We start from the raw sequence: 72,089 nt of genomic DNA, 5'->3' as shown, positions 1-72,089 counted from the left end.
TGGAGAGGCAGCTTCTACATTGTAGATGCAGTCTTCCAGAGGAGCAAGGCTGACCCACAAAAACAGCAACACTACACCACCATATAGTTCAAAGCACAAACTATGGTGGGAGGGATGTTGTGGCTTTGGGTAAGATGCAGAGGAGGTTGGCCAGACTTGCTGCCTGGACGGAAGGCTGCTGGCTGCAGGGAGAGTGGGCAGGCTTGGTTTGTTTTCTCTGGAGCACCAGGTACCAAGGAAAGACCTGATGGGAGTGTGTGGAATGGTGGAGGGCATAGATAGGGTGGACAGTCAGAACCTTCTCCCCAAGGTGGAAATGTTAAAGACTAGAGGGAACAGCTTTAATATGAGAGGAGCAACATTTAAAAGAGATGGCTGGGTGGTGCAAGGTTTTACCTACAGATGGTGCTGGGAGCTTGGAACATGTATGTTGCTGGGGTACCAGTGGAGCCTGATACCACAGCAGCATTTGAGGCTTTTGGATATCCAGGGGTTGGAAGGATATGGATTGCACGCAGGCAGAGGAGTTTATCTTGGTATCATGTTCGGCACAGACATTGTGGGCCGAAGGGCCTGTTCCTGTGCTGTACTGTTCTATATTCTAATCTACATTCTAGATTGATAAGCCACTCATGTGTTCAGATAAACCAAACTGACCAGCAGTGTCATGATCATGTTTAAATTTGAAGAATGATGCATCATGCTGCATTTTATAAATGTTTCATATGATACTGCAGGGAAGGTGTTCTGTATGTATCATGTACTTCCTAAATTGATCAAATATCTTCTTGTTTGACAACTGTCTGACTTCCCTTCATGTTCTTAATGTTCCAAGTTTCTACATGTGCCCCTTCAAAGATTGACATCTTATTTCCTAAACCACTCATAACCCATTCTGATTGGGATTAAAACTACTATTGTTTATAATTATTTGGCAAGCAAAACACCGGAGATATAATGGATGTTCAGAATAATGGGGGCAGATGACAAATCTTTGGGAAATAATGGATCATCTCATTGATGTGAAAATAAAATGCAAAGATTAAATTTAGCATTTCCGCTGAGAGAAAAGCAGGACTACTGACAGCTGGCCATCTGCCTGAAAATCTTTCTAATGAACCTTTACAAATTCAGTTAGGAAGTCTCATAGAGGTTTTAAACATCACCAGTTATGTTCATCGCAATGCACAAGAAGTCATTAAAATTACTTGAAGCACTGCACTGTAGAAAAAAAAGTATGAAATTTGAAGCGTCATATTACAAAAGGTCTGATATTTGCATTAGAAAAATTAAATAGGACACTTCCCATAAATAAGCAATTAAAAGTGTATATGAAAAAAGGAAAGCAGTCATTTCCTGCTCTTTTTTCTGACCTTGATAATACTGTTCCCTCCCAACAGAAACTAAAAGGAATTACAATCGGGATGTAAGTGTCTCTCATTAACAGCACCCATCCTTCCATTGAACAGCACACAATACATAACCAGGTTGAGTGCAAATTGGCCTCTATCACAGAGGGCCACTCCCACCCCCCATCAGCATGCTTCATGTGTGTTTCTCGTGTCTCCTTGAACACAGTCAGCAACTCAATGCCCTAGCAAGCTGGAATAGGTCATTGCCATTGGGTTTAAGAAGGAACTGCAGATGCTGGACAATCGAAGGTACACAAAAATGCTGGAGAAACTCAGCGGGTGCAGCAGCATCTATGGAGCGAAGGAAATAGGTAACGTTTCGGGCCGAAACCCTCGGGAACAATTTTCCTGCATCTAGCCTGTCCAACCCCTTAAGAATTTTGTAAGTTTCTATAAGATCCCCCCTCAATCTTCTAAATTCTAGCGAGTACAAGCCGAGTCTATCCAGTCTTTCTTCATATGAAAGTCCTGACATCCCAGAATCAGTCTGGTGAACCTTCTCTGTACTCCCTCTATGACAAGAATGTCTTTCCTCAGATTAGGAGACCAAAACTGTATGCAATTACTCCAGGTGTGGTCTTACCAAGACCCTGTATAACTGCAGTAGAACCTCCCTGCTCCTATACTCAAATCCTTTTGCTATGAATGCTAACATACCATTCGCCTTCTTCACTGCCTGCTGCACCTGCATGCTTACTTTCAATGACTGGTGTACCATGACACCCAGTTCTCGTTGCATCTCCCCTTTTCCTAAACGCCACCATTTAGATAATAGTGTACATTCCTGTTTTTGCCACCAAAGTGGATAACCTCACATTTATTCACATTATACTGCATCTGCCATGCATTTGCCCACTCACCCAGCCTATCCAAGTCACCTTGCAGCCTCCTAGCATCCTCCTCACAGCTAACACTACCCCCCAGCTTCGTATCATCCGCAAACTTGGAGATGTTGCATTAAATTCCCTCGTCCAAACCATTCATATATATTGTAAATAGCTGGGGTCCCAGCATTGAACCTTGCGGTACCCCACGTCACTGCCTGCCATTGTGAAAAGGACCTGTTAACTCCTACTCTTTGCTTCCTGTTTGCCAGCCAGTTCTCTATCCACTGAACCCCCAATACCGTAGATTCAACTTTATTGTCATTGCACATTTACAGTACAATGAAATGGTTTAGCCTGCAGTCATAACATAGAATAAAATAACAAAACACGCATTTAACACAGTTTAACATCCACCACAGTGAGTTCACCAGGCACCTCCTCACTGTGATGGAAGGCAAAAGTCCCAAAGTCCCAGTCCCTTCCCTCCTTGCTCTCCCTCTGCGCCGAGGCGATCCAGGCCTCTGATGTTGTGACCCCGCCGGGTGATGGCAAGCAAGTTCCGCGGCTGAATCTGAGCTCTGCGAACGGGCCGGTTCAAACTCCGCGGCCAGGGGCGGTCGAAGCCGCCGAAGCTGTGGCCCTCCAGTCCAGCGGACGAAGCTGTTGTTGCGGGAGCTCCGGAAACAGGTCACCAACCTGTGACCAGCGAGCTATTGTCCACCGGGCCCGCGGCCGAGCCTCCGAGGCTCCGAAGTCGGGTCGCCGCCGCCGGAACAGCCCCGAATCCGGGCCTCCGCCGCCGGAATGCCGCCACAGCCACAAAGTCGGCCAGCCTCACGATGGTTATTAAGTCCTGGCTCTGCCTCCGGAGCCTCGAGGTCGGTCCCCGATGGGGGCCGCCAGCTCCACCATTAGGCCTCAGCGCAGACGGAGACGGAGACGGAGACGGGGGAAGAGACCAAAAACAAGCTTCTCCCCCCCCGCCCCCACACATACACAACCCAACAAACCAAAATAAACTGAAACGGGACAAAAAGAAAACAAAAAAAAGAAAAGACAATACGGACTGCATGCGAGCAAAGGCAGCCGATCTTCATGTATGTATCAGATATACACAGTGGCATAGAAATCTGAACAAGCCTAATAGTCTCCACATTTAGTGATAGGACCCATCTCAATATCATAACCCAAAAGCACACATGACTTGCACGTCAGACTTCTTCATGGGGTGGGAGATTGCAACCTTCACGTGGTCCACCCTGTTTCGACGAATGTAATCAACCTGGTGTGCACAAACAGAAGATCAAACAGTAGATAAACTTAGGAGAGAGAGGAGAAGAAGAAGAGAAGAAGAAGAGAAGAGAGAAGAGAAGAAGAAGAAGGAGAAGGAGAAGAGAAGGAGAAGAGAAGGAGAAGGAGAAGGAGAAGGAGAAGGAGAAGGAGAAGGAGAAGGAGAAGGAGAAGGAGAAGGAGAAGGAGAAGGAGAAGGAGAAGGAGAAGGAGAAGGAGAAGGAGAAGAAGAAGAAGAAGAAGAAGAAGAAGAAGAAGAAGAAGCTTCTTCATCACTGATTTGCAAAGTGTTGGACATAGAATAAAATCCCCAATATGATGTCAGTGAAGAGGAATCTAAAAATGGGCCAGTGAGCATGAGCTATGTTGCTAAAGTATGTAAAGTTGCAATATTGAAGATTTTGCTAATCCCAGGTTTCCAAGGGTAATCATATTTTGCTGTAAGGAACATGATTTGTCTTTGAGTTCCATGTTAATATTGTGGTGGGAGATTGCGACCTACATGTGGTCCGCCCTGTTTTAACGAATGCAATCAATCAAATAAGATCAAATAGAACAAGTTGTCCCACAACTTTAGGCTGTGCGCGCCATATGCAAGAAGAAGAAGAAGAAGATGTTAATATTGCTCTGCCGACATCTATCGTTGTGTTTCTACTTGTCACGATTTGTAATCATGGTTTTACATAGTTTTCTTTCATTTGTTCATGAGAGATGTGCAATTATTTCCCACCCTAAATATAAAATCAGTACAAATAAACAGTTTAGTTTCGTTTGTCTTCATGAAACTGTTGTTTAATATCCTGCCACCAGATAGAAAATTCAAATAGTGAATCTAAGATCATAACAGCAATGCTATTCAAGAAGATCGGCAATTTTAATTTTAAAACACACACATTTTTCTATACATTTATCGTCCTTATTTTTCCTTATTCCTAGTGAGAATAGCTTTAAAAAACAGGTTATTTTTTTCTTTTAATAAACAATTTAGCACTGATCTGACTATCTCCCACACACTGGACAGGCTGTAAATTGGTAAGTGGAATGGTGAAATGGCTGCTCATCACTTTCAGGCACAACTCACAGGAAGATACCTGGAGGGTCATGGATTTGCTGTCACTCTGTAGATAGAACTAAAACTCTAGGCTGAAATAGCAGCATTGAACTGAGTAGGTGCTGTCAGAGATACTATCTTTTAGATCATACTTAAGCTGATCTGTATTCTATGAGAAGGTAAACAAAAATGCTGGAGAGGCAGGTGAGGCTGCATCTATGGAGCGAAGGAATAGGTGACGTTTCAGGTCGAGACCCTTCAGAAGTGACATTAACATTCCCATGATAGTGTTTGAAGAATGCACATAATAACCAACTTTTATCCTACAATTAATAGCTAAACACGTATGGTCACTTATTTCAATGTTCGTCTGGTCTTATCAAGAACTTGGCCTTGGTGCAACATGACTGCCTCAACAACTGTCAACAACACTGACAGCTGAGTTTGAGAACAGAACTCTCAACATCAAATAGAACTTACTGAAACTTATAGTCAGGAACCATCTCAACAGTTGATACCTACAGTAGACTATGTAAGTTGACAGTATCCCCAAATCATCAAAAACATCTTTAAAAAATGCCATTATTAAGTGGCAATTGCTCCTCTTTATCATTTTGAAAAGTCCACTCTAAATATACTTGCCAAGAGTACAAAGGTGGAACTCGCTGAATATTAGTGAAAAAAGCCAAAAAACCCAAAGTACATGAAAAGCCAATCACCCTACTGAAATTAGATGAACATAATTAGTGGGATTTATTATTAAGGATGTGGTAACAGGAGACTTGGAAAGTAAGAATAAGAATGAACAGAATCAACATGGATGTATCACTAATCTTTGGTATTTTGTGAGGTTGTAACTAGCGTAAAGATAATATAACAATTTCATGTATTTAAACTTAATTCCCCCATTCTAGATAAAAGTCTGTATTTATCCTATCTATTTATCTCATAATCTTATACATTTCACACAGAGGGTGGTGGGTTTATGGAACGAGCTGCCATGGGAGGTAGTTGAGACAGGTTCTATAACAACATTCAAAAGACATTTGGACAGGGATATGAATAGGAAAGTTTGAGAAGGTGGTCGGCCCAACACAAGACGGTGGGACAACTGTTGACAGGACAGCTTGGTCGGTCGGGGTAAATTAGGCCAAAGGTCTGTTTCCCAGCTGTAGGAGTATAATTTGGTTGGCTCAAATTCAGGATTTATGATTGTGTTAAGCTAGGTGGCAGTGTTGGCTGTTAAGCAAATGTTGACAGGCTAAACAGGCTCAGCCAACAGGCAAATGAAAAATGGTGTCATAAAATACAAGGTCATCCACAATGCTACAAAGAAATAGAAAGGCAGAGAATTTTTTAAATGAGAGATTGAAAGGTGCTGGTTTTCAGAAAGGCTTGGGAGCCCTTGCCTACAACTGAGTGGGGATTAAACAGAATAGGCCTCTTCTCTCAAAATTAGAATGAGAATGGCCTCAGGGAAATATACAAAACTCTTTGGGGCATGATACGAGAGATGTCGAACTGGGCGACGTCTAGAACTCTGGGTCACAGTCATGTAATAAGGGCTAGCTGTCCAGTACAGCGATGAGAAGAACTTTTGTAAAATTGAAGATAATAAATGTATGACATTAGGATAATAAAAGAAAAATAAATCCTGGGAAACATCTTAAGAAAATAAAAAAACAATAACAAAACTCATGCTGAATTTGACCCAGTCAGATGTAGCTGGATATCACAGAGGATGCTTTGTTCTATTCATGGCAAGTTAAAATGTTGATAGGACAGAATTGTGGGAGTTTTGCTTGAAACCTAATGGTGGAGAATAATAGATACATGAGGTTGATTCTGGGAATTGTGTAGGTATGAAGAGATTGAGCAGATCACCATATATTCACTGCAATTTAGTGGAAGGATACACATTCACATTAAAATAGATAATATCCTGAAAAACATCCTAATGGGCCTGTCCCACTTACGTGATTTTTTCGGCGACTGCCGGCACCCGTTATAGTCACAGCAGGTCGCCGAAAATGTTCAACATGTTGAAAATCCAGCGGCGACCAGAACAAGGTACGACTCTTTGGGCGACTACTCACGACCATACAGGCTTCGCCCCGCGACATATCGCGACGTGTCGCCTGTATGGTCGTGAGTCGTCTCCTCAGTCGCCCAAAGAGTCGTAGCGTCTTTCTGGTCGCCACGCTGGATTTTCAACATGTTGAACATTTTCGGCGACCTACAACGACCTATGACGGGTGCCGGCAGTCGCCGAAAAAAATCCCGTAAATGGGACAGGCCCTTAACAGGGTTTCGTTTTGAGAAGTTGTTTACTTTGGCTGGAGGGTGTAGAACAAGTCTCACAGTAAGTGGTCAAAAATGAGGGACTTTTTTTAAATTCATTGTTGAGATGTGGATGTTACTGACAAGATCAGCAACATATTCGAGTGAAAATAATATTCATTTGGCAAAATCAGAAATGAAATTATTGTTCCCTCATGTCCACATACTGATACATGTACAGATGGACATTAGGAGCTGATTAGGAGCCATTTGAGTTCTGCCCTGAAGGATTATTTAAGTTATGTTACTGGAGGTATTTAGGAAGAAGTAGATTATTTTTAATTGAAAGATCAGGGAATTGTAGATTAGAATGGGAGGAGAGCTGGAGCAGATGCACCTTGATGGTGTTGAATAGACGAGGGTTCCTTGACATTTGCTTTGCCCAATTATCCTTTGAACTAAATGATTTGGCCAGGTCGTTCTGCCTGGTCACTAAATTAGGTAATATTAATAATAATAATAATAATAAATACTTTATTGATCCCCTCAGGGAAATTCAGATGTCCAGAAGCCCCCAACCAACAAACCCACACATTCAGAACGAACGCAGACAGAAAATACATAAAATACCATGTGGACACTACCTGAGCAATAAATATTTAAAAAGACCAATGCATCCCCCTACAGCCTAGCTGTCCGAATGATAAAATCTAATGGCTGGAGGGGTGAAGGATCTCCTGAACTGCTCCGTACTACAGCGCAGGGAGAGGAGCCGGTTGTTGTTCCGTGTGCACTTTTGACTCTCCAGAATTATATGGAGGGGATGCCCGAGGTTTTCCAGGATGACCTGCACCTTGCGCCTCTCAAGCACATCCATCCCAGAGTCCACTCTCCCCTCCAGCACTGAACTAGCTCGTTAACCAGTTTGTCCAGCTTCTTATTGTTTTTATTAACAGATCTCTTTCCATTATGAACATTAGTGAATTAGCTGTATTTTCATAACTATCTATGATTTTATGATGACCATCACTAACTTCATCTTGTTGTTCCAAATGTATTTCATTACCTGAATTTAATTTCTCCACTTGAAACTTATGTTCCTCAATCAACATTCTGGAGCTCTGGATAGTATCACAGAATCATACAGAACAGGAATACACCGTTTGGCTCACCAGACCCTCTATATTGATTCAATTTTTCAGCCCTTGGCTTTCTATGTCTTTCTTAAGCGCCTTGAGTATTAGAAAGGTGCTATATAAATCCCATCCATTATTATTATTATTATTATTATTATGTCTAGGCTTTTCCAGGTACTAATTAAATACTGTCAACTTCCACACTCACAACTCTCAGGGTGAAAAATGTTCCTACAGATATCTTCTTTTCATTTTTTTCTGATTTTTTCTCACTCTCTTCTGTACTCTTATTATTAATGTTTGTGAATCTTTGGAATAAGGCATACAAGAGAGATATGGATAATATAATCAGTAGTACACAAGAAGCCAATAATACTGTTAAATATTTGCAGCACAATCAGCCTTACTGTGGCGCTACAAGAAACTAATCCATCAAATACTAAGGAAATTTGGTTCGTCTCCAATGGCTCGTACCAATTTCTCCAGATGACTCGTAGAAAGCATCCTATCAGGATGCATCACAATTTGGTTTGACAACTATTCTGCCCAACGCCTCAATACATTGCAGAAAGTTGTGGATGCAGCCCAGTCCATCATGGAAACCAGCCTCCCACCAATCACTTTGTGCTTACTCGGGAAAACAGCCCACACTATCAAGGACCACTCACACCCATGGTCATTCCCTTTTCTCTCCTCTCCTGTTGGCAGGAGATTCAAAAGCTGGAACGCACAAACACCAGATTCAGTAACACCTTCTTCCCTGATATTACCAGTCGATTGAACACACCTCTCATAACTTAGAACCTTCATTCATTTCCTGACTAATTAATTCCCTGGTGTACTTTAATATGCGTCATGTTACTGAATTATGATGGAACTGCCACTCAATCTTTTCTTGACAGACAAACATCGATGGCCTGCCTGATGCTTCCAATCATTATTGGATAAATTCAAGAATTCTAATAGTTCCTGCTCAACCCTACACCTTTTTGTCAAAGTTAAACGGAAACAGAACAGCCTGTGTAGTGGGACAGGATACTCCAATGGGAGGAGGTGCTTTTCTTTAATTATTATCTCAGTTTGGTTTGAGAATCTTGTGTTATTTCCCAGCCATCTTCCCCATGAGAATCATTATCAAGCTCTTGGAGTTCTGAATGTCAAGACATCTGGAGAACAGATTTGCTTTCTAGGTTGTCCAGGAACCAAGTGAGCTTTCCCAATCGGATATGAATTTCAGTAAATGTGCAGTGCTGGCTATTTTTTTAATTTATTCATCCTCTGGGATCTGGGCAATATGGCAAGGCCTGCGTTTATTACCTATCCCTGACAGTTGGTGTGATGGGCCAGTTTTTGGAGCCACTGCAAGTTTGCATGTAAAGATACTCCCACGGTGATGCTGGGAGGAAGTTTTAATATTCATACCCAGCAATGATAAAGGACTGCTTATATTTTTCCAAATCTTCCTTGTGTACAACTTGGAGGGAAAGCTGCAGATGGTAGTTTTCTCAGTGGAAAAAGTCACAGGTTTGAGAGGTGTTATCAGAGTAGTGTAGGTGCGTAACTACAATGTATTTTATATATCAGTGAACATTTAGGATAATGATGTCTTTGCCCTGGAAGGTGTCAAGCACTCATAAGGGAAGAGAGAGTATATAATTATACACTAATTTATACTTTGTAAATGCCATAAAGGCCTTGACGTGTCAGAACGCATATCACTCACCGTAATATCCCCAGGCCCAGACATGCTCGTAGCCACTGCTGCAGTTGAATTTCTGTTTAGCGGTGATTCTCAGGATGTTGGCAGTGGGGGACTCAGATGTCATGGAATAGTAAGGGTCTCTTGTTGCTGCACTTGCTGAGGATTGTGAATGGAATTATGCAGGCATCCTTGTTCTGATCTTAGGGATGATTGACGTCTGATAGGCATAACAATCTTCCTGTCAGCAAGGTACACCTTGATGGTATGTAGATAACCTTCCTTGCTACCTATAACTGTGTTACTTGTAATACCATCTGCAAAAAGAGAATAGGTCTAGCTGGATTACCCTTAAAGGTTGGTGAGTGAGCTGATCTACACTCAATGAGCCAATCTAATTTTCTGCTGTAGTTTCAACTTCCTTTGTGTTAAGTATACATGAAGATTTATATCAATCAATCAAAGCCTTTATTGTCATTCAAAAATACACCAACAAATGCAAGTGAACGAAATGTTGTTGCATCTGGCTCACGGTGCAACATAAAATAACAAAAGGATAAAATAGATATAAAAATAAAATAGATAATAGTGATGGCACATGATATGGAATTCAAGAGTCTGATGACTCGGGGGAAGAAGCTGTTGCAAAACCTGGCCGTTCTGCTCCTTATACTGCGATACCTTTTTCCCGAGGGCAGCAGAGTGAACAGTCCATGATGGAGATGTGTGGGGTCTTTTATAATGCTGTTGGCCTTAGACAAGCAACGTTTGCACGCAATGTCCCGGATTGAAGGAAGTGAAGTCCCGATGATTTTTTTAGGCGTCCTCACCACTCTCTGCACGGACTTCCAGTCGGAGGCTTCGCAGTCACCAAACCAGACAGAGATGCAGCTGGTCAAAATGCTCCCTATGGTGCCCCTGTAGAAAGTGGTGAGGACGGGATGGGGGAGGTGAGCTCTTCTCATCCGGCGCAGAAAGTGCAAACGCTGCTGCGCTCTCTGAACTAGTGATGCGATGTTTAGTGACCAGGTCAGACTGATTCAGGCTCCTCAGTGCTGCTTTAATTTTAAGAATAATGCAAGTGGTGCTGGAACATGGCGACTCTTTGCTTGCTGGTCCTAGAAGCGGATTGACTATTATCTGATAGAATCGCGCCACTCTTTTAAATCTTGATGTTGCACTTGTGTATAGCTTGACTTGTATTCATGTCTAGTCTGAAGAAATGTCCTGACCCTATCCATGCCCTCTAGAGATGTTGCCTGACCCACTGAACTACTGCGGTACTTTGCAACCTGATTGCTTTTTTCCATGTTTAGTATTATCTGATTTAACTGGGTAGCATGCAACGAAAAGCCTTTCACTGTGTCTCAGTACACATGACATTAATAAACCAACACCAGTACCAAACAGCTGGCACTCTCATTCCATGCGTGTAATTCAGCTCTTTTGTCCCTGTTTGGATCACAACTGCAATGGTCTGGAGCCAAGTCTCTTATTTATCTCACACCTTCACTCAACACAACATTCATCAAAACACAAACATTAGAGGAAGCTGCTGATGGTCACAAGAGAGGGATTGCAACAGCCATGTTCCCACAACGCTATCAATAAATGATCACAATCTATTTCACAATGACTGATGCATATTCTCTGGATTACACGTGGACACTGATTGTGATTGTTCTAAATCCCTCCATGCTGATGTTTTCGGACTTTTCAGCTCATAGTAATCAGATTTGTGTTTGCTGATGGTATCCTAGTTTGAAAGGACTTAAGTTATTAAACTGAGTAGTTTAAATCCCTTCTGTTCAGGCTCTGAGTCAGAGATTAGATATTTTTTATCACAAAGGCAGCCTGATCTCACTGGTTCGTATAACTGTCTTACTTCTCGGAACTTGGGGCGACCATGTTGCCAGACTGAGCACTCAAGTACAGGAAGATCAAATGGAGTTTTATTTGGAGATAGACCCTGTAACATTGAACCTAATTATACTTATTGCAAGTTATGTGATTCTGCTTTTGGTTTTTCTTATTTCTTGCATTTTGTATGACTGCAGAGGTAAAGATCCCAGTAAGGAATATGGTCCTGAAATGGACAAACCTATCCAGTCTCCAATTCAGTTGGTAGTGATGCAGAACACAGTGGATGCTCACCTCAGTAACAATAAACCTACCGTCACAGAAAATATAAAACAACTACCAGGGTCGAGAAGCACTTTGGTGTAGAACACTATAGAAGAGAACGTGATGCCCTCACCAAATTTCCACCTTACTTTGATGAAGATCAACAGCTATTTTAACATTGCTCCCGGTAAGTCACTGAAGAAATTAAACTTTTTAGCTTATAGCTGTATGTGCTATACGGTTTGTGCAATTCTATGAGAACTTGATGGATTATATTAATGTGCAAATTTAGCAATCAATTCTGTGTAGCTTGAGCTCATAAGCACCAATGAAATACCCTGCCTGTCAATAAAGGAGGGATTGGTTAGAAGTCCAGAGGAACGTTGTTCTGTGCTTTGAATCGTACAAAAGATTTTTCATTAATTGATTCTCTATTTAGTTTTCGCAATCTCAAAACCTCTGGTGTCAGCGACATTTTTTGTCTGCCCTGGAGAGCTCAATCTGCTGACCCAATGAAGTTGAGACGAAAAAGTTTTTTTTAGTACATTTAAAATCAATATAATTCTTTTAAATCTTTCAAACACCTGCGGCATAGAAGAGTTGCTTGACATTTCACTGAAATAAACAAAAAAATAGTGAAAATGTAATGAAGAAAAAGTTGGAAAGGGCAAGCAAAAGTTTAAGGAAAAAGAGAATGGTTGAAAGGTTTGAGACTGTTGCAGCCAAGTGTCAAAATATACTTGTCACACAAATGCCAAAGATAGAGCAAAGGAAGAAGGCCGGTATAAAGGAGCGGTCAGAAGTAATTGTTGGACAGGCGGAGATGGATAGGACTCGGACAACAAAATGCAAAACTGAAGGTGGGATTTCAATGACTAAGTGTCAGGACACAAGGACTTGCTCTTTCTGATGTGCTCAACGTGTGATATATTGAATCAGAGTCATACAGCATCAGGGCTGGATTTAGATGAAGAGAGGCCCTAAGCTATTTCACTTGTGAGCCCCCCCCCCCCTCCCAATCCCCCACCCCCACGACTAGAGGACCATGACTACCCGACAGTAGCAATGTGACACTTTTAGATCCTACTGTATGTTGTCATTAAACAGTTGGTTTTAAAATACATATTGGATTCACCGCGGAGCGGGCGATGCCTTACCTGGATCGCCGTTTGAAGCTCTGGAGTGTTGGGCCTGTGGCAGGGATGGGGGGGTGTGGGGCCGGAGGAAGGCAGGTGAGTGGACTGAGGTCAAGGCGATGTCTGGTGGAGGGGTGGTGGGTGATCAGGGGGTAGGGGGGTATGAGGACTGTAGTGTGGGTGGGGAAGAGCTGGGGTCACATGGTTTGAGGGGGATGGGGAAGACCCAGTTGTACAGCCACTGAGATTATCAGGGTTAGGGGGCCTAGCACTAGGACCCAGCACAGTCAAACCCAGGGGAGTGGGAATTTGCAGCGTGGATACTTCAGGCCCGCTGCTGAGTCCAGGCTGCAGTTAAGGCGATGGCTGCGGGCTGCTGGAGGGCGGTGGGGTGGCCAGGGTCAGCGGGCAAAGAGTAGGAGGTTCAATTGGGCGGATGGTCGGTGAGGCAGCGAGGTGAGTAGGCCCCCCTAGAACACGAGGCCCTAAGCTTAAGCTTGTCTAGCTTATACGTAAATCCGGCTCTGTACAGCATAGAAGCAGATATTTCAGCCCAACTCGTCCAAGCTAACCAAGATGCCTATCTATGCTAGTCCCATTTGCTTGCAAAACTGAAACAAAAGTGCTGAAGGAACTCAGCGGGTTGGGCAGCATTAGTGGAGAACACAGATAGGTGTCGGGCTCACTGACTCCCACCGACTCCCTACTGACTCCCACAACTATCTAGACTTCACTTCTTCCCATCCTGCTTCCTGCAAAGACACTGTCTCCTACTCTCAATTCCTCCGTCTATGCCACATCTGCGCCCATCCAAGATGTCCTCATTCTTTAGGGAACGGGGGTTCCCCATTTCCATCATAGATGAGGCCCGCACATGTATCTCCTAAGTACCCCGCATCTAGGCTCTTGCTTCACCTTTCCACCAATCTCAACAGGGACAGTACACCCCTAGTCCTCACCTTTCACCCCAACAGCCGTCGCATACAACACATAATCCTCTGACATTTTCGTAACCTCCACTAGCCACATCTTCCCATCTTCCACAGACACCGTTCCCTCCACAACTCCCTGGTTAACTCATCCCACCCAAACCACCCCCTCCCCAGCCAGGCACCTTCCCCTGCAACACTTGTCCCTATACCTCCTCTCTCGACTCTAACCAGGGACCCCGAAAGGTTAGGCAGAGGTTCACCTGCACCTCCTCCAACCTCATCTACTGTATCCACTGTTCAAGGTGTGGACTATTATACATCGGCGAGACCAAACGTAGACTGGGCGATTGTATCACTGAACACCTTCGCTCAGTCTGCCTGGACCTACCTGATCCCCTGGTAGCCAAACACTTTAATTCCCCTTCCCATTCTGACCTGGGCCTCCACCATTGTCAGAGTGAGGCCAAATGCAAATTGGAAAAACAGCACCTCATATTTCACTTGGGCAGCGTGGTATAAATTTTCAACTTCAAATAACCCTTGCAACCCCCTCTCTGTCCCCCAAGTCATTGTAATAGCTTCAGTCGTCTTGTTGAGTCTCATTGTATCTAACTCGTTTTCATATCAACCACAGCTAACAATGGCCTATCTCCTTTATCATTGTTACTTTTGTGCATATCTTTCATTAATTTCTATATCATCGTCTATATCTCTTGTTTCCCTTTCTCCTGACTCTCAGTCTGAAGAAGGGTCTGAGTCACCTATTTCCTTTTCTCCAGAGATGCTGCCTGACCCGTTGAGTTACTCCAGCTTTTTGTGTCTATCTTTGGTTTAAACCAGCATCTGCAGTTCCTTCCTACCCATATTTTTTTTTTAATCAAAAAATGTATTCAATTATTAAAAAATAATATTACACGACAATAAAACAAACCAGGACCCACCACCATAATACAATACAAACATATATCCTTAATAAACTACCATACATCTGTGTTACAATCCATATTGAGGATACATTCAACACCCTGCGGAGCCCAGCGGTTCCGGAACTCCCCCAGGGTGCCCATGGACAGGGCGTACTCCCTTTCTAACACCACCCGGGCACGGACGTATCCCCGGAAAAGGGGCAGGCAGCCGGCTCGGGTAGAGCTCTCCACCACCTGGCTCCTTGACTCATGGATGGCCAGCTTGGCCTGGCCCAGGAACAACCCAACCAGGACATCTTCAGCCCCCGACCCTCTCCCCTACGCACAGGGTGTCCAAAGATGAGGGTGGTGGGTGTGAAATGCAGCCAGAAGTCAAGGAGCAGCCCCTTTAGATAATCAAACAGGGGCTGCAACCTCACACACTCCATATACACGTGGCACACAGACTCTTCCAGCCCACAAAAGTGGCAGGCGGCTGGCGAGTCTGTGAATCGCGAGAGAAACAGGTTGCAGGGAACTCCTCAGTGCAATACCCTCCACCCCATATCCCCAATGTAGAGGGGGAGAATCCCTGTATAGAGGGACCCCCACCGGTGGACCCCCTCCTTCCTACACATAGCTGTCGGGACCCTTCTTCAGTCCGATTGTGGTTGGTGGGAGGGGGGGGGGGGGGGGGGGCCGGGATGAAGAAAGCTGGAAGAGAAGAGGGGCAGGACAAAGCCTGGCAAGTGATAGGTGGATGCAGGTCGGGGGATGGGGGAAGGGTGCGGTTTGTCATATCCCTGTAACCCTTTCCTATCCATGTACCCATCGAGATGTTTTTCAAATGCTGTTATGGCGCTACTGCCAATCAGATCCCCTGAAAAGAATCACAAAATAATAAAAAATAATTTGTTAACAGAGCTGGTCGACACCCTGAATTGTTTGCAAATCCTGAGCAGCATTGGTCACTGGTCACTGGTCACTGGTCACTGGTCACTGGCCCTTAACACAAAGTCAACCGATGGATAGTGTATCTTCTTCTTCTTCTGTCGTGTGTCTTTTAGACTTGCAGCTCAGTTGAGGCGAGCCCGGCCAACGTGTCATCGTTCAGGTCAATCAGACCTTGTTCACCATTCGGTGGCCAACCGGTGTTTGGAGACGGGGCCAACTCCACGAGTAGCGTACAGGCTCATAAACCCACAAAGCGAAACCAATGTCTTTACCGCATCTGCAGACCGCTTTAGCGCTATTGCAGCTCAATGTTGATAGTGTATGAAAGGATGTCAGAGGCTCAGGGAAAGACCATGGGAAGGGTCATCTAAGCAGACCCCCAAAATGCCACCATACCACCGTGAGATGGATATAATCTGGTGAGCAGCGAGCACAGGACGTGGTTTTACTACCACTGATGTGAAACTCGCTGGTCTACAGAATCATATCCTGGATTATCCTGGCTTTCATTTTATTTTAAAAAAGGAACAACAGATTTAGAAAAGGTGAAGCAGAATGGAAAATAAGATGGTATGGCACTGCTAATAAGAGATGAAGCCAACGCAATTGTGAAAAGGATCTTTGTTCAGAAAATTAAGGTCATTGGGTCAAAACAGGCCCATCAGCCCAACATCTATGCTGACCTAGATACCCCATCAAACTAGCCCCATCTGCCTGCGCCTTGCACCCTTCTAAACCATTCCTGTCCATATCCCAATCCAAGTGCCTTCTACTGTAAATGTTGTTATTGGACGGTGCTGGCTCGAAGGGCCGAATGGCCTACTCCTGCACCTATTGTCTATTGTCTATACCTGCTTCAACTATTTTCTCCAGCTGATGGTACTTATATACCCATCACATATTGTGTAAAAAATTAGCTCCTCGGGTTCTTATTAAATCTCTCCCCTCTCACCTTAAACCTTTCCCTCTCGGTCCTGATTCCCTACCCGAGGAAAAACAATGTACCTGTACACATAGCCCAATCCATCACTCAGACCAGACTTCCCACCATTGACTCCATCTACACATTACACTGCCTTGGAAAAGCAGCCAACGTAATCAAAGACTTGTCCCACCCTAATCATTCCTTCTTCTCCCTTCCAGCAGAATGTACAGTAACTTGAAATGCACACCACTTGACTCAGGAACACCTTCTTCCCCTCTGTTATCGGGATTCTGAACAGGCCTTGCATAAGCTAGGCTACTGTTCAATTCACCTCTACACCATGTATAACAGAATTTTGACAATGGAACCGATGCACAACAATGCTCTACAATGCTGAGAACTATATTTTGCACTCCCTTTGCTCTATTAGAAACATAGAAAATAGGTGCAGGAGTAGGCTATCCGGCCCTTCGAGCCAGCACCGCCATTCAATATGATCATGGCTGATCATCCAACTCAGTACCCCGTTCCTGCTTTCTCCCCATATCCCTTGATTCCGTTAGCCCTAAGAGCTAAATCTAACTCTCACTTGAAAACATCCAGTGAATTGGCCTCCACTGCCTTCTGTGGCAGAGAATTCCACAGATTCATAACTCTCTGGGTGAAAAAGTTTTTCCTGATCTCAGTCCTAAATGGCCTACTCCTTATTCATAAACCACGACCCCTGGGTCTGGACTCCCCCAACCTGGGGAACATTTATCCTGCATCTAGCCTGTCCAATCCCTTAAGAATTGTATATGTTTCTATAAGATCCTCTCTCATCCTTCTAAATTCCAATGAATACAAGCACAGTTGACCCATTCTTTCATCATATGTCAGTCCCGCCATCCCGGGAATTATCCTGCTGTGTTACACTTGAGTTTGAACTGATTGTGTCTACAGTATGTATGGAATATCTGACCTATTTGGATAGCATGCAAAACATAGAAACATAGAAAATAGGTGCAGGAGTAGAGGCCATTCGGCCCTTCGAGCCTGCACCGCCATTCAATATGATCATGGCTGATCATCCAACTCAGTATCCTGTACCTGCCTTCTCTCCATACCCCCTGATCCCTTTAGCCACAAGGGCCACATCTAACTCCCTCTTAAATATAGCCAATGAACTGGCCTCAACTACCTTCTGTGGCAGAGAATTCCACAGATTCACCACTCTCTGTGTAAAAAATGATTTTCTCATCTCGGTCCTAAAAGACTTCCCTCTTATCCTTAAACTGTGACCCCTAGTTCTGGACTTCCCCAACATCGGGAATAATCTTCCTGCATCTAGCCTGTCCAACCCCTTAAGAATTTTGTAAGTTTCTATAAGATCCCCCCTCAATCTTCTAAATTCTAGCGAGTACAAGTCGAGTCTATCCAGTCTTTCTTCATATGAAAGTCCTGCCATCCCAGGAATCAGTCTGGTGAACCTTCTCTGTACCCCCTCTACGGCAAGAATGTCTTTCCTCAGATTAGGAGACCAAAACTGTACGCAATACTCCAAAACAAAGGTCTTCACTGTATCTCACCATGTTTGTTCTAATCTATTTCCATAAAACAGTTACATTTGAAATGTTTGTAATCTGCATAACTTGCAGAGTGTGGAGGATTGAGTGTCCAATTTCTCATGTTTTCTTAAATTGGAAAATCTCAGAGATGTTGCCTGGGCTTGTGGGCTTGAGATATAGGGAGAGGTCACATAGGCTGGGCCTTCCTTCTCTATACCTTGGGAGGTTGAGGGAAGCCCTGATTGCGGTATACAGGATCATGAGAAACATGGTTGTTCAATGCTTAGTCTTTTTCCCAGGTTAGAGGAGCGTAGATTTAAGATGAGAGGGGTGAGATTTAAAAGGGACCTCAGAGGGTAGTCCATATCTGGAAGGATCTGCCAGTGGAACCTATAGAAACTGATACAATTACAACTTTAGAAATATATTTGGACATATATATGAATATGAAGAGTTTAGAGGACTAAACATTGCTATTGAAAACACCTTTTTATTTATTTACATCCCTGCAAGAAAAATAACGTTGTTACTGAAACTCTCTAACTCCCAACCCCCTTTCCCCCAAGTGATAATTATCTATAACATAAGGCTTCTTCGGAATGTAAATATCGTGTTACAGTAGAACTACCTTTACTATGAAGGGTGGGAATTGAAGAAAGCTAGCCCTGTAAATGAAATTGTTCTTCATGTTTTGCAGGTAGACAAAAATGCTGGAGAAACTCAGCGGGTGAGGCAGCATCTATGGAGCGAAGGAATAGGCAGGTGCCTTGGCAGATGTGCTCAACATTACGAGGAAAGAACGGAAGGTGCTGAGAATGAGACGATGGCTTCCTCTCGGCTCCTAGTTCCCTCAAACTCTTAGGTCACCTCTGACGATGGCTCAAAAGTTTCCAAAATGATTTCACCCAATTCTTTATATCAATATGAAGATTCGGTTGAGGGAATAGATCAAAAATGAGATCAGATCATATTTATAAAACTGAGTTAAATTACACACCATTTGAAGAAAATGTCTACTACACAAACTGCTACAATCGTTGTTATTGCTTTTGAAATTTAATGGACTGCAGGAAAACTTTGCACAAAATCTGTTTGTCTCAGATTTCACAGAAGAAACAAGGACTAAAAGCAACAGTAGGTCATCGGGCCTTTTGGACTTGCTCCAGCATTCATCAAGATTCATCCCCCCGCCCGCTCTGTTTTCCTGCATTATACGCATATTGTTTGATTCCCTTAATATCCAGACATCTATTGATTCATCTTGAATTATCTCAATAATTCAGCCTCCACAGCCCACTGGGCAAGATAATTCCAAAACATTCACCACCTTTTGAGTGAAGAAAAGTTTCTTTATCTCAGTCCTAAATGGCTTACCCTTAGACAATGACCCCTCGTTCTAAGCTCGCCAGTCAAGGAAACATCCTCACTACATATACCCTGATAATCCAGAACGATTTTTGTAAGTTTCATTCCTCTTACTTCAGAGGAATGCATATAGTCTACACAATATCTCTTCAGACAGCAAACCACTATATCCCTGGAACCAGTCTGGTGAATCTACATTACATTCCCTCTATGGCAAGAGTGTCCTTTGTAGGCAAGGAGACCAACACTGTACACAGTAGGATCATCATACTACTGTAATACCCAAAATAAATGCAGGGAGACTCCTTTACCCCTGTGCACAAATCCAATAAAGCCAACATTACATTTGTCTGTCAAACTGCTTGCTGCATGACAGCTTTTAGATGCTTGTCGACAAGGATAACCAAATCCATTTGAGCGTTAACATTTCTAATCTGTCACAAATGTAAGAATACTGTTTATCTGGTTCTATGCACCAAAATGAATGAGCTCACTTCTCAGTGTTCTCAACCACTCATTTAGCATGTCCACATTTTCCTGACATGTTTATCCCAGTTCACAACCTCATCTAATTTTGTACCATCAGTCTAATTGGAAATCTGATATTTGGTTTCTTTATCCAAATCATTGTGAATATCATAAACACCGATCATACCCAGCCAAAGAAAGAAAGTAAGTTATTTCCACTCTGTGCTTTCAATTTGTCAACTAATTCTCAATTCCACACCAGAATATTACCCCCAATTCCACGTGCTGTCACCCTGTAGTGTAAACTCCATTGTGGGATCTTAGTGATGGTCTTCTGAAAATCTAAATGCACCAATTCTACTGCTTGCCACTTATCAATTCGATAAAAATATCTTCAGTTATGGTTTCCAGTATTTTATAAAGCCAAAGAGTCACACGTTACCTTCAGCCCACCCTGGCCATGTTGACCATCAAGTACCTCTCTACATGAACCTCATTTACCAGGATTCACTTAGTAGCCCACTATGCCTGTGAGATTTATGCAGTCATGGAGATGGTTCTAAAATTTGTGAATGCATCTGCCACTGCCACCTCCTCAAGCAATGTGTTTCAGACTGCAACCATCATCAAGTAAAATGTTTTCCTTCGATCCCTGCTAAACATCTTATTCCTCAGAAACCAATGCCTTCGATTTTGGACATTTCTGCAATGGAGAATTGTTTCTTATTGGCTAATTTATCCGTCCTTCTCAGAATGTTGTGTATCTTGATCAGGTTCCCTTTACCTTAAAGGGGCATAAGCATGATAATGGGAAAGGATAGAAACATAGAAAATAGGTGCAGGAGGAGGCCATTCGGCCCTTCGAGCCAGCACGCCATTCATTGTGATCATGGCTGATCGTCCCCAATCAATAACCCGTGCCTGCCTTCTCCCCATATCCCTTGATCCATAGAGCTCTATCTAACCCTCTCTTAAATCCATCCAGTGATTTGGCCTCCACTGCCCTCTGTGGCAGGGAATTCCACAAATTCACAACTCTCTAGGTGAAACCGATATTTCTCACCTCAGTCTTAAATGACCTCCCCTTTATTCTAAGACTGTGACCCCTGGTTCTGGACTCACTCAACATTGGGAACATTTTTCCTACATCTAGCTTGTCCAGTCCTTTTATAATGTTATATGTATTGGGGACCAGTTTACCTGAAGTGGGACAATTCAATGTACTTTCCATAAGGTTATTCGTTTACTATTGCCATGTGTACAAATATATAGTGAAAAACATTCCATCGTGTAAAAGAGAAAGCTCAGATCACCCCTGTGGATTGAGCGCAGGTGCTCTGCAAAGCAATCACCAATTCTACATTTGGCTTCTCCATTGCAGAGCAGGTCATACTGTGAACATTGAATGACAATAACTAGATCTGAAGAAGTGCAAATGGATTGTTGCTTCACCAGAAATCATTGTTATGGTCGTCCTTCCTTCCATTAACAAGGACGTAGAATATAAATGCAAGGTCACGCTAAATCTATATAAGATGGTTAGTTTACAGCTGGAGTCATACATACACGAGTTCTGAGGGTTGGACAGGCTAGATGCAGGAAGATTGTTCCCGATGTTGGGGAAGTCCAGAATAAGGGGTCACAGTTTAAGGATAAGGGGGAAATCTTTTAGGACTGAGATGAGAAGAACATTTTTTACACAGAGAGTGGTGAATCTCTGTAACAGAATTATCTGCCACAGATGTAGTTGAGGCCTGTTCATTGGCTATATTTAAGAGGGAGTTAGATGTGGCCCTTGTGGCTAAAGGGATCAGGGGGTATGGAGAGAAGGCAGGTACGGGATACTGAGTTGGATGATCAGCCATGATCATATTGAATGGCGGTGCAGGCTCGAAGGGCCGAATGGCCTACTCCTGCACCTATTGTCTATGTTTCTATGATAACTTGAGATGATATCTACAATGTTGTCCGCACTCAGCCCTTTAGTTATGAGAAGATATTGATTAGGTTGTAATTGTTTCGTTTGGAACAATGGATCCTCAGAAAAGATTAAATCGGAAGGTATATAATTATGACAAATTTAGACAATGTGAACAGGAAGAGCCTATTTCATCAGAAAAGTTAAAAATTGAAGCATATCTACATCTAAAATAATTAACCAAAGGATTAAAGGAAAGGTAATAGAATCTGAAACTCACTCCCCAAAAAGATGCTTGAAGCAGAAACGTTTGTGTGCACCATTTATAGCATTTGAAATGTTGTGGCCTACAAGGTTCTGGCTAAAAGTGGGGATGTGGATAGGAAAGATTTATGGGCCTGTCCCACTTAGGCAACTTTTTCGGTGACTACCGGCACCCATCATAGGTCGTTACAGGTCGCCGAAAAATGTCAACAAATTTTCAACATGACCAGAACAAGGTACGACTCTTTGGGCGACTACTCACGACCATATAGGCTTCACCCCGCGACATGTTGCCAGGGTGTCTCCTCAGTCGCCCAAAGAGTCGTAGCGTCTTTCTGGTTGCCGTTGAATTTTCAACATGATGAAAATTTTCGCCGACCTGCAACGACCTATGACGGGTGCCAGAAGTCGCCGAAAAAGTAGCGTAAGTGGGACAGGCCCATTTGAGGAATATGGGCTAGGCAAAGGCAAATGGGATGAGCTTGAATGGGGCATCTTGGTTGGCATGGACAAGTGGGCGAAGGGCCTGTTTCCATGCTGTATGACTCAATTACTTTATGTGAAAATAATCTAAATAGCTTTACTTTGACACAATGGTCTGCATGGCGTTGATCTCTATTGCAAATTTATATGATTAAAACAAAAAACTGGCGTCAATAAAATATCTTTCATGACTTCAGGTTGTCCAAAAATGTTTCATACCCAATAAATTATTGTTAGTGCAATTCATTTATCAATGTAGAAAAATGTGTCAACCAATGTTTCATAAAAGGAGTAATGACCATATAGTCTGCATATGATGGTGTTAGATGTGGGCCAATGTATAGTCCAGCATTGGACTCATCTTCAAATAGTGGCACGGGATCATCTAACTCTCTGCTGTTACTATTTCAAATGTCACATCAAACGGAAACTCTGTATACTCATGACACTAATCAAAGGAAAGCTGAGAAGTTCTCAAGTATTGGCAATTTCTTCTCACTCAACCATTGTCAGGGCTGCCAACTCTCACGCATTGAGCGTGAGACTCACGCATTTCGCGCAATTCTCACGCTCTCACGCTGATCACAGAATTTATCACGCTCCGTCGTGAGAAATTCTGTGACCAACGAGAATTTCCAAACTAATAGCAACTGTTTGTGTGCGCGTCTGTTGACAAGAGACAGCATCATTCTTCTCACTTGACCGACAACCGACACACACCTCCCCAAGCATGTCCCCAATGCAAATTTACATTAAAAGACACGGACCGTACTGTATTAAGTTCTGTGACAGTACCAGGAAGAAGGCAGAGACAATTGATGAACACCCTGCAGTCCTAACTAAAAATTAAAATACTTGCCATCTAAAATCTTTTATTTTACTTCGGAGTCACGTGAGTGATTCCGTGAATAGAAGCCCGCCAGTGCGCATGCGCGTCATTACGTCTTGCGCATGGCGCACCGACTGACTGGCAGGTGCGCTGCTCCTGCCAGCGGTAAGTTTAAACCTGCAGCTAAGTTTTTTAAACTTATTTCCAGGTTCCGTTTCATTTTGCAGGAAGCTCTGTTACAGAGTTTGCCTGCTGGATTCTATTTCGGGGCGAAGTCCGGACGGACCGTGGGGAGATCCCGGTCCGGACCGCGGAAGCGCGGGTAGCCGTCGGCCGTCGGGTTGCGCTACCTAAGTCACTGACAATGGGGTCAGCGGCTCCCAGACCGCTATGATTCCCGTGGAGGGGGCAAATCCAGGAGTAAGTCGGTCTCGCCACCCGAGTCGCTGACAGTGCGGTCAGCGGCTCCCAGACCGCTATGGTGCCCCAGAAAGGGGGTAAAACCACGAGGAAGTTGGTCAGGCCTTTGGACTCGGACGAGTCGGGCTAGGAGGGTTCTCCTCCTTCAATGGGTAGCGTCTGCGGACATCTAGACCCACATGGAGCACCTGATGGAGAGGTTGCTCCACAATGATATACTCCAAAGGAGGGAGTTATCAGCGCGGGTCTCCACGGGGGCCCACGGCAGCGGCACCTGTTTCAGGGCTGCACAATGTCTCCCTCTCAGAGGAGGGGAGCATTCGGGGTCACTTCCTGTCTGACTCAGAGCAGAAACCCTGATATAGGTCCGTAGGAGGGGCCATGTTAGCGCAGGTATCCTCAGGGGCCTGCGGCAGCACCTGTTTTAAGGGCTGCCTACGAATCTCCCTCTCTGTGGAGGGGAGTGCGAGTGGTCAGTGTGTAACTGACTTCAAATTCGAAAGTATGTCTGTGGAACATGCTGGAGCACATGCATATGGCTCCAAGGAAATACTTGCAAACAATGGGGTTACTGCCGGAAGAGTTGGTCCCAGCCGTTGGCAGAAAACCCGGAAGGGGACAGAGTTCCTCTCACGCTACAAGTGCCGGCAGTGAACAGCGCTATCAGGGGTGACATTGGAGGCATGAAATCCAGGAATTGAAACCAGCCGCTGAATCTTCTCTTCAGGTAAGACTTATCCAACAGGTATACATGCACGAGGAAGCAAAAGCTGTCGGACTAATCAAGGTATCAACGACAAGCAAAGCTTCATCGTTTCGGCGACGACACACCCCACGTCTTATCGCCAGTAAGCAGTTCACTGAAGCTGGTTGCCGCTTGAAAGCTGGGCAGAGGTCTTTCAGGCCAAGGTCCAAGCCGGTCTCAGGAAATATGGAATCCACACACCCTAACAGTCCTACTCTCCAATCAAGGACGGGAATAGAACCACTACCAGAAGACCACCGGTAACCATGGAGGTAGGTGGGTCTGGTTCTTCCGAAACATGGGGTATGTGGACCATTTACAAGTTGGTAATATTTACACTTGTTCTTTGTACAAATGACAATGATAACATGAGATTCAGATCCGTTAATAAACTAAATGATAACATGTGATTGGTTTATTTTTGCACAGTATACAAGGGTTCCAAGCATGGCTTGGAATTGGGGCCAGAGTTGTCTTTCGAGACAGGCTCGGGAATCTGGTCAGAGTTGTCGTTCGAGGCAGGCACGGAATTATGACAGGCGTGGCCTGTTCATTGTGAACGATGGAGCATGTCGGGTCAACCTTGATTTAACTCGCTTGTGCAACATAGACTTTTCAGAATATGGAACTTCGTTACTGTTAAACAACTGATTTCCATCCTCAGGGATCACTGGAGACATTTGAAATTTATCTGGATGGGACAATGATAACAGTTAAAGGGTTGCAAAATGGGCTAACTTCAGCTCTCAGGTTATTTACCAAATTACTAAACCGGTGCTTGGACTGCCAAAAGCTCAAAAACACTTGTTCTAGCTTATCTGGATGATATTTTAAATGCTGTATTTTGCTAAAATCAACTGTTTCAGCCGCAAACTGTAGGTGAGAAACTGAGATTCCTCATCCATCCAGTTAAATTTAAGTTGATACCAACTAGTAGTATTGTTTATTGGGATTTACCTTTAATTATTAATTTGTCTGTGACTCCGCCCTGGGGCAAGAAATTGGAAACAATAGAAGTCAGTAACAACCTTGTTGTTATGAAACAGCCTTCTATTCACCCAGTGTAATTGGCAATATAGCAGCTGTGTTTCAGCTGTGCAAATTGGGTCTTTGCATTATCGTGCAATATTACAACGTGCAAAGTAGTAACCTCTCAGGTGCCATGTAGGTCATTGTTAACAGACCTATGCTATTACCAGCTGAAGCTACCAAAGTCACAATGGTGCACGAATAGTATTCAGCATTGCTCCAGTATGTTTTGGTCACTAAATCTTCAGTTATATTACAAACTGATGCTTGTGCTCAAAGATGGATAATTACGAATGCCATCTCTAGTCACGGAGGCAGATGGGATTTGCATGAGTTACCAATTCTCCAGTTACTGGTATCAACTACCTATAGACATTATGTGCATTCTATGGGTTAAAAGGTTATTGTGCGAATATGCATAATTTGCATGCATAATTTCCAAGTTGATACACTGTGGTGGTGGCATATGTTAGTCACGTAGGTGCAATCCAGTCAAAGTATCCTGTCATAATTCCATAACCTCATTTGGCGCTGGTGTATCATCACGTAAAGTCAATGACAACACAGAAAGGATGTTGGATCACAAAGTACTTTATGATATTATGGCTCGATGAAACATAGAATATCGATATGTTTGTACCTTGTCTCATTCACCGGTTGCAAAAATATGTGGTTCACAGTGGCGAGAGATATATTCTCGCTACACGGGGGAGGAAAGGTCTTTTATGTCTTTTCTCCATTTTGCCTCATTAGTCGGGTATTGCAATAAATTCAGCAAGATCCTGCTTCAGGGTTTTCGTACTGTCTGACTGGCCTATGCAGCCATGGTTCCCGTTTATGTTGGGAATATAATAGAACCTTATATGGTTATTCTAAACATAAAACTTTGCTGGTTCAGCCTGTGACTCGGGAAGCCAGCCTCTGCATGATAAAATTAACTCATTGACTTGCAGACTCTGAGAAGACTGCTCCTGCGGCTCGGATTGTCAGACCGAGCCATGTATGTGCTCACTGCAGAGTGCAGAGATAGCACCAAAAAATCAGTACATTTCCTCTTCAGGAGATGGGAAGCGTTTTGTTTAAATACTATGTTACATATAATACGGCACGGATTACTGACGTCTGGGAGTTCATTTCAAATGGTCCTTGACAATAAATTAAGTATGAAGCCATTAACTGAGCCCAACGTACCTTCTCATCATATTTGCTGCAGCGAGCGGGACCCACTTTGTCGGGTCTCACACTCTGATATCCAGTATATAAAGGATATCTTTAACACAAGTTCTCCCAGGCCCAAGCACACGGAAGTATAGGATATTGACATTGTGTTAACATTACTTGACCAGGGGGCTCCGGTTATATCCTTAACTTTGGTCCGGCTCTCATAAGGTAGTTATCCTCAGGGTGCTGGTCTCAGCGCAACAGGTCCAGTCACTACATAAATTGCGACTGGACAGGATGGTTACACCTGCAAATAATATAATATTTTATGTTTATGATTTAGTTAAGTAGAGTGGCCCAGGGGCGTCAGGTCTCAAACTAGTTCCCACGGCATACCCCATGGACCTTCAGTTATGTGTGGTCACACATTTACAACAATACGTCAAGGTCACCTAGAGCCTTAGAGGCTCTGATACTAGCAATGTTTGTTAGTTACGAAAAACCTCATAAGAAGGTATCAGTTCAGACCATCTCCAGGTGGTTGAAACGGGGTTTGGCTTATGAAGGAGTAGATACTATATTTTCTAATCTCACTTCACCAGGGCTGCTACAACATCAGCAGCAAGGGTTATGTACGGTTTGCTGAACCACATCCCAGCGACTGCAGGATGGTCTAACGAACAAGTTTTCCAAACATTTTATAATAACCCATAGCCAGACCGGGGGTATTTGCCAACTCTATTTTAGGTCTATTTTATAGTTCCTCCTGGTTACTATTATTATTATTTGTTCATTAAATAGCATCAGCATGTTTTAAATCCATGTCATGTCTGTATGCATTATCAATGTTTCCCTTATCTGTGGTCAATTGATGCAGTTGTGCTTGTGTGGACTTTTCAGCGGCATGAAATCACAGAGCTTTGAAAACTTCACGGATTCACTCATGTGACTCCGAAGTAAAATGGTAAGATTAAATGAGAACATACCAGTTTGAAGTTTGATCTTTATTTTATGAGGAGTTACGATGAGCGATTACATGCCCTCCGCTCCCAACCCTCGTATCATAAAGGTCATCTGGTAGTTCTAGTTTTCTCTAATCTTACTATGTCACTTCAACTACTGGTATCTGTGATTTCACACCGCTGCTTTGAAGTTTGACGCGTATGCGCACTGGCGGGCTTCTATTCACGTAATCGCTCATCGTAACTCCTCATAAAATAAAGATCTAACTTCAAACTGGTAAGTTCTCGTTTAATCTTACTATTAGATCAGTCATCTAGTGTTTACCTACTTCCTCATTTACTGTTGGTGACTATACAATAAACCTCCGGGGCACAAATCAAGACAACGGTGTCTGACTTTTTATTAGATTCTTATAAAAGTGTCGTCTGCAAACCTGACAATGGTGTTGGTGTCTGTGATGAGGGAGTAGAGCATGGGGCTCAGTACACAGCCCTGTGGTGTGCCGGTGCTCAGGGTGATAGTGGAGGACAGGTGCGGGTCCAGTCTCACTGCCTGCGGTCGCTCCGTCAGAAAATTCAGGATGCAGTCGCATATCAGCGAGCTGAGGCCTAACTGATGGAGTTTGGTGGTGAGCTTGGTGGGGATGACCGTATTGAAGGCAGAGCTATAGTCTATGAAAAGCATCCTCACGTACGTGCCCTGTCTTTCCAGGTGAGTCAGGACAGTGTGAAGAGCCAGAGAGATGGCATCCTCTGTTGATCTATTTGCCCTGTATGCAAATTGATGAGAGTCCAGTGAGGCAGGGATGCTGGATTTGATGTGTGAGAGGCCCAGCCTTTCAAAGCACTTCATGGGTATTTGTGTTAAGGCAACCGGACGGTAGTCGTTCAGGTTGGTGATTTTCGTCTTTTTTGGCACCGGCACTTTGGTAGCTGACTTCAGGCACTTGGGGACCATTGCCAGAGATAGAGACAGGTTAAAGATCCTGGTGAATACCTCAGCCAGCTGTTCAGCACAGTCCTTAAGTACCCTTCCTTGGACTCCGTCCGGGCCTGCAGCCTTGCGTGGATTGACCCTTCACAGAACACACTGTACATCCTGTGTGCTCAATGTTACGTCCTGTCCCTCCGCCATGGCCAGGGTTATTCCCAAGGACCTGTAGAATAGAGAAAGGTTGATAACAGTGAAGCTGGTAACTGATGATAATAACAGCTAAGCTGGGAAATTCATGTTTCATTTACAAAAGCATTATTCAAACCTCTTGGTAGAGATTTATTTTTACTGCAGCCCCACAGTGTCTTGTATAATGTCATAACAACCTGGTGTTTGGCCCATTTGTGAAATACTTTGTTAATTTTAAAAAAAGCATTTCAGACCTCGGCCAGAACTCGTTGATTTTTAATACAGTAGCTTCCCATTTGCCAATGTTTAAGTGACTAGTGTATATAATATAACCTATAATTTTAATTTGCATAAAACCATCCAACACTATCTCTGTACACGTGACAACAAGGAAACCAGTGAATAGAAATTGTAATTACCTAACTCCAATTATGTCTTTTCCAATCTACCTAGTGGTTTCTATGTTAACTCCATGTAGCTGAAATATGGTGCCTTCTGGCCTGTTGTGGCCACTGGCTCTCACATTCCCACCATCGATGCTGCCTGACCTGCTGAGGTCCTCCAGCACATTTGTGTTTTGCCACGATAAACTCAGCAGGCTTTCTTGAATTGTCAAATAAATTTGTGTAAAATATTTCTGTTCCACAGAACGACTTCTAATTAGATAAATGTGACTGCAGACCCATGATAATGTATATTTAATCATGTATATTTCTGATTAATGATGCACCCCAGAGTCCCACATTGAGCATTGATGGATGCACATCCGTACCATGCACGGCTGATGGAGGCAGCTGCTCCAGGTATCAATGAAATGGAGTTTGAAATCTGAAAACTAGAACACTGCCTTGAGGCAAAGATCCTTTAATCAATTATTTTACCAGCTGAGAAGAGTTTCAAAAACATTCCTTTTGTTCTAACATTCAACCTACATGAATTCCTCTTTATTCATTTCCTTTTGAGTGATTTTGAAATTTATCGCAGTGGAAACCAATGATGACTTTAGCATTTACCCTGGAACATAGAGCTGTTTTAACGGACCTCTATACAAGGGATATCGGTTACAGTATCCTGTTCCTACCCTCGCTAGAACTTAGCACTGGAAGTAATCCTGAGATCCCTATCCTGCAGGTCCTGTGTTTAAGATATTTACCCAACTCCCTTCCATTTCCGACCGATGTCATTTGCGCCAACATGCACGAAGACTTCTGGCTGCTCCCCCTCCCCATTGAGGCTGTCATGCACCCACTCCGAAACATCCTGGACCAAGTGTGGCTCCTCAGATTCAATCCTGCCACACACTGGACTGGAGAGGCTGAAATTGTTGATTCACAATATTTCTTTGCAAAACAAAGGTCATAGCTCTTTTCCGCAGTTCTTAAAATAACTTTTGTTGGACAGAGGCAGGGTGTGAGGTGCACTCAGTGGAAACGGTAGTGGGAGGGAGGGGATGAAGGGAGGGGGTTGAGGGCACAATGGGACTGAAGAGGATGAGCCGTAATTCTCACCAAATCACAGCTCGTTTTGTGAAGAAATGCAGAGAATCAAGAATTTCAATCATAGATCAACATTCCTCTACTGCAGTACCACTGTGCCACCACAAGGCATGGACTGCAGTACCACTGTGCCACCACAAGGCATGGACTGCAGTACCACTGTTCCACCACAAGGCATGGTATATTTTGTGCCCTTTACTGTTTATTTATTGTATGTTTATTTGCTGTTTTTTCCAAGAGTTCTGTACATATTCAGCCCCTTATTTGGCTGTAGCAAAACATTGGCCACCTCCCTCCCCCCTCTCAACCGCCCCAAACACCTCCCCTCCCCCACCCTGCCCGCCCGCCCGCCCAGTGTGGTTCACTATAGCTAGGGTTTACTGTAATTCATGCTCCATCTCCGCGCCCCCCCCAACCCCCCTTCCACACCCCCACCCCCCCCTCACCCCCGCCTGCCCAGTGTGTTTCACTATAGCAAGGGTTTACGGTAATTCATGTTCCATCCCAGAAATGATTGGGTTAAGATATGATGGCGCTTGGCGGCACTGGGCCTGTACTTGAGTATTAGAAAGGCGCTATATAAATCCCATCCATTATTATTATTATTATTACTTGCTGGAGTTTAGAAGGATAAGGGGAAAACCCACTGAGGATGTTTCCACCAGTCGGAGAGTCTTGGACCAGAAGTCATAGTCTCAGAATAAAAGGACGTACCTTTAGAAAGATGAGAAGGAATTTCTTTAGTCAGAGGGTGGTGAAGCTGTGGAATTCATTGCCGCAAACGGAGATGGAGGCCAAGTCAATGGATATTTTTGAGGCAGAGATTCACAGGTTTTTTATTAGTACGGGTATCGGGTTATGGGGCGAGGGCAGGAGAATGGGGTTGAGAGGGAAAGATAGATCAGCCCTGATTGAATGACAGAGTAGACTTGATGGGTGGAATGGCCTTATTCTGCTCCTATAACTTATGAATTTCTTTAGGGAGAGGGCGGTGAATCTGTGGAATTATTTGCCACAAACGACAGCGGAGGCCAAGTTATTGGGAATTTTTAAAGCGGAGATTGACAGGTTCTTGATTAGTAAGGGGGTCAAAGGTTATGGGGAGAAGGCAGGCGAAAGGGGTTGAGAGGGAAAAATAGATCAGCCAGATTGAATGGTGGAGTAGGCTCGATGGGCTGAATGGCCTAATTTTGGTCCTATGACTAATGAACTTCTGACAAGTGGCACTGGCAGAGCAGTTTGAAGAGCGACAGCTGTCTGCATTGTTGGTGGCACAGGAGCTGCTTCAGACAGTGAGAGATCGAGAGCCATGAATATGCTGCCAGTGAGTGTTCTACAACTGTTTGTAAGGTCTATCTTGTGGGGAATTGCAGAGGAAGGATACCCAAGTAAAGGTCTTACCTGAAGTCCTGAGCGATGTCCCATGCCAGGCACGGGAAGGCAGTTCAGCGGAGAAGCAGCTCAGTCTATTCCTAGTAGCACCACATCCTCCTCAGGAACACAGAAGAGTACGGAGCGATGAAGCTTCTACATGTTTCCCTCGGTCCATGGCCATCTCTTCAGATCTTGTCCTTTGGTCAATCAGAGGCTGATGATCACCCTGGAAAAAGTTCAATCTCTTCCCTTCTTTGCTCTCCCGCGGTCGGGGGCCACGATACTTCTGTTGATGGGGTGATCTTGGCTCCCATAGCCGGCGGTCCGGCCCTCTGCGTCGGGGAGAACAAACTCCTGCATCAGGGGGATCCTAGCTCCCCCGCACCAGGCGATCAGACCCTGGGTTGGGGCTGGTTGAATCTCCTGCAACTTTGGACCTTCCCGAGACTGCGAGCTCCTTGATGTTGAAATCCGCAGGCCGCAGTTGGAGTGTCGATCCCAGGCAAGGGATCGCAGGTCCGATGGTAAGTCCACGGCCCTGTGGTGGGGCTCAGTCAGTCTCGAGCAAGGCCTCCAGCTCACATTTGATGCAAAACCCACACACACCCCTCCCCCACACCCCCTTCTCCCCCTCCCACTTCCTCCCTCCCCCCGCACCCCGTCCCTCTACACCCCCTCCCCCACAACCCCCAGCCCCTACAAGCCCCGCCCACTACAGCTCAACAATGAGCTCGCTGCCCCCCACCCCCCACCCCCCACACACAACAACACAAGAACCCTGCACTTACAAACTGAGACTTGAATAAAGGCACCAAACCTGGCCTCTCTGTCTACTATCTCAATCTACTACAGTTATACACTTGTACCATATCCAAGATGCTTATTTAAGATTTGTGAAAGTAATTATGTATGGTGATACATGTATTAAACTGTGTACAGAAATGAATTACACTTTAGCTCGGTAAATATGACAAATAAAGAACCATTGAACATTTATAAGCACAGTGCTTACCTTGGTCTTGGTGACAATAGGTGCAGGAGTAGGCCATTCGGCCCTTCGAGCCAGCTCCACCATTCAATGTGATCATGGCTGATCATCCACAATCAGTATCCCGTTCCTGCTTCTCTCCATATCCCCTTGACTCCGCTATCTATAAGAGCCCTATCTAGCTCTCTCTTGAAAGTATCCAGAGAACCGGCCTTCACCGTCCTCTGAGGCAGAGAATTCCACTGACTCACAACACTCTGTATGAAAAAGTGTTTACCCATCTCTGTTCTAAATGGCTTACCCCTTATTCTTAAACTGTGGCCCCTGGTTCTGGACTCCCCCAACTTCGGGAACATGTTTCCCGTCTGTAGAGTGCCCAAACCATTAACAATCTTGCGTGTTTCAATAAGATCCCCTCTCATCTTTCTAAATTCCAGAGTATACAATCCCAGCCGCTCCATTCTCTCAGCATATGACAGCCCCGCCATCCCGGGAATTAACCTTGTGAACCTACGCTGCACCCCCTCAATAACAAGAATGTCCTTCCTCAAATATGGAGAGCAAAACTGAACACAATACTCCAGGTGTGGTCTCACTGGGGCCCTGTACAACTGCAGAAGGACCTCTTTGCTCCTTTACACAACCCCTCTTGTTATGAAGGCCAACATGCCATTGGCTTTCTTCACTGCCTGCTGTACCTGCATGCTTACTTTCAGTGACTGATGAACAAGGACCCCCAGATCCCATTGTACTTTTTCCAACTTGACACCATTTATCCACATTAAACTGCATCTGCCATAATTCTCATAGCATCCTCCTCACAGTTCACACTGCCACCCAGCTTTGCCATCTGCAAATTTGCTAATGTTACTTGTAATCCCTTCACCTAAACCATTGATGTATATTGTAAATAGCTGCGGTCCCAGCGGTACCCCCACTAGTCACTGCCTCCCATTCTGAAAGGGACCCGTTAATACCTACTTTTGTTTCCTGTCTGCCAACCAATTTTCTATCCATGTCAGCACTCTACCCCCAATACCATGTGCCCCAATTTTGCCCATTAATCTCCTATGTGGGACCTTATCTAATGCTTTATGAAAGTCCAAATACACTACATCCACTGGCTCTCCCCTGTCCATTTTCCTAGATACATCCTCAAAAAATTCCAGAAGATTAGTTAAGCATGATTTCCTCTTTGTAGATCCATGCTGACTCGGGCCAATCCTGTTAAGGGCCTGTCCCACTTGGGCAACATTTTTGGCGACAGCCTGAAAAGAGGTTGTTGGGTCGTGACGCGTGGTGAGGCATGTAGTGATACGCAGTAATATATTTAAATTAATACAATAAAATCAATTGTGCAAATAAAAAGATGTCCTGAGTCGTTCAGTTTTATTTACAGATGTACTGGTCCGCTTCCAGATCCAATCACCGTCTCTAACTTTTCACAGGGAAAGCCCGCTGCCTCTGGGGGCTTGGAGAGACCATTGGAAGCGAGATCTGCCCTCTGGGACAACTTGTGGCCAACAGTTTAGTTACCATGAAGAGCAGGCAGAACATTGGGGGTTCGAGTCCAAGCCCTGGGGCCCCGGTGTCACATTCAATTCAGAGATACAGTGCCCTTCGGCCCACCGAGTCCGCACCGACCAGCGATCCCCCGCACACTATCCCACACACGCAAGGGACAACTTATACTTATACCAAGCCTATCAACCTAGAGTTAGTGTTAGGGTTAGTGTTATGGTTATGGTTAGTGTTTGGGTTAGGGTTAGTGTTAGGGTTAGTGTTAGGGTTAGTGTTAGGGTTAGTGTTAGGGTTAGTGTTAGGGTTACACCCTGCACCCCCTCAATAACAAGAATGTCCTTCCTCAAATTTGGAGAGCAAAACTGAACACAATACTCCAGGTGTGGTCTCACTGGGGCCTTGTACAACTGCAGAATGATCTCTTTGCTCCTTTACACAACTCCTCTTGTTATGAAGTCCAACATGCCATTCGCTCTCTTCACTGCCTGCTGTACCTGCATGCTTACTTTCATTGACATGAACAAGAACCCCCAGATCCCGTTGTACTTCCCCTTTTTCCAACTTGACACCATTTAGATAATAATCTGTCTTCCTGTTTTTGCTACCAAAGTGGATAACCTCACATTTATCCACATTAAACTGCATCTGCCATGCATTTGCCCACTCGCCCAACCTGTCCGAGTCACCCTGCATTCTCATATCATCCTCCTCACAGTTCACACTGCCACCTAGCTTTGTGTCATCTGCAAATTTGCTAATGTTACTTGTAATCCTTTCACCTAAATCATCAATATATATTGTAAATAGCTGTGGTCCCAGCACTAAGCCTTGCGGTACCCCACTAGTCACTGCCTGTCATTCTGAAAGGGACCCGTTAATCCCTACTCTTTGTTTCCTGTCTGCCAACCAATTTTCTATCCATGTCAGCACTCTACCCCCAATACCATGTGCCCCAATTGTGCCCACTAATCTCCTATGTGGGACCTTATCAAATGTTTTCTGAAAGTGTTGTTGCATTTATAGGTTTGTTAATCTACAGCAAGAAATAATTTAAATTGCCTGTTGCCTGTACATATGACAATTAAATAATTAGAACAGAACAGTAAAAGGACAGGCCCTTCGGCCCACAATGTTTGTGCTAAACATAATGCCACGAACAACTGCACAAATTCAATATTCCCTGTGTATCCATATATGTATCCAAAAGTTGCTGAAATGCCACTATCGTGCCTGCCTCAACGTCCACCCCACCCCACAGCATATTCTAGACACTCACCACAGCTATGAGATATTATGGAGTGCGTCTTTGGTTGCACTGTGGACAATGTTCTACAGTAGCATTTAATTAATTATACTGAACTTTTTATCAGTGTGTTGTTGAATTTACAGGCCAGTTAAGATGCAGCAAGAACTAATTAAATAATATGCCAGACATAATGGCAAAACCAACTCTGACTCGCCTGCACAAGTTCCATGTCCCTCCGCACCCACACGCATTGCAAAAGTCACTGAACTGCCTTTCTGGTATTGGCCTCCACCACCATGCATTGGTGACCTCACCGTACACCACATCTCTGGGGATGCGTCCATTTCCCATCCTGTGGACATGTCCAAGCCAGCGGAGACACTTCTGTTTGAGGGTCACAGGGATGCTGAGCATGTTGGTCAGGCACAAGACAGATTCAAAGGTGGTTTTGTCCAACCGACAAACTCCCAGGATGTGACGACGACAGCAGTAATAAAAATTATAATTTAGCGTTCTTGATGTAGGTAAGTCGTCCAAGCTTCACTGCTGTACAGTAAACGTGTTCAACACGCACACTTTGTAGACAGTTATCTTGGTCTTCATTGTGAGTTTCCTGTTCTTCCATGCAGTGGATTCCAGGCACTCACCACCCTCTCTGTTAAAACAAAACTTGCCTCACACATCTCCTCTGCTCAATCCAATACAACTGGATCTTCAATTTCCTCATCAGCAGACCACAACTAGCACAAACGGGCACCACCCCCTCCTCTATAACCAACACAGGACCAGCTCAAGGCTGTGTGCTCAGTCCCCTGCTCTATGACCAGGACTGTACACCCAGACCATTCCAATGCCGTCTTTAAATTTCACAGACGATACCACCGTTGTTGGCCAAATGATGGATAATGATGAGTCAGAGTACAGGAGAGCGATTGATAATCTGTGGGGATGCTGCCAGTGCAGACGTTTTGTTCTCAATGTCCGCAGGACCACAGAGCTATTTATTGACCTCAGGAGAAAGCCGCAGATCCACAAACTTGACTTCATTGATGGGACAGTGGTGGAGAAAGTTATGTTGCAAGATCCTACTTCAAGTTCCTGGGCGTTCATATCTCTGAAGATCTGTCCTGGTTCCGACGCGGGTCCCATTTTGTTCCCCACATCACTCCTCGAGCGACCTTTGGCACCCACCGCGGGCCCGTCCTAGGCTGCCCACAGCCGGGTCCTCTCTTGGTCCTCTCCCATTCATTTACCGTTCTTGATGGAGGTAAGTTGACCAAGCTTCACTGCTGTACAGTAAACGTGTTCAACACTCACGTGTTGTAGATAGTTAGCTCGGACTTTGAGTTTCCTGTTCTTCCATATCCACTTGCTTAGTCTCCCGAAGGTGGGTGCTGTAGAGGAAGGTGGTTTACTGTACGTGAATTGGTTTCCTCATCCAGAGAGTGGCTGTCAGTCACCGTAGATCCTAGGTTGGTGAATTTAAGACATTTTCCAGCCCGAGTGGTGTTTATGGTGATTTCAGAGGGGAGCGGAGTGCCCTGACCCATGACAACAGTCATCTTAACGCTGATTGCCAGTCCGTCTTTGGTGCAAGCACGAGTCTATCCATCAGCCCCTGAAGTCCTTCTTCTGTTGGGGAACTGAGTGCAGCGTCATCAAGCGGGCTGGAGTTCCCTTATAAGCACAGTTCTCATCTTCGTCTTGGCTTTCAACATTGCCACATTGAAGAGCATCGCATCACTTCTGGTTTGAAGATACACGTCTCCCGTGTCTGTTGGGAAGGCAAAGGACAGAAGGGCAGATAGGAAGATGCTGAACACCATGGGAGTTGGGACAGAGTCTTGCTTCACTCCACTTCTCATGGGGAAACTGGCCGATGTAGCTTCATCAATTTCCACTGTAGATGCATGTTCTCATGGAAGGACCAAGTGAGGTTTAGAATACGTGGTGGTCATCTAATCTTCTCCAGTAGCTGGTAGAGGCCGCGTCTGCTGACAGAATCAAAAGCTTTTGTAACATCCACAAAGGCGATGAACAATGGGGTTTGCTGCTCTTGACATTTTTCTTGGATTTGACGCAGGGAGAAGATCATGTCCATTGTGGATCTACCTCCATGGAAACCACATTGTGCCTCAGGTCAGTGAGTCTTTGCAGGGTCACTCTGCCAAAGGCCTTTCCTGTAACACTCAGAAGTGAGATGTCCCTGTAGTTGGTGCAGTCGCTGTGATCTCCTTTGTCCTTGTGCAGTGTGACGATGTTGGTGTTACGCGTGTGTTGAGGGACACCACCCTCTCTCTGATGATTGTCAGTCGGTCTTTGATGCGAGCTTGAGACAGTCTATCCATCAGCCCCTGAAGTCCTTCTTCTGTTGGGGTGTTGAATGACCAATGTGGTCCCAACGGTTCCATATAACCATATAACAATTACAGCACGGAAACAGGCCATCTCGGCCCTTCTAGTCCGTGCCGAACACTTATTCTCCCCCAGTCCCATCTACCTGCACTCAGACCATAACCCTCAATTCCTTTCCCGTCCATATGCCTATCCAATTTATTTTTAAATTATAAAATCGAACCTGCCTCCACCATTTCCACTGGAAGCTCATTCCACACAGCTACCACTCTCTGAGTAAAGATGTTCCCCCTCAGGTTGCCCCTAAACTTCTGTCCCTTAATTCTCAAATCATGTCCTCTTGTTTGAAACTTCCCTACTCTCAGTGGAAAAACTTATCCACGTCAACTCTTTCTATCCCTCTCATCATTTTAAAGACCTCCATCAAGTCCCCCCTTAACCTTCCGCACTCCAAAGAATAAAGACCTAACTTGTTCAACCTTTCTCTGTAACTTAGTTGCTGAAACCCAGGCAACATTCTAGTAAATCTCCTCTGTACTCTCTCTATTTTGTTGACATCTTTCCTATAATTTGGCGACCAAAATTGTACACCATACTCCAGAATTGGTCTCACCAATGCCTTGTACAATTTTAACATTACATTCCAACTTCTATACTCAATGCTCTGATTTATAAAGGCCAGCACACCAAAACCTTTCTTTACTACATGAGATTCCACCTTCAGGGAACTATGCACAGTTATTCCTAGATCCCTTTGTTCAACTGCATTCCTCAATTCGTTACCATTTACCATGTACCATCTATTTTGATTTGTCCTGCCAAGATGTAGCACCTCACACATAACAGCATTAAACTCCATCTGCCATCTTTCAGCCCACTCTTCCAAATGGCCTAAAGCTCTCTGTAGACTTTGAAAATCTACTTCATTATCCACAACACCACCTATTTTAGTATCATCTGCATACTTACTAATCCAATTTACCACACCATCATCCAGATCATTGATGTATATGACAAACATAGAAACATAGAAAATAGGTGCAGGAGTAGGCCATTCGGCCCTTCGAGCCTGCACCGCCATTCAATATGATCATGGCTGATCATCCAACTCAGTATCCTGTACCTGCCTTCTCTCCATACCCCCTGATCCCTTTAGCCACAAGGGCCACATCTAACTCCCTCTTAAATATAGCCAATGAACTGGCCTCAACTACCTTCTGCGGGAGAGAATTCTACAGATTCACCACTCTCTGTGTGAAAAAAGTTTTCCTCATCTCGGTCCTAAAAGATTTCCCCTTTATCCTTAAACTGTGACCCCTTGTTCTGGACTTCCCCAACATCGGGAACAATCTTCCTGCATCTAGCCTGTCCAACCCCTTAAGAATTTTGTACGTTTCTATAAGATCCCCCCTCAATCTTCTAAATTCTAGCAAGTACAAACCGAGTCTATCCAGTCTTTCTTCATATGAAAGTCCTGACATCCCAGGAAACAACAGTGGACCTAACACAGATCCCTGAGGCACCCCACTAGTGACCGGCCTCCAACCTGACAAACAGCCATCCACCATTACTCTCTGGCATCTCCCATTCAGCCACTGTTGAATCCATCTTGCTACTCCACCATTAATACCCAACAATTGAACCTTCTTAACCAACCTTCCATGAGGAACCTTGTCAAAGGCCTTACTAGTCCATATAGACAACATCCACCACTTTACCCTCATCAATTTCCCTAGTAACCCCTTCAACAAATTCAAGAAGATTAGTCAAACATGACCTTCCAGGCACAAATCCATGTTGACTGTTCCTAATCAGACCCTGTTTATCCAGATGATTATATATATTATCTCTAAGTATCCTTTCCATTAATTTGCCCACCACTGACGTCAAACTAACAGGTCTATAATTGCTAGGTTTACTCTTAGACCCCTTTTTAAACAATGGAACAACATGCGCAGTACGCCAATCCTCCGGCACCATTCCCGTTTCTAATGACATTTGAAATATTTCTGTCATAGCCCCTGCTATTTCTACACTAACATCCCTCAATGTCCTAGGGAATATCCTGTCAGGACCTGGAGACTTATCCACTTTTATATTTTTCAAAAGTGTCCGTACTTCCTCTTCTTTGAATCTCATAGTTTCCATAGCTACTCTACTTGTTTCCCTTACCTCACATAATTCAATATCCTTCTCTTTGGTGAATATCGAAGAAAAGAAATTGTTCAATATCTCCCCCATCTCTTTTGGCTCTGCAGATAACTGTCCACTCTGACACTCTAATGGACCAATTTTATCCCTCGTTATCCTTTTGCTATTAATATAGCTGTAGAAACCCTTTGGATTTACTTTCACCTTACTTGCCAAAGCAACCTCATATCTTCTTTTAGCTTTTCTAATTTCTTTCTTAAGATTCTTTTTACATTCTTTATACTCAAGCACCTCATTTACTCCATGCTGCCTATAATTATTGTAGATCTCTCTCTTTTTCAGAACCATCCAATTTCCCTTGAAAACCATGGCTCTTTCCAATTATTACTATTTCCTTTCAACCGAACAAGGACATAAAGATTCTGTACTCTTAAAATTTCACCTTTAAATGTCCTCCATTTCTCTTCTACATCCTTCCCATAAAACAAAATGTCCCAATTCACTCCTTTTAAATCCTTTTGCATCTCCTCAAAGTTAGCCTTTCTCCAATCAAAAATCTCAACCCTTGGTCCAGTTCTGACCCTCTCCATAATTATATTGAAACTAATGGTATTGTGATCACTGGACCCAAAGTGCTCCCCAACACATACCTTCGCCACCTGACCTGACTCATTTCCTAACAGGAGGTCCAGCACTGCCCCTTCTCTTGTAGGTACCTCTATGTATTGCTGTAAAAAACTATCCTGCACACATTTTACAAACTCCAAACCATCCAGCCCTTTTACAGAATGTGTTTCCCAGTCTATGTGTGGAAAATTGAAATCTCCCACAATCACCACCTTGTGCTTACTACTAATATCTGCTATCTCCTTACATATTTGCTCTTCCAATTCTCACTCCCCATTAGGCAGTCTATAATACACCCCTATAAGTGTTGCTACACCTTTCCCATTTCCCAGTTCCACCCAAATAACCTCCCTAAATGAGCCCTCTAATCTATCCTGCCAAAGCACTGCTGTAATATCTTCCCTGACAAGCAATGCAACACCTCCACCTCTTGCCCCTCCAATTCTATCACACCTGAAGCAACGAAATCCTGGAATATTTAGTTTCCAATCACAGCCCTCCTGCAACCATGTTTCACTGATCGCCACAACATCATACTTCCAGGTGTCAATCCAGGCTCTAAGCTCATCCACCTTTCTTACAATGCTCCTAGCATTAAAATATACACATTTAAGAAACTCACCACCTCTTATTTTCTGTTTATTATCTTTTTCTTCTTTTTACCCTACATGTTGGGTCTGAGTGCTTCCCTTCTCTGCCTCCTGCCTCACACACTGTCTACTAGCTTTCTCTATTTGAGTCCCTCCCCTCAACCGTTCTAGTTTAAAGTCTCCCCAGTAGCCTTTGCAAATCTCCCCGCTAGGATATTGGCCCCCCTCGGGTTCAAGTGCAACCCGTCCTTTCTGTACAGGTCACACCTTCCCCTAAAGAAGTCCCAATGATCCAGAAACTTGAATCCCTGCCCTCTGCACCAGTCCCTCAGTCACGCATTTATCCTCCACCTCATTCCATTCCTACTCTCACTGTCGCGTGGCACAGGCAGTAATCCTGAGATTGTTACTTTTTTGGTCCTTCTCCTTAACTCTCCTCCTAACTCCCTAAATTGTCCTTTCAGGACCTCTTCTCTTTTCCTCGTCCTTCTCAGCGGCGCATCCTCGACCGACCTCCGGCACCCACTGGGATGTTCCCTCAGCAAAACAGCAGGGACAGGTGTGTTGAAGCTTCTGCGTGCCACACCTGGCCCATGGCCATCTCTTCAGATCTGTTTGCTAGCTGCTTGCGAGGAACTTTCCCTCCGAAGACTTGCAGGAAAGTGCTACTGGGGCAGATGATGAGTCAGAGCCAGACTTAAACGCCGTGGATTCTCACGTGCAACAGATCGCTGCCAGTTGTACTGGGAAATGTTGATGATGAAATCGCAAATGCAGACGAGAGTGCGGGCGGGGAAGAGATTGTAGCTCTTTCTAGTAGTGGCTCTTAAAAGGGCCTTTGTTGGACGGAGTGAGAAATTCCGGTGTGGTCCCCACCGATGTGGCTTCATATCCGATGGTTGTACACGAACGGCATTCCGGGTCCTGACATCCATTTTCAGGCTTTTGTTGTGTGTTATCCAATCCCTCTTGGGGTTGCACAGGAGAATCCAAGGCGTTTAAGAAATTTGTCAAACTCGTCCAGCTCTGACTCATCATCTGCCCCAGTGGCTTTTTCCTGGAAGTCTTCGGAGGGAAAGCTCCTCGCAAACAGCTGGCGACCACTTCAGTCGGCAGATGTTTCATGCTTTCCCCTTCACACCGTCTGGAGGGGATCCAGGGCGACAAGAAGTCTCACCAAGTTGTTCCTCAACAGCTTCTCCTGCTCCAGGTGTGGAAGGTCACGTAGAACGTGGAGTAAGATTGGGTCTTCGGGATCCTCAATGATCTGTCATTCAAGTCCACTGTGATCATCAAACTTGGCCATTTCCTGTCATCATAATCCAACCTGGTAAATGGAGACATGAATGGAGTCTTGAAGGGTCCCAATCCAAGCATCGTCTGTCCATTCCCTCCACAGATGCTGCCTGACCCACTGAGTTCTTCCAGCAGTTTTCTCCTCCAACTTCGCTGCCAGCCGAGCTCTAAAAACACATGTCCATCACAGTCTTCCACTGAGGGCAGTTTACAGAGGATCAGCTCCACATTCCCAGTGACACCAGATCTTCCTCAGCAACACAGCAGGGTCAGGTGTGATGAAGCTTCTGTGTACCAGCCCTGGTCCATGGCCGTCTCTTCAGATATTGTCCTCTGGTCAATCACAGGAAATGTGGCAGATGGTCGATGACCTCAGGACGGGAAAGCCGATGATCCACAAAGTTATCTTCATTCATTGGACAGTGGTGGAGAACGTAATGTTGCAAGTTCCTGGTTGTCCATGTCTCTGAAGATCTGTCCTGTGTCCAGCACATCAATGCAATCACACACAAAACATGACCACCTCTAAGTTTTTTGGTAACATCCACAAAGGCGATGAACAATGGGGTTTGCTGGTCTTGACATTTTCCTTGGATTTGATGCAGGGAGATCATGTCCATTGTGGATCTACCTCCATGGAAACTGCATTGTGCCTCAGGTCAGTGAGTCTGTGCAGTCTTTGCCGGATCACTCTGGCAAAGGCCTTTCCTGTAACACTCAGAAGTGAGATGTCCCTGTATTTGGTGCACTCCCTTGATCTTGTACAGTGTTACGCGTGTGTTTATCAGAAACTGCTCAGTCCGTCACAGGTGATGATCTCTTCACCATCAAAGGGATCTACAGGAGATGCTAACTGCAAAAGGCAGCTAATATCAAAGACCCACACCACCCGACCAGTGTGAAAAGCCAACAGAAGCAGGGAAACTGACCTATATGTTTAAGAGCAGCTTCTTCCCGGCAATTACAAGTCTCTCGAATGCTGCACAACATGAACCACAACGATGAGATATTATGGACTGCATCTTCTGCTGCCCGACAGATGTTCTTTATACTAACATTCAATTATTAATTCCCTGTATTTTTATTTTATTAGTTATCTGTGTGTCGTTGCACTACGCTACCATTATTTTGTTCAGAAGCTCAAAAAACCTCCAGATTCAAGAACAGCTTCTTCCCAGCAACCATCAGGCTCTTGACCACTGCCCGACACAAACCACATCTATGAACTGTGAAGAACTATGGACTGAGTCTTTGGTTGCATTACAGACCTTTACAGTAGTATCGTGAGTATAAATTTACTGAAATGTAAATTAACACATTTTTGTGTTGCAATTACAGGTTTGTTAATCTACAGCAAGAAATACACCCCCACCTCCACCAACACACACCACCCTCCCATACACCCCCACCCCCACTAACACACACCACCCTCCCATACACCCCCTCCCACACACTCCCCCCCCCCCACCGCCCACACACTCCCCCCGACAACACACCCCTCCCCCTCAACCCCCTAACCCACCCACACACACACACACCCCCCCCCCCCTCGCCCACACAACCCTCCCCCTATATACAAACCCCGGCAACACCCGCCCCCCCCCCCCCCCCACACACACCTCTCCCTTACACACACACCCGCCCACACACCCACTCCCCTCCACAACGCTCGCTGCCCCTCCTCCCTCCCCCCTGCAGACCCCCCTCCCCCCCCACACCCATTCCCACGTACAAACTTAGACTTGAATAAAGGCACCAAACCTGGCCTCTCTGTCTACTATCTCAATCTACTACAGTTATACACTTGTACCGTATCCAAGATGCTTATTTAAGATTTGTGAAAGTGATTATGAATGGTGATACATGTATTAAACTGTGTACAGAAATGAATTTCACTTTAGCTCGGTAAATATGACAAATACAGAACCATTGAACATTTATAAGCACAGTGCTTACCCTGGTCTTGGCTTTCAGCGTTGCTGGAATGAAGAGGGTCCTGTCGCTTCTAGTGTGAAGCTTCGCTCCTTCTGTGTCAGTCGTGAAGACAAAGGACAGAGGGCAGATAGGAAGATGCCGAACAGCATGGGAGCTGGGACACAACCTTGCTTCAATAGACAATAGGTGTAGGAGTAGGCCATTCGGCCCTTCGAGCTAGCACTGCCATTCAATGTGATCATGGCTGATCATCCCCAATCAGTACCCCGTTCCTGCCTTTTTCCCATATCCCCTGACTCCACTATCTTTAAGAGCCCTGTCTAGCTCTCTCTTGAAAGCATCCAGAGAACCTGCCTCCACCATCCTCTGAGCCAGAGAATTCCACAGACTAAGAACTCTCTGTGTGAAAAAGTGTGTCCCCATCTCTGTTCTAAATGGCTTACCCCTTATTCTTAAACTGTGGCCCCTGGTTCTGAACTCCCCCAACATCGGGAACATGTTTCCCGTCTCGAGAGTGCCCAAACTCTTAATAATCTTATATGTTTCAATAAGATCCCCTCTCATCTTTCTAAATTCCAGAGTGTACAAGCCCAGCTGCTCCATTCCATCAGCATATGACAGTCCCGCCATCCCAGGAATGAACCTTGTGAACCTACGCTGCACTCCCTCAATAGCAAGAATGTCCTTCCTCAAATTTGGAGACCAAAACTGCACACAATGCTCCAGGTGTGGTCTCACTGGGGCATTGTACAACTGCAGAAGGATCTCTTTGCTCCTTTACACAGCTCCTCGTTATAAAGGCCAACATGCCATTTGCTTTCTTCACTGCCTGCTGTACCTGCATGCTTACTTTCAGTGAGTGATGAACAAGGACTCCCCCAGATCCCATTGTACTTTTTCCAACTTAACACCATTTATCCACATTAAACTGCATCTGCCCCCAGATCCCATTGTACTTCCCCTTTTCCCAACTTGACACCATTTAGATAATAATCTGCCTTCCTGTTTTTGCTACCAAAGTGGATAACCTCACATTTATCCACATTAAACTGCATCTGCCATGCATCTGCCCACTTGCCCAATCTGTCCTAGTCACCCTGCATTCTCATAGCATCCTCCTCACAGTTCACACTGCCACCCAGCTTTGTGTCATCTGCAAATTTGCTAATGTTACCTGTAATCCCTTCACCTAAATCAATAATATATATTGTAAATAGCAGCGGTCCCAGCACCAAGTCTTGCGGTACCCCACTAGTCACTGCCTGCCATTCTGAAAGGGTCCCGTTAATCCCTACTCTTCGTTTCCTGTCTGCCAACCAATTTTCTATCCATGTCAGCACTCTACCCTCAATACCATGTGCCCGAATTTTGCCCACTACACCCACTGGCTCTACCCTGTCCATTTTCCTAGATACATCCTCAAAAAATCCCAGAAGATTAGTTAAGCATGATTTCCTCTTTGTAAATCCATGCTGACTCGGACGCCCCAGGATTTTGGAATGTTCAAAATCCAGAGGCGACATCTGGGTGTCTCATCATGTCGTGCACCCTGTCACACGCTGATGTACGCTGTCCTGCGGGTAACGCCCATTTAGGGTTATGGTTAAGGTTAGGGACCACAGATGGGCTGTAAAATATTCTTCCTTCAATGCATGGATTTTAAACATTAATACAATTAAATAAATTGTGTAAATGAAAACATGTCCTGAGTCGTTCAGTTTTATTTACCGATGTACTGGTCCGCTTCCAGAGCCAATCACCGTCTCTAACTTTTCACAGGGAAAGCCCGCTGCCTCTGGGGGATTGGAGAGACCATTGGAAGAGAGATCTGCCCTCTGGGACAACTCGTGGCCAACAGTTTTGTTCCCATAAGGAGCAGGCAGAACATTGGGGGTTCGAGTCCAAGCCCTGGGGCCCCTGTGTCACATTTAGTTCCGAGACACAGTGCCTTTCGGCCCACCGAGTCCACACCGACCAGCGATCCCCCGCACACTATCCCACACACGCTAGGGACAACTTATACCAAGCCTATCAACCTAGAGTTAATGTTAGGGTTAGTGTTAGGGATAGGGTTATGGTTTGGGTTAGTGTATGGGTTAGGGTTAGGGGTATGGTTATGGTTATGGTTAGGATTAGGGTTAGGGTTAGGATTAGGATAAACTGTCCCTAGCGTGTGTGGGATAGTGTGCGGGTATTCGCTGGTCGCAGACTGGGTCCACAAATGGGGAGCATCGGGGAAAGTGGGGGGGTGGGGGGTTGGAGAAGGGGATGTGAGGGAGGGGAGGAGAAGGGGGTGAAGAGTGGAGCAGGGAGAAGGGAGGAAGAGGGTGGAAGGGAGGAAGAGGGGGAGAGGTGAGGGGAGAAAGGTAGGGGGGTAGTGGAGAAGGAGGGATGGGGCAGAAGGGGGAAGAGGGGGGTGGAGGGGAGAGGGGAGTTCAGCCTACACTTACTGAATCCATCCCTGTGAAAAGTTAGAGACGGTGATTGGATCTGGAAGCGGACCAATACATCTGTAAATAAAACTGAATGACTCTGACAGCTTTTCATTTGCACAATTGATTTTATTGTATTAATTTTAATATATTAATGTTTAAAATCCATGCATTGAAGGAAGAATATTTTACAGCCCATCTGTGGTCCCTAACCCTAACCGGGCATCACCCACAGGACAGCATACGTCAGCGTGTATGTCGTACAACTTGTCGGTTTTACGTGCGTCGGTCACTGACGTTCGCAGTCACTAAAAAATCGCAAAGTGGGACTAGCCCTATACTGCTATTTAAATGTGCCGCTATTTCATCTTTTAGAATTGACTCCAGCATCTTCCCCACCACCAATGTCAGGCTAACTGGCCTATAATTCCGTTTTCTCTCTCCCGTCTTTCTTAAAAAATGGGATAACATTAGCTACCCTCCAATCCACAGGAACTGATCCTGAATCTATTAAACATTGGAAAATTATCACCAATGCGTCCACAATTTCTACAGCCACCTCCTTAAGTACCCTGGGATGCAGACCATCAGGCCGTGGGGATTTATCATCCTTCCATCAGTCTACTCAACACCAATTCCTGCCTAATGTGGATTTCCTTCAGTTCCTCAGTCACCCCAGATCCTCTGGCCACTAGTACATCAGGAAGATTGTTTATGTCTTCCTTACTGAAGACGTATCCAAAGTAGCTGTTTCAACTCATCTGCCATTTCCTTGTTCCCCATAATAAATTCACCTTTTTCAGTCTTCAATGGTCCAACTTTGGTCTTAACTAATTTTTTCCTCTTCACATTCCTAAAGAAGCTTTTACAATCCTCCTTTATATTCTTGGCTAGCTTACCCTCGTACCTCATCTTTACTCCCCGTATTGCCTTTTTAGTTATCTTCTGTTGCTCTTTAAAAGTTACCCACTCCTCTGGCTTCCCACTCATCTTTGCTATGTTGTACTACTCTTTTATTTTTATACTGTCCCTGACTTCCCTTGTCAGCCACGGTCCCTTACTCCCTTTGGAATCTTTCTTCCTCTTTGGAATAAACTGCTCCTGTACCATCTGTATTATTCCCAGAAATACCTGCCCTTGTTGTTCCACTGTCACCCCTGCTACGGTATCTTTCCAGTCAACTTTGGTCAGCTCCTCCCTCATGGCTCCATAGTCCCCTTTGTTCAACTGTAACACTGACACCTCCGAGTTACCCTTCTCCCTCTCAAATTGTAGATTAAAACTTAGCATATGATGGTCACTCCCTCCTAATGGCTCCTTAACTTCAAGTTCCCTTATCAAATCCGGTTCATTACACAACACTAAATCCAGAATTGCCTTCTCCCTGGTAGGCTAATGAATGCTTGAAGCATATCCTCGGGAATTTCTGAACCTTGATGTTGGGTAGTCTGAATTAGAGGGTGGGCTGATGGAGTACAGTGACAAAGTCAAAATTAATTGGGTTGGTTCAGGCTGACCACTGTTCTCTGAGTTGCTGTTACACCACCATCAAGAATGCCTATCGTTCTATCCCTCGCCCTCACTTTGGCAAATCCGACCATACCGCAGTGCTGCTTCTTCCTGCCTACAGGCAGCAATTGAAGAGCGCACCCCCAGAAGTGAGGACAGTACAGAGCTGGTCGGGGGGGGGGGGGGGGGGGGGGGGGGGGGGCAGAGGAACAACTCCAGGACTGTTTGGAGTCTGTAGACTGGGCAATGTTCAAGGACTCGCCAATGGACTTGAACGAATACGCCACAGTCGTTACAGACTTTGTAAAGAAATGTGTGGAGGACGGCATCCCTACAAAAACCTTCCGAGTGTTTCCCAATCAGAAACCTTGGATGAACTTTGAGATCTGCACTCTTCTGAAGTCCAGACACAGGGCATTCACGTCCGATGATACAGTGGCCTACAAGAAGACCAGATACGACCTTGGTAAGGCCAGCAAAAAGGCCAAAAGGGACTTCTGCTCCAAACTGGAGGATGAGACAGATGTTCGGCAGCTGTGGCAGGGCCTGAATGCAATCACTTCCTACAAGGCGAAACCAGGAGGCAGCTCGAATGTCGGCGAAACATCACTCCCTGACGAGCTCAATGTGTTTTACGCATGCTTTGATAGGGAGAATACTGATGTGCCTTCCCGATCCCCCATTCGATGTGATGGTATTTCAGTCTCAGTCACAGAGGCCGACGTCAGGAAATCCTTCAGAGGGGTGAACCCTCGAAAAGCACCTGGTCCTGATGGTATACCCGGTCGTGTTCTAAAAACCTGTGCGGACCAACTGGCTGGAGTTTTTACGGACGTTTTCAACCTCTCACTTCTGAGGTCTGAGGTCCCCACCTGTTTTAAAAGGGCATCAATTATACCAGTGCCCAAGAAGAGTAAGGTGACGTGCCTCAATGACTAACGACCAGTGGCACTAACGCCGGTGGTGATGAAGTGCTTTGAGAGGTTGATCATGAAACAAATCAACTCCTACCTCGACAAAAACCTGGACCCACTGCAGTTCGCTTACCGCCACAACAGATCAACGGTGGATGCGATCTCGCTGGCTCTCCACTCCGCTCTGGACCACTTGGACAACAAAAACTCATATGTCAGGCTGTTATTCATTGACTATAGCTCGGCATTTAACACAATCATCCCCTCCAAGCTGGTTACCAAACTCGCAGAACTGGGTCTCTGCGCATCCCTCTGCAATTGGATCCTCGACTTCCTCATTCACAGACCACAGTCTGTTCGTATTGGTGGAAATGTGTCAGCCTCGACAACAATCAGCACGGGAGCACCTCAAGGCTGCGTGCTCAGCCCCCTGCTGTACTCACTCTATACTCATGACTGCGTAGCCAGTCACAGTGCGAACCCCATCATCAAGTTCGCTGACGACACCACTGTTGTGGGACGTATCACTGATGGGGATGAGTCAGAGTATAGAAGAGAGTTCGAGCAACTGTCCGTATGGTTCCAGCACAATAACCTGGCCCTTAACACCAGCAAAACCAAAGAACTGATTGTGGACTTTGGAAGGAGTAGGAATAGGACCCACAGCCCCATTTATATCAACGGGTCGATGGTTGAAAGGGTCAAGAGCTTCAAATTCCTGGGCGTGCACATCTCTGAAGATCTTTCCTGGTCCGAGAACACTGATGCAATTATCAAGAAAGCTCATCAGCGCCTCTACTTCCTGAAAAGATTACGGAGAGTCGGTTTGTCAAGGAGGACTCTCTCTAGCTTCTACAGGTGCACAGTAGAGAACATGCTGACCGGTTGCATCGTGGCTTGGTTCGGCAATTTGAGCGCCCTGGAGAGGAAAAGACTACAAAAAGTAGTAAACACTGCCCAGTCCATCATCGGCTCTGACCTTCCTTCCATCGAGGGGATTTATTGCAGTTGCTGCCTCAAAAAGGCTGGCAGTATCATCAAAGACCCACACCATCCTGGCCACACACTCATCTCCCAGCTACCTTCAGGTAGAAGGTACAGGAGCCTGAAGACTGCAACAACCAGGTTCAGGAATAGCTACTTCCCCACAGCCATCAGGCTATTAAACCTGGCTCGGACAAAACTCTGATTATTAATAACCCATTATCTGTTATTTGCACTTTATCAGTTTATTTATTCATGTGCGTATATATTTATATTATGGTATATGGACACACTGATCTGTTTTGTAGTAAATGCCTACTATGTTCTGTGTGCTGAAGCAAAGCAAGAATTTCATTGTCCTATACAGGGACAGATGACAATAAACTCACTTGAACTTGAACAAGACACTCCACATACTCCCTTTCTTGGGGTCCAGTACCAACCAGATTTTCCCAGTCTACCTGCATGTTGAAATCTCCCATAACATAGTATTACCTTTACGACATGCCAATTTTAACTCTTGATTCAATTTTCATCCAATATCCAGGCTACTATTTGGGGGCCTGTAGATGTCCTACTTGGGCTTTTACCCTTACAATTCCTCAGTTCTATCCATACTGACTCTACATCTCCTGATTCTGTCACCCCTCGCAAGGGACTGAATTTCATTCCTCACCAACAGAGCTACTCCACCCCCTCTGCCCACCTGGCTGTCTTTTTGATAGGACGTATATCCTTGAATATTCAGTTCCCAGCCCTGGCCCTCTTGCAGCCATGTCACTGTAGTTCCCACAACTTACCAATTTCTAACTGAGCCTCAAGCTCATCCACTTTATTTCTTATATTTCGCACATTCATATAGAACACTTTAACTTCGGTATTCACCTCCCTTCTCACACTATTGGCCCTGACCTTACTCTCTTATCCCTTCTCGAACTTTCCTTCCCATTAATTCAGGAGTCTTTTGTAACTTTTCCTGTACTTGCTTTCCCTTTAACTCTGTCTTTATAGCTCTAATATATAACTCCCAATTCACTACTCATGTGGAAACTGTCTGAAGTTGCACCATCAAATTGCACTTCTTGTGGAAGGACGGGATGAGGTTTAGAAGATGTGGTGGACATCCATTTGTCTCCAATACCTGCTAGAGCCACGTCTGCGGACAGAATCGAAAGCTTTTGCAAGAAGGCCAATCTTTCTCCAAGTTTGAAGCAAACTTCCACATGTGGAGCAGCTGTTGAGGAACAACTTCCTGTGACTCCGGAACAGATCAACGAGGATCAATCTCATTGGTCAGTAGAAAAACAGCTGGAGGAACTCCACGGGTCAGGCGACGTATGTGGAGGGAATGGACAGATGATGTTTTGGGTCATGGCCCTTCAAGTCTCCATTCCAAACTCCAGTCACCAGGTCAGTTAACAACGACAGCAGAGAGCAGAGGGTGATGATCACCATGGACTGGAATAACAACACATGGTTGAAGATCCCAAAGGCCAATTTTGCTCCACGTTCTGCGTGACCATCCACACCTGGAGCTGGAGAAGCTGTTGAGGAACAAGTTGGTGGGATTTCTTGTGGCCCCGGTTCCCCTCCAGATGTTGTGAAGGAGAAAACATGAAACATCTGCCGACTAATGTGCTGACCAGCTGTTTACGAAGAACTTTCCCTCTGAAAATACCACTGGGGCAGATGATGAGTCAGAGGCAGACGAGTTTGACAAATTTCTTGAACGCCGTGGATTCTCACGTTGTACTGGGAAATGTTGATGATGAAATCCCAAATGCAGATGAGAGCGCGGGCTGGGTGGCTAGTGGCTCATGACAGGGCCTTGAACGGAGTGAGAAATCCCGGTGCGGTTCCCACCGAATTGTGGCTTCAAATCCGATGGTTTTACACGAACGGCGCTCGAGTTCTTGATGTTCAATTTATCTTAGTTAAGTTTAGTTTAGTTTAGATTAATTTAGTTTATATTGTCATGTGTACTGAGGTACAGTGAAATACTTTTGTTGCGTGTTATCCAATCCCTCTTGGGGGTGCACGGGAGAATCCAAATCGTTTAAGAAATTTGTCAAACTCGTCCAGTTCTGTCTCATCATCTACCCCAGTGGCATTTTCCTGCAAGTCTTTGGAGGGAAAGTTTCTCGCAAACAGCTGGGGATCACATCAGTCGCAGATGTTTCATGTTTTCCCCTTCATACCATCTGGAGGAGATCCAGGGCGACAAAAAACCTCACCATGTTGTTCCTCAACAGCTTCTCCAACGCCAGGTGTGGAAGGTCACAGAGAACTTGGGCTTTGGGTTGTTCAACCATGTGTCATTCCAGCCCCTGGTGATCATCAACCTCTGGTACCTGCTGTCTCGGAAACTGACCTGTTAAATGGAGACAAGAATGGAGTCTTGAAGTCACGATCCAAAACGGCGTCTGTCCATTCCCTCCACAGATGCTGCCTGACCCGCTGAGTTCCTCCAGCTCTCTTCTTCTTACCGAGGAGATTGAACCTCACCGATCTCCGACAAGATCTCGGTCTGGAAGCACATCTCGGTCGCGGTCTCCCTCCCACGCCATCGTCTTCAAGGCGGGTCGCAGAGCGGTCCATGGGCGCTGGATCTACTCGGAGCCAACCTGACCTGTAGATGTTTGTGCGTAGCTGGACTTGCGGGGACTTAGCGCCGGTGAGTGTAACCGCGAACACCATCAATGGAGCAGAATGACACAAGAAAGAGACTCCCCGCCCTCACCCTCCCTTCATACTCACCCCTCGCTCCTCAAGAGCACTCGGCCCGTAGGTCAGCGGCTGCGTGGACAGGGCCGGTGGGCAGGAAGGAGTGAGAGGATATTTTATTAAATTGCGGCAGAGGGGCGATGTCTTTGGCCTTGACCCTTGGTCGTGTCCGGAACGCTGACCAGTCGGATGACCAGAATGATAGATTGTGTCTTGAAGGATCTTGTGTCTTGCGGGCGCGCGCCGCTGTCCACTCGCGGTGGGGGCGCGCATCGAGGTTCTTCTCCGGCCACTGATGGACACCAAAGCTCCGCCTTTTATAGACACCGCCAAGTCCCGCCCCCCTCGCTGACCATTGGACCTCGCTCCGGCCACGGCGTTGGGCCATGGGGTGGACAGTCCATCCGATTGGCGGAGACCGCTGTCCGTCTGCGCGAAAAATTCAGCGCCAACATTCAGCGCGTGATGGACAGCTCGTGCGAGGTGATTGTCCGTTCGCTTCGGCCACGAGCCCCGTGACCCCCCCCCCCCCCCCCCCCACTGGCGCCAACCGGACACTGAGGGAGATGAGGGAGATGAGGGACACTTAGAAACATAGAAAATAGGTGCAGGAGGAGGCCATTCGGCCCTTCGAGCCAGCACCGCCATTCATTGTGATCATGGCTGATCGTCCCCTATCAATAACCAGTGCCTGCTTAAATCCATCCAGTGATTTGGCCTCCACTGCCCTCTGTGGCAGGGAATTCCATAAATTCACAACTCTCTGGGTGAAAATGCTTTTTCTCACCTCAGTCTTAAATGACCTCCCCTTTATTCTAAGACTGTGGCCCCTGGTTCTGGACTCGCCCAACATTGGGCACATTTTTCCTGCATCTAGCTTGTCCAGTCCTTTTATAAATTTTATATGTTTCTATAAGAACCCCCTCATCCTTCTAAACTTCAGTGAATACAAGCCTAGTATTTTCAATCTTTCCTCATATGACAGTCCCGCCATCCCAGGGATCAATCTTGTGAACCTACGCTGCACTGCCTCAATCACAAGGATGTCCTTCCTCAAATTAGGAGACCAAAACTGTACACAATACTCCAGATGTGGCCTCACCAGAGCCCTATACAACTGCAGAAGAACCTCTTTACTCCTATACTGAAATCCTCTTGTTATGAAGGCCAACATTCCATTAGCTTTCTTCACTGCTTGCTGTACCTGCACGCCAACTTTCAGTGACCGATGTACAAGGACACCCAGGTCTCGCTGTACCTCCCCCTTACCTAACCTAACCCCATTGAGATAATAATCTGCCCCCTTGTTTTTGCCGCCAAAGTGGATAACCTCACATTTATCTATATTATACTGCATCTGCCACGCATCTGCCCACTCACTCAACCTGTCCAGGTCACACTGCAACCTCCTAACATCCTCTTCACAGTTCACACTGCCACCCAGCTTTGTGTCATCCGCAAACTTGCTAGTGTTGCTCCTAATTCCGTCTTCCAAATCATTAATATATATGGAAAACAGTTGCGGCCCCAACACCGAGCCTTGCGGCACTCCACTCGCCACTGCCTGCCATTCTGAAAAGGACCCGTTCACTCCTACTCTTTGCTTCAGGTCTGCCAACCAATTTTCTATCCATGTCAACACCCTACCCCCAATACAATGTGCTCTAATTTTAGTCACCAGTCTCCCGTGCGGGACCATCAAAGGCTTTCTGAAAGTCTAGATACACTACATCCACTGGCACCCCTTCATCCATTTTACTTGTAACATCCTCAAAAACTTGTTGAATGTAATTAGGAATGTAATTTAGCCTAAACCTTATTCATAGCTAATCCAATTTAAAGTATAAATATTCCATTCAAGTGTAAGTTAAAAGACTCGCTACAGTATGTACCAGATTGCACAATTTCAAGCTAAAAAATGCAAAAGCTCCAGACCGTGGAAGGGGGGGACATCCCCCTCCCACAACCTCCCCCCCCCCTCCAACAACCTCCACCCCCTCCCACAACCTCCGCCACCCCCCCCCCCGCCCCCCCGCCCCCCCCACCATCCCTCCCATCCCTCGGTCGTTACGCCCTCGGGCTTGGTCTCTCGCAATTTCTCACTCCCAACTCTCACCCAATGTTGGCAGCCCTGTCATTGTTAATGTCTTAAACTGTTTATCTCAAATGATTTCATTCCAAGGATGTTGACAGATGCCACGTTAGATAAACAGTGAGCTGGTCTGTGCATGATTGATAAGGCGAAATGGAAACTATTTAATGAGGAGCCAAATTGCTCTGTGCTGTAACAATGACTCTGATCTTGTTAAGAATGTTTCTGCACTTTACCCACTTTAACTTAAGTATGAGGTCATGCATTCTGGGAGAGGTTTGCTATATTCTGGAACATGTTTGTATCAGGGAGGAGGAATTGTTGAATGCATTAGCATTAAACCCAGTGTGAAGAAGGGTCTCAACCCAAAACATCACCCCTTCCTTCTCTCCAGGGATGCTGCCTGTCCCGTTGAGTTTTAAGTTTTATGTTTTAAGCTTTATGTGCGATGCTTCGGTATTCCCTGGGAAACGTCTTCTCATTTTGCACTGTACAACTGTTGCTTTGCAAGATGACAATAAAGGTTGATTGATTGATTGAGTTACTCCAACATTTTGTGTCTATCTTAGGAGGAAGTGTTAAATGTACTAGCACACATTAGGCCAAGTATCACTCATGGCCAACATAGATGCAAAATTCTCTGTCAGACCCCCAGCAATCTCCTCTCTTGCTTCACTTAACATCCTCGAATACATCCCTTCTCTTAAATCTTGCTTGCCAAGGCCATTTAATGTCCTCTTCTCACAGAATTAATCGAATTGTTGCAGGAACTTCCCACCAAAATGAGTTTTTACACTGGTCATGTGACCTTGACTCAACATCACAAATTTTACCATTGCTCCACATGTTAGTCAAATATCCTGTTTATTCTGGCTGATTTTTGTTTGCATTTTTAGAACCTGCTTTCATAGATGCAGCAATCCTGCACACCCATTCAAACATTATAACCATATAAGCGCGGAAACAGGCCATCTCGGCCCTTCTAGTCCGTGCCGAACACTTATTCTCCCCTAGTCCCATCTACCTGCACTCAGACCATAACCCTCCATTTCTTTCCCGTCCATATGCCTATCCAATTTATTTTTAAATGATAAAATGGAACCTGCCTCCACCACTTCCACTGGAAGCTCATTCCACACAGCTACCACTCTCTGAGTAAAGAAGATCAAGCATGTTAAATACCACGGATCACATTCACTTATCAGTTAATCCACTCAAATTTATCTGGCAACATGCAATCAAACAATATTCTAAAGTCTTAATGCTTTTCAGAAATAGTCATTAACACCCACTCCTGACCTCCGAATATGGGTTCCAATTTTATAACTTGGCACAATCTACCACAATCCTGCATTGAAAATGTTTGGCAGCTTTTCTATTATTTAGTTAAATGGTTGACCAGTTGCCCTACAGATCAGAATCACGTTATATGGGTACGTAGTTCTAATTCTATTAACAAGAATGCCCTCCACTGTGGCTTCTTCATAATTTGATAATATACCTCTCTAAGTCATATCATGACAGAGTGGTGTATAAAATCACAAGGGGAACTGATAGCCTGAATGTAAAGACTCTTTCATTTCCCTACCTGGAGAACCAACCCGATTCCCATAATTATCATCCACCCCTTCCATATTCCCTGTGGTTCGCAACGTTTGACCCTTAGCTCGAAGGGCCGAAGGGCCTACTCCTGCACCTATTGTCTATTGTCTATAGCCCTGACATGCAAACCATGGATGGGTTGTCTTACAAAGACATGTTAGAAAGGTTTGGCTTATATCAGTTAGAACTTATAAGAGGGAAAGGGATCTTGACAGAATGGATAAGGAAAGGATGTTTCTTCTTGAGGGAGAAACTGCAAATAGCTTTAGTTTAGAGATACAGCGAGGAAACAGGCCCTTCAGCCCACGCCGATCAGCAATCCCCGCACACTTATTGAATCTTATTGAAACATATAAGATTATTAAGGGTTTGGACACGCTAGAGGCTGGAAACATGTTCCCGATGTTGGGGGAGTCCAGAACCAGGGGCCACAGTTTAAGAATAAGGGGTAAGCCATTTAGAACAGAGATAAGGAAACATTTTTTCACACAGAGAGTTGTGAGTCTGTGGAATTCTCTGCCTCAGAGGGCGGTGGAGGCCGGTTCTCTAGATACTTTCAAGAGAGATCTAGATAGGGCTCTTAAAGATAGCGGAGTCAGGGGATATGGGGAGAAGGCAGGAACGGGGAACTGATTGGGGATGATCAGCCATGATCACATTGAATGGCGGTGCTGGCCCGAAGGGCCTACTCCTGCAGCTATTATCTATTGTCTATCCTACACACACACTAGGAACTATTTACAATTATGCCAAGCCAATTGATCTACAAACCTGTACGTCTTTGGAGTGTGGGAGGAAACCAGAGATCCCGGAGAAAACCCACGCAGGTCATGGGGAGAACGTACAAACTCCGCACAGACAGCGCCCGTAGTCAGCATTGAACCCAGGTCTCTGGCGGTAAGGTAGCAACTCAACCGTCGTCTTACCGTGCCGCCCAAAATAGGGGGTTTAAAAAATAATAGACTACCCATTTAAAACAGAAAGGAGGCACTTTTCTTCTTTTCATATTGATTGAATCTTTGGAACTTTATTCGTCAAAGAGCATGGAAAGCAGAATTTTTAAGAATGTTTGAGGTAAATTCTTGATAAGCAAAGGGTTGGAATGTTACAATGGGTAGATGGGAATGCAGAAGTAAGATTACAATAGGATCAACCATGGTCTTATTAAATGAGAGTAAGCCTGACAATTTTAGTGCCCTACCCCTGCTCCTAATTTGTCATGTTTGGTCACTCTGCAATGGAGTATTTTGTGCATAAAGGCATTTTGCAGTGGCAGACCCTCAACAATATATGTTGGTCCACTCTACATCACAAAATTAATGCGCTGTGGCAGAATTCCCAACATTTCTCTCAGCCATAGTTAGTTTGATCTGGTGAAACCTCCTGACCAAATAAGAATGTAATTGTTCCATTCCCTGCGGATATGACAATCAAACACTCTTGACCCTGCAGGCCTTCGAGAATTATAGCAAACCCTTTTAGTTCACTGCCTCAGTCACCACACGGAATTAGTTTTAACATAACTAACCATTGTACACAAAACTCCCAGAATTTCACTACTGCTCCTTGATTTTAGACATTACTCTTGATTTGACAAAGTTAAAATATTTGTTTTTTTTAAGAATGAGAGACTAGTGTCTAAAGGATTGTTCAAAGGATACTGCACTATCATAAAATATAATCTAAAAGATTAACACTGACCTTAATCTCAATAAACCTGGGTTGCAAATGTCAGGAATTTATGTTTTAGCCATACAAAGTCTTGGTGGGATTCCATTAGGAGTTTTGCATTTTGGTTTTGTGAAAAGAACCTTAGGAAAGATTTTTTTTAAAAACATTAATTTGCCTTGGTGCCTTTCATGACTTGTGGACTTGCCCAAGTATTTTACAGCCAAACTTTAGTTTACTCTATATTGTAGTCACAGGTGTAATGCAGCCAATGTCCCCACAACAAGGTTACACAAATAGCAATGACATTTGGTATTGATGAACAGATATTGGCCATGAACTATGGAGTTACCCCAGGATGATAACAGCTTAAATCAGAACATATTACATGATCTTGTTGTAAAGCCACGGTTGCCGAACCAACCGTGGCTTGGTTCGGCAATTTGAGCGCCCTGGAGAGGAAAAGATTACAAAAAGTAGTAAACACTGCCCAGTCCATCATCGGCTCTGACCTCCCTTCCATCGAGGGGATTCATCGCAGTCGCTGCCTCAAAAAGGCTGGCAGTATCATCAAGGACCCACACCATCCTGGCCACACACTCATCTCCCTGCTACCTTCAGGTAGAAGGTACAGGAGCCTAAAGACTGCAACAACCAGGTTCAGGAATAGCTACTTCCTCACAGCCATCAGGCTATTAAACCTGGCTCGGACAAAACTCTGATTATTAATAACCACTTTCTGCTATTTGCACTTTACCAGTTTATTTATTCATGTGTGTATATATTTATATCATGGTATATGGACACATTTATCTGTTTTGTAGTAAATGCCTACTATTTTCTGTGTACTTAAGCAAAGCAAGAATTTCATTGTCCTATACAGGGACACATGACAATAAACTCACTTGAACTCACTTGAACTTGAAGCAAAAACTGCTAAGGTGCTATATATCTAAAATAAAAATAGAAAATTCTGGAAATACTCAGCAGATCAGTCTGCATTTCTGGGGAAAGAAATCAGTTTAGTTTATTGTCCCGTGTAGCGAGGTACAGTGAAAAGCTTTCGTCGCGTGCTAACCAGTCAGCAGAAAGACAATACATGATTACAATCGAGCCGTATACAGTGTACAGATACATGATAAGGGAATAACGTTTAGGGCTAGGTAAAGCCAGCAAAGTCTGATCAAGTATAGTCCGAGGAGGAGATAATAGTTCAGCACTGCTCTCTGGTTGTGGTAGGATCATTCAGATGCCAGATATTAAAAGCTATAAGTTAGAAGTAAGCATAGGCAATTGGATGGCTCTCCTATTCAATATGTAAAAGGTATAGAAGTGAGAAAATGCATATCTCCAGATTCAGGGACAGTTTCTCCCTAGCTGTTATCAACTATGACCATTGTACTGCATTCTCCTGCCAATGAAATCAGCATTCTTGCATCTATTCTGCCTAATCCTATAAGAGTTAGAATTATTATTATTTGTATATGCTGTCATAGAGTTTTCCTCTCATTGTTCTAAATGCCAGTGAATATCAACCTAATCAACCCAATCTCTGTTCATACATCAGTCCTGACTTCCCAAGAATCAATATGATTAAGTTTTGCGGCAGAAACATCCTTACCCAAATAAGACAACCAAACCTGCACGCAGAATTGCAGGTGTGGTTTCACCTGTATAACTGCAGCTGGACATCAAGTGCTCCTGCATTCCAATCCTCTTGCTAGGGAGACCAACATACTAAATGCTTTCTTTACTACCTGCTGTATCTGCATGTTTATTTTCTGCAACTGCAACCCAGATCTCAAAGAACCTTTCGCCTTTCCCAATCTATCATTGTTCAGATGATACTTTGTCTTCCTGATTTGTCACCAAAGTATATATAATGTTACATTTATCCAAATTATATTTGCCAAGCATTTCCTCATTCCCTAAACTACCTTAAATCACAATGGAGTTTCTCTGAATTTACATCACCATTCATTACATCACCTAACTTTGTGTCATTTGCAAATTTGGGTATATTTTACACTTAATTCCACCATCTAAATTGTTAAAGAAGACAGACACAAAATGCTGGAGTAACTCAGAGGGACAGGCTGCATCTCTGGAGAGAAGGAATGGGTGACATTTCAGGCCTTCAGACTGAAGAAGGGTCTAGATCCGAAACGTCACCCATTCCTTGTCTCCATGGATGCTGCCTGTCTCCCTGAGTTACTCCAGCATTTTGTGTCTGTCTTCGGTTTAAACCAGCATCTGCAGTTCCTTCTTGCGCATCTAAATTGTTAATATGCACGGTGAATAACTGGGTTCTAACATACCTTTAGTATTTGTAGTTTTGTTCTCCTTATCAGCATGCTATGGAAGAATGCTTCAGTACAATGAGATCCTGGCACTGTGGTTCTCACTCCATCTCCTACCCCCACCCCTCCTCATTCCAAGTACTATCTGCTAACCATTTCTTTAGCCATATCATTACTGCTAAGGATTAATTTAAATTATCAGAATAATTAACAGATATCCAGACAGGAATTGGGACGTCATGCTCCAGCTGTATATGACATTGGTGAGACACTTTGAAGTACTATGTACAGTTCTGTCACTCTGCTACAGGCAGGATGTCATTAAACTGGAAAGAGTCCAAAAAAGATGTACAAGGCTGCTACCAAATCTGGAAGGTTTGAATTATATGACACTGAATAAGCTGGACCTTTTTTTTCCTGAAGCGTAGGAGGCAGAAGGGTGATGGCCATTGGAAATTGGTACTAGCATAGTACTAGATATTAGGCATGAGTATGATGGGCCAAGGGCCTGTTTCCTTGCTGTATGACACATGAGTTCAAATTACCCAAATGTAATCTCAAAGTGAATTCCTTTAAATTTAACAGTCTTAATAAGAAGCTGTCATATTATTGTAAAAAAGCACAATAAACCTTCTGAACCTTCTGAATTTGTAGTCAGCAGTGCAGTACTCTGCATATCACCAACTTATATTGGTGGATACTGCAGAGTTATAGGTTCACTATTCTCCATTAAGGAAATTTGCCATCCTTGCCAGTATGGCCTATAGAGCATAGACACACGGAACTGTAGATACTGATTTAGCAAAAAAGACACAATGTGCTGGAGTAATTCAGTGTGCCAGGCAGCATACCTGGAGAACATGGATAGGTTAAGTTTTGGATCAGGTCTCTTCTTCAGACTGATTGTGGTGGAGCAGGGAGGATGGTAAGAAAGCTAGAAGGGCCAGGAAAAAGCGGAACAGTTAATAGGTGAAAACAGGTGAGGGGGGAGGAGGGCTTTGATAGGCAGAAGGTTGGACAAAGCCCAGGGATGAAAAAACTGAAGGTGTGAGAAAAGAGGATTGAAGAGTTGTAAATAGTGAAACCAGAGGAAGAGATTTAGTTGGAGGGTGAGGGGAGAAATTGCTGCAAGTCCAGGAGGGCACAGAGCAGGGGTAGGGAAAGAGAGGTGTGGGGAAGATGATAGAGGTCCAGTCTCACATCAATGTGGCTGACCCTCAAAGACAACCTAGCAACATCAAAATCTGCTGCACTGGACATTCAAGAAACAGGCCTTCTTAGGGCAACTTGTTATAAGGAATAAATGTCAACATGGCTAGTAATGGCCGCCTCCAGAGAATTACATAAAAAATGCCCATCTTACCTAGTGTTCAATGAGCTGGGCCTACTGTTCAATCTAAAGATGATTGCTATCTGAAGATCCCTCTCTGAAACATCTAACCCTATTTCATTGATTCTGTTCAAGATTAATTTCCCTTAACTTGTTAAAACCACACACCTTGGTTTTCCTTCCAAGGCCCGCATTGTTCTACTATGTGAGCTACGGTAAAACATGCAATTATTCCTCAGTACATAGGTTGAAAATGTAAACATCAAGATGGTTGAGATATAGGTTGCACAGTACCAATTGTGTTTTACTTGTTGTGAAAAGTGATTATTGCTCTGAATAACCTTGAAGTGATTATTGCACGTAGGGATTCTGTCTGTTCAGCAACCTAGGAAGCTCTAAGTTGTTGTAAATGACGTGGTCAGGAAACACAAGGTCATAACATGGAAACAAAACAGCAAAATAGACACTGCTAAAGTTTCAAGCTCAAATTTCTAGCTACACAAAATGTTGTGATAGGATCCTGTCTTCTCAGAGATGTCACCCAGATTAAAAACCTGAGTATCATCATAAGCCTTTAATCTGAATACTATAAATATCTTCAGCAATACAGCCATATTTCATCTTTAAAACAAAACACAATTTAAAACTCCATTAAGATGATTAGCTCTTCTGTGTCGATGTATGCTAGCGTTTCCTACTTAATCCAAATAACACTGCATGCATGGCAAACAATATACTTATACTTTGCTGTTGATTACCCTGTTCCTGTGTATATTATTTATCATACATTTTCAATTATTTTCACATATATAAAAATCATAGATTCATAGAAAGTTTATCACAAAAGAGGCCATTGCGCCCAATATGTCTTTGCTAACCATCTTTGAGCGTTAACGGTCTACAACCATACATCCAAGCATGTTGTAAAATAGATTCAGTTACTGATTCTCTCAGAAAGCGAGTACCGACCCCTACCATCTTCTGGATGAAAATCATTGACTTCCCTCGAATCTTTCTACCAATTACTTTAAATCAGTGCCCCTGGTTTTTAACTCCTCTGCTAAGGGAAATAGATCCTTCATATTGACAATCTTAGCCACACAATTTTATTCTTCAATCAATAAATTGAAGCCTCTCCTTAGTTTCTTCATAGGTTCCAGGAGCAGAATTAGGCCATTCAGCTCGTCCACTCCGCCATTCAATCATGGCTAATCTATCTTTCCCTCTCAACCCCATTCTCCTGCCATCGCCCCATAACCCGAGACACCCATACTAATTCCTTCTGCTCTGATGGAAACAATCCCAGCTTCGTCAATGTTCCCTCATTTCATTTACATTTGTTGTATAAATTTTCTATTGTTTAGTTTAGAGATACTGCACGGCCCACAGAGTCCGCACCGACCAGCGATCCCCGCACATTAACACCACCCTACACACACGAGGGACAATTTTACATTTATACCAAGCCAATTAACCTACAAACCTGTACATCTTTGGAGTGTGAGAGGAAACAGATGATGTCAGAGAAAACCCACGCAGGTCACGGGGAGAACGCACAAACTCCACATAGACAAGTACCCATAGTCAGGATCAAACCAGAGTAGCTGTCGCTGTAAGGCAGTAGCTCTACCACTAGGTCACCACGCCGTCCAGAGGATTAGTACCAATGAGGAATTGATTACACTGTATATTGACCCAATGGCTTAACAATGAGTGGAAAAAATAGCTCCCTTACTTCACAATGCTAACAGGTATCAACAGGAGAATGCAGGATTCACTCCAACCTGCACTCATCATTGAGACAGTTGAATGCTGAACAACTGAATCATGCAGGAAATCTCACATCCTAAATCTTCAACACCTCCAAAACAATATTTTGGTTTCTCTTCGCTGATCCTGCTGGCACAGTGCCCAGTAATGATTAAACTGGTTATTCACCATGAGTCATTGAGTGGCATAAACTGATTTAAATGGTAGAGTAGTCCAATCCTGTCCTCCCAACACATCCACGCATGTGCATTTTCCAGCAATAGACTTTGAATAAGGGTCAGAATATTTTAATTCCACATCTCATTCCCATTTTAATTTATCCCCGTAGTCTGCACTAGTACAACAAGACCCGTTGCGAGCTTGAGGTACAACAAACTTTTTTTGTCTAGGACTGTGGCCCTTTCTGGACACAATTTTTTACTACTTTAGATAACTCGTTTTCTCTATCAGAATAGGCCATTTCTGCCCTAAACATTTACCTGTTATATTCATTCCAATTGTTTCTCTACATTAGCACAGTCTGATCTGCTGGGCATGTCACACAACTCCACTATTAATAACACGTTAGTCATAGAATAATTGAAAGAGGTCGTTTGGCTCATAACACCCATGCTGACTGTTTTGCCTATCTGCATTTTCCAATTTACCTGCATTAGCACCGTATCCTTCCACGCCTTGCTTCAAATGGCTGTTGAAAAGTATTTCAAACATATCTGACCTGATCTTACAAACAAAGATGAAGAATGCTCTCCGTTTTAATCAATGCCATGACCTTCTTTCCTGAATTCGGTAACATTGCCATTTCTCAGGCTTACTGCTTTTATTGGCAGCATTATATTTTCCCTTGACCCAACCCTGTGACATCTCTCCAAGCTCACAATTGGATCCTGACAGTTCTTACCCAAAAGGGATAAAACACTCATCTCAAAAGCCATCAAATGTACATTCCAATGAATTTATCCTGCATATCAGGAATACTCTTTTGGCTTGCACAGTCCATTTTTAGATTATGGGTTTCCTATGATTATTATGTTATCTTTGTTACATGCTGCTCTAATTTCCTGATATATTCACTGTTTAGAGAGTGTACACGACTACTGTCAATGTATCTGACCCATGCTGGTTGTCAGCGCTGCCAAAACTGATTCTAACTATTTTCTGTGCTTGGTTTCATCCCATCGACTGTCTTTGTCTCATTTTTTTCTAAATATTAGGGGTATTTTAACATATTTTTTCATTCTGCTCATCCCTTCGAAAAGAAGACCATCCTGGAATATTTAATTCATAACTTTGGTAATTTTACCCGCATGTTCCTGAAATGGATATGATCATACCATTTATTTTTATTTGTTTCATTAATTTTGTTACAAATGTGCGTGCATTTGAGCGAGAGCCTTGATTTTTACCTTTTTTTACTAGTTCCCTCAGCTCTTGACTCCAATTTGAGATATATTTTCATATATGTTAATCCACACCTAAATATCATAATGTCATGCACATACATTATAGAAATGAGCCCTTTGATCCACCGTGACCATGCCGACTATCCAGTACCTATTCACCAGCACTGGTCTGTGGCCTATTATGCTTTACAGTGCTTGAGCATTTGAATTATTTTAAGTCAATCTTTTGTTTAATAAAATTCAATACAAACACTTGTTACAACTTAACCATTCTATTACAGCGCTGTAGAGTTCTTAGCACTCGCCACACAAGCCAGCAGCTCCGAGGTGCAAGTTCTAGGAACTAATTAACAGTCCAGAAATGCAAAGATTATATAGTCATTAAGCATACGTATACAATATTACAATATGGTACGACATATTCCTATCCTATCAGCATTGTCATTACGCAACAGCTTATTTGCATCATCCAATCACCTGAATTAACAAATACAATTTATGCATTTTCACTGTCAGTGAAGCTTGCAGCCCAATAATTTTAAAATGAATGGTTAGTTCCTTTTATTATTTGTAACCTTGTTTTATTCTTAATACCACATGCTTCCAGTCACGGTATCCCCACAGTGCCATTTGGATTAGTGGAGTCTAGAATTTAGAAGTAGCGACAATTAAAGAGCAGGCAATATATTTCCGTAAGTATTATGATAAACCCGCAAGTAATGTTGTTCATCTTGTTCTTCTTCATGGGTTTAGCCACAGAATTGACGAGGCTGAAATATACCAGACCTGAAAATACCTAAATTGAGCATCAGTGAAGGGGTTATTGGTGGGTAAATGCCAATAAATAACTTTGTCAATAACAACACCTTGTGTCACTTTGATGATGATTGAGTGCAGATTGATATGGTGCTGCTAGCCGCATTGAATTCATTCTACTTTGTATGTCCAAGAGGTACTAGGCAATTCTCCCAGTATCTAATATATTTAAGGTTGTCTAGAGTTGCAGCTGGCTCTGGAGTGAAGCTTGTGGCACTAAACTGGGTGACGACTGATCCCACAACATATGTTGCATCCAGTGTTTGCAGCCATCTCTTGCTGTGATTCACTTTAAGTGTATCAGCTTGGCTGAAGACTACTTTCTGGTTATGCTGGGGAAAGCAAGATACATAATCCACTTGGCAATTCTGTCTATAGATGGTTGCAAATCATGTCGTTGGTCAAATGATCTACTCTGGCTTTATTTTCCACAAGAGATACATCAATAGTTAGGCATTTTTATGAAAACACACATAGAATTTTAAAAAAGAATCCCAAACTGTCTGAATCCAAACAAAATAGAAAACAATATTTGCATTAGATTTGATCTTCTGAGATGGTGATTGTTGGCAACTTTCTTCTTTCTCTTCTATGAATGATAACCAGAGAACACAGATCGCTCTAAGGTAATTTCATATGAAAGTTAATGGAATTTGGAAGTCATTTGCTAGAAGATTGTGATTGATGAGGACCTTGCAGCATTCAGAACTGAAGATCAATTTTTGTTCAGTGATCATATCAAAGCATGTGCCGGATGTATAGACGAATGCAGTTAAGGTATGAATCAATTGTAATATAACTGTAGGATGCAGCAAGCATAAAGGCTTATCCCATTTCTAACATTCCTACAGCTCTTACTCTCATCGCTCCAAGCCTCTGCTTTCGGAGGAGAGGAGAGAAGCAAAGTTGGTGAGAACACTTCCTGCTACAAAGTCATCCTATTTTCACTTCAATCACTGATAATCTTCAAAGACACACTGAAAGTTCAAGTCTTGTCCATTGCCATCACATAGCAAACTTACATTGGTCTCCGAATCTCTGTTCTATTTAGCCACATCCCAAGAACAATAACAGCTAACAATTTAGAATCTGTGACTCTGACCATAAAAATTATCAATCTCCATTATTTTCATAACCGTGGTTGCCCTCTGCCTACCTATCTCTTTCACCAAGAACCCATTGAAAGATTCATAGCACAAGAAACTCCCAAGGTTCAAACAGTTTAGTGGAGTTTAGATTAATATTATTGTCATGTGTACTAAGGTAGAGTGAAAAGCTGTTTTTGTTGCATGCTATCCAGTCAGCAAAAAGACTATACAAGATTACAATCAAGCCAATGTGCAGACACAGGATAAAATGTTTAGTGCAAACTAAAATCCAGTAAAGTTTGAAGTGTCTCCTATAAGGGTAGGCGAGAGGCTAGGCCCACTCTAATTGGTGAGAGGACAGTTCAGTTGCCTGATAACAGCTGGGAAGAAACTGTCCATGAATCTGGAGGTGTGCGTTTTCAAACTTCTATACCTTATGCCTGATTGGAGAGGGGAGAAGGGGGAGTGACTGGGATGAGACTGGTCCTTGATTATGCTGGTAGACAGAAAATAAGTAGCAGAAAATCTGGATGGATGTAAATAAAAATAGCACTGAGTTTGATTTGTCCGCCGACTATAATACAATGAGGAACTGGAGAGGAAGAATAGTTTACAGCTTCATTGAAAAATAAAATCCGATTGGTGCAAAATGGCGAAGTAAGTTGAACTAAGCTGGTTTCCACCTGGTAGGTTAGATCAATGCTAAAAATAATAATAACTAAGAGGAGATGATGCAGTGATGTCAGTGATGAAAGAGAACAAGGAAGTGATGAAGGTTGATTTGATGTTTCTTCAGAAGACGGTGGGTTAAGACAAGTCACAAATTGTGAATCTGTAGAATTAACAGACTGTCTCCTGTGTGACAGGGTCAGTTTCCACTCTTGCAATCTGGAATTTAAATAACTAAATACCAGCTGAGCTCTTCAATCCCCCTGTGCTCTCTGTCGCATTCTACAATTACACTGGGGAAAGCTGATCACTAAACAGACTTCCTACAATTGCTTAATGATTCCTCCCAGATGGGTTTCACAGAATGCTACAGCATAGATACAAGCACCACAATTCTCCAAGTCTGTTCATTTTCTTGCTCTCACCCAGTACTCCACCCCCCACACATACACATAAATCTATAATGCTCTTTCACAGTTCTAAGCATTTATCTTTCTTCAAAAAAAATCAAATAGGTTCTGTTTCAAGGAAATTTTATTACAAACCATTCTTATCTGGTGTTAAATGTCAGCCTTGGGTGAGTTACAGTTGCCCTCTCTCCCCGAGCTAAGACATAGTTTCATACTCCATTGCAAAGACTTCAGCATATATGATGTATTTTGTCTGGAGGAATGAGAAATAGAGAAAATTATACAATACTTAGGCATTGAGACACATGGCTGTGTATAGATTTAAATCTTTGAAGGCAGCAGCGAAGGTTGAGAGAATTTTTAATGAAATGTGATGCTACACTTCATAAGTAGCAATATAGAATATAAAAGCATCAAAGTTATATTGGATCATTAAAAAATATACTATTTCACAATTAGAATACAGAGAGAATTCTGTTCACCATGTTTTATGAGTTTTGGTTGAAATATAAAAGATTTAATTTCATTTTTTTCTCAAAATCATTTTTTTGCTCCAGATTCCAGCATCAGCCGTTCTTCAGTAAGGATTTGATTAAAATGTTGACAGGTTTACATAGGGATAGAAAAAGAACGTTCTCATTAATTTAAGGGTCAAGAATCAGACATTTAATTGACTAGGAAAAGATTAAGAGTCATGAGGAAGAGTTTTTAAATGCAATAAGTGCATATGATCCTGATAACACCTGAAAATGTGGCAGTGAACATTGAACTGTGACTTTCAAAAGGCAATTGGATAATTACTTGAAGATAAAAGATTTACAGGATTTTGGGAAAGGAGCAGAGAAATGGGACAGAGAGCAGGCTCTATGACATCCTTTCCTGCTATAGTGATTCCATGCTCCTTGATTGACAACCTGGGACTCCCCACCTGACACGCACCATGAGAGTACCTTCACCAATGCTCTGCAGTGATTCAGGGAGGTGACCGGTCATCAGCATTTTAATGACTGTTAAGGAGGGGCAATAAATTCTGATCTTGTATGCATGAATTCAATCAATAAAACTTGCATCCATATTGTGCGATAAATATATAAATATGTTCCAACCATCATATGCAATTATACAGAATAGGCGAGTCAAAAATAATATTAGGAGTAGAAAATATGTTCGTTCAATAAGGTCTATAAAATGGAGTGTCCTACAGAATGAGGGAGTGAAGCAGATTTAGAGAAGTGATGTGGATATTTCAAAATATTTATCACAATCCTCTGCACGGTTCAAAAAATCTAACCATCTACATTTCTTAGGAATGTGGAAGGAAACCAGAACACCACAAAAAAAAAGTTCAGTCACAGAATACCAGACAGAGATCAGGATTAATCATAGTTCGCTGTGGTCATGAGGTAGTAATTGTATTAGCCATAACTTTGTGTTTTCAAAATGCACGTCACGAAAGAATGGTGAGCAAAATTATTGCATGTGGAAAAGTGGAGTCGGTGACAGCATTAATATAACATTTTCTTAAGGATAAGAAGCAAAGGGTTTTGCTGAACAATTGTTCTATGTATTGGTATAAGGTAAACAGTGTTGTTTCCCACTGCTGTCTTCAGTCTGAAGAAGGATCTCGACCCGAAACATCACCCATTCCTTCTCTCCAAAGATGCTGCCTGTCCTGCCGAGTTACTCCAGCTTTATGTGTCTATCTTTAGCTTTATTTGATATACTGTATGTTAATGACCAAATATACTGTATGTTAATGACCAAATATACTGTATGTTAATGACTTAGCTATTGACCGGGAGAGCACAATTTCAAAATTTGCAGATAATACCTAACTTGGAAGTGTGGTGAACCGTGAAGAGGATTGTGATAAATATTTTGAAATATCCACATCACTTCTCTAAATCTGCTTCACTCCCTCATTCTGTAAGACACTCCATTTTACAGACCTTATTGAACGAACATATTTGCTACTCCTAATATTATTTTTGACTCAGCTATTCTGCATAATTGCACTTTATCAGTTTATTTATTCATGTGTGGATTTACGTATATAATGGTATATGGACACACTGATCTGTTTTGTAGTCATATTCTTCAGACTCTAACCAGCAATTGTGGTCTTTTTTTCTTCAATCCTGGTGCAATCTCACCAATGCCAGGAAAATAAAACAATTATCTTGATAATTATCCATCAGCTTGCAGTAAAGACTTCAATTATTTGGTTCTGGAGTTATGTAGCATCAGAGTGCCTTGGCAGTGCTTTAGTTCTTTAGGGAACAGGGGTTCTCCTCTTCCATTATAGATGAGGTTCTCACTAGGGTCTCCTGGATAGCCCGCAGCTCCGCTCTCACTCCCCTTCCCCCTATTCGTAACAAGGACAGAGTCCCCCTTGTCCTCACCTTCCACCCCATCGGCCATCACATTCAGCAGATAATTCTCCGACATTTTCCCCACCTCCAACGGGATCCCACTACTGACCACATCTTCCCATCTCCACACCTTTCTGCTTTCCGCAGAGACCGTTCCCTCCGTAATTCCCTGGTCAATTCGTCCCTTCCCACCCAAACCACCCCCTCCCCGGGTACTTTCCCCTGCAACCACAGGAGATGCAACACCTGTCCCTTTACCTCCCCCCTCGACTCCATCCAAGGACCCAATCAAGGACCTTTCCAGGTGAGACAGAGGTTCATTTGCACCTCCTCCAACCTCATCTACTGTATCCGCTGTTCCAGGTGTCAACTGCGCGAGATAACCACTTATGAGGTTTGCGCAGTAATCAACCAGAACCAGAATTCCTCTCTAGGGAGGTTTCACGGCAGTCGGGTCACGACCCATGACCCATACTGTTGCTACGCTATGCCAAGTGGAGTACACGCGATGAACTGTAGGTAAGCACTTACCATTGTTTCCAGCTTAGCGGGCCCATTAAAACCCGCCGAAATTGTCAATTTTTGAGCTGTATATAATTATGGAAATCGGGATAAGCGTGAGAGACATTTAGCCTACTTCAGAATTCCAAAAGTGAGGAGAAATGACGGTAGATAGAAGCGAGAGCTGAAGGGACAACAACAGCCAGAGTGCTTGGCGAACATTGGCCGTTTGCTCACTGCATTTCATCAACTAAGGGGGGTCAAGGAAAGAGCGTTCACGTCGCGGCCCTGTTTCAACCAATCTTTCCACCACCACGCACAAGACGCACAAGAAGTGCAAGACAGACACCATTGTGCAGATGCCGAGAAGTGTGTTCAGCTCTGGCTGAACAACTTCTAATCTTGTGTGTGGACTCGATAAGAAGAAGATCAACTAAGGCATTATTTGTGTTTTTTCTTGATTCCTTTGGCATCTAAAAAGTTTCAGAAGTGATAAATCTGGCTGTAAAATTTAAAAATCGCCATGGTTCTCAAGTGGGTTTTTACATACAAAAAGAAAACTCCTCTGAAGCAAATTTTACAGCTAGATGTATCACTTCTGAGACTTTTTAGATACCAAAGGAATCAAGAAAAACCACAAATAATGCCTTACTGTTGATGAAATGCAGTGAGCAAACGCGATAATTCCCAATATTTCCAATTCTGATATCTGCACGGCCAATGTTCGCCAAGCACTTTAGCTGTTGTCCCTTCAGCTCTCGCTTCTCTTTACCTTCATTTCGCTTCACTTTTGGAATTCTGAAGTTGGGTACATGTCTCTCACACTTACCCCGACTTCCACAATTTTATACAGCGCAAAAATTCAACATTTTGCCGTTTTTTAACAGGTAGGAAAGTATGCGTTTCTTGCATTAATAACATATACCGGAAGTTACGGATGT

Source organism: Amblyraja radiata, chromosome 26, assembly GCF_010909765.2.
Source record: "Amblyraja radiata isolate CabotCenter1 chromosome 26, sAmbRad1.1.pri, whole genome shotgun sequence".
NCBI classification, from domain to species: Eukaryota; Metazoa; Chordata; class Chondrichthyes; order Rajiformes; family Rajidae; genus Amblyraja; species Amblyraja radiata.
This window is presented reverse-complemented; position numbering follows the sequence as displayed.